General features: G+C 44.6%; 4 protein-coding genes across 4 annotated transcripts; 2 read left to right on the plus strand and 2 right to left on the minus strand.

Moving 5' to 3' along the window:
• Positions 1 to 14,603: 14,603 nt before the first annotated feature.
• Positions 14,604 to 15,551, minus strand: LOC8032682 (omega-amidase NIT2-like). The gene has a single exon (XM_040215285.3). The coding sequence runs from the start codon at positions 15,543 to 15,545 to the stop codon at positions 14,685 to 14,687; it is 861 nt and encodes a 286-aa protein (XP_040071219.1). The 5' UTR covers positions 15,546 to 15,551; the 3' UTR covers positions 14,604 to 14,684.
• An 8,670-nt stretch (positions 15,552 to 24,221) lies between these two features.
• Positions 24,222 to 25,635, plus strand: LOC121833495 (THAP domain-containing protein 7-like; the record flags this gene model as incomplete). The annotated part of the gene is made up of 3 exons (XM_042286828.1): positions 24,222 to 24,433; positions 24,724 to 24,825; positions 25,582 to 25,635. Coding segments are annotated over exons 1-3 (312 nt in total), but the record flags the coding sequence as incomplete, so codon positions are not given.
• A 3,316-nt stretch (positions 25,636 to 28,951) lies between these two features.
• Positions 28,952 to 30,240, plus strand: LOC121833608. The gene is made up of 3 exons (XM_042287032.1): positions 28,952 to 29,064; positions 29,582 to 29,695; positions 30,049 to 30,240. Exons 1-3 carry the CDS (start codon positions 28,960 to 28,962, stop codon positions 30,238 to 30,240), a joined length of 411 nt encoding a protein of 136 aa, XP_042142966.1. The 5' UTR covers positions 28,952 to 28,959.
• A 21,547-nt stretch (positions 30,241 to 51,787) lies between these two features.
• On the minus strand, positions 51,788 to 52,648 carry LOC8032683 (omega-amidase NIT2-like). Its single transcript, XM_040215284.1, has one exon. It carries the CDS (start codon positions 52,646 to 52,648, stop codon positions 51,788 to 51,790), a length of 861 nt encoding a protein of 286 aa, XP_040071218.1.
• Positions 52,649 to 71,910: the final 19,262 nt, after the last annotated feature.

Below are 71,910 nucleotides of genomic sequence, written 5' to 3' on the forward strand. Positions count from 1 at the left end.
TTGTTTTAATTTGTTGCAAAAGACTTCTGACTTGCACTTCTATTAGGGTTTTAATAACTATTCTTTATACCGTGTAAAAAAATATGCCTCGTCCCACAAAGGGTTAAATGGACACAAAACTAATCAGACCGATGGTTCGTCGAATAATTTAAGTTCCATGTGGTGTGGTTTTGGCGTCACCGTAGAGCTACTGAGCTGCCATAGGGCGTCACTGTCATTGCCGCCATCTGTCGGTTGTTGCGCCAGTCGGAGGGTGCGCATATAGCACACGGGTGCCATAAATAGAGAAAATCAGTTGTTTTTTTTTTTGTTTTTTTTTATTTTTAGATGGGTAAGTTCATTCTTTGAAATATTTTTGGGATACTTTCGCCCCATTCAGGCACCTCTGTGGTAAATCGTAGAGCGATAGATTGTGAAGCCAATTTATGCGGTGATTTGAAAAGCCTCACCGAGATTCGGGACCTTACGATGGAGTAGTACTATTTGTAAGTGCTGGTAATAGTGCTGATTGTGCTCTTTGTTATAGATCCGACACTGATACACTACTGTATCAGTGCTGAGTTAAGTTCAAGGCAGCACTGTTTTACCGTTGATTTAGCTCTGTGCCGTATATGTGAACTATCCTTTATAGACCTTTCTCAAAAACTTGATAACTCTTGCATGTTTCCAGTGCACACGGTTATGATAATGGAAGAGTTTTTGCGTCTTCCGCTAGTGATTGTTCGAGAGTGAAGAAAATTATAGTTTGTAGGAGCAAATTGCTAAAAATGTATATTAATTTCAATTTCTTAAGCTTACATGCAGCAATACAGGTATCCTACAGCATTCAATACGATGTTAATTTATTATGCTTTGAACTTTTTTACCTGCTTGATGACATTTTTGCGGGACTGTCACTCACTGCTAAAGTTACTGAGACCATGAAACGATAAAAAATGAAACTAGCATAAAAGGGTAGATAGTTATAAACATGTTCGATGTGAACTGTTGAAAATAAGGGTGTACTTTGTTCTTCCTTTTTCTTTTTTTAAAGGGTGTGGGATTTCCTTTGCTGCTACCCGTCTCGGAGAATGACACAGCACACCGGTTCAACAACAAGTTAACATTTAATGAGCGCTATCGCCTGCGCCACGATCCCAACAGCCCCCGCGCATCCGCTGCGACGGCCTTTTATCAGCGGCGGAGCGCCGCTCGCGTGGCCAGTTGCCTTTGGCCCCCTCGTGGTCAAGATGACCACTTATGATTGTCAGAGGGGCAGCCTGGGCTAACCGCTTGGTATCGTCAGGTTGCCCACAAGGGTTACTGCAAAAAATATTAGGACTAATTTTATTGTCTAAAAGTCAACCATGTTCTGCCCACACCACATATACACCAATTTGTTTCCTCATCAAGACGCCGAAACATTATTTAAATAAACCAAATATGGTTAGATCACACCACATAAAAGCAGCACCGCTACACGGAAACATGGCGGCAGGCTGTGTGCGCCCGAGCCCTGTCTAACTTGGCTGTACCGATTTCTTTTTCCTTCCGTGCCTATTCAACTCCTGCGGAGAGCGGGGAGGCACAACTCGAACGGCCAGCTTGTAGTGCATTGACGCCACCAAGTGGCAAAGCTCACAGCCACGCCAGCCCCCATATAGCCATGACTGAAGGAGAACCAGACGTCACGAACGCGTAAGCACACAACCGCGCCAACCCCCTGTAGCCTCGACTGAACAAGAACCAGACGTCACAAACGCGATGCACATCGGGGGATCTTCTGAGACGTTAGTTTTAAATAATATTTTCTTGTATTTTTGAGCAAAAAATTGGTGTCTCTATGGTATGGCCAGAACATGGTTCACATTTAGACAATAAAATAGGCACTACAATTTCGTTGCAGCATCACTTTAAAACTATTCTGCCCTTTTATCATATTTTCAATATCAGTAGTATTGATATTGCTTTGGAGAAACTGTCTTCAATTCACTTTTTGAGAAAAGTCTACTCCCCACCTGGTTTGCAAGATTCATACGATGACGTCGGAAACATCTGTTCTGTTGATGGTCAGTACATTTTAACTTAAACGCTTGTGCTTTTTTGGTTACAGGTCCCCTCCAGCACTATGGGGGGAAGATAATGGCCAACAGCGGACTGATTGCAGGAAGAGTAATTGCATCTGCCGCTATCACAGATAACGAGCAAGCTGCGACGTCTAAGAAAGAGCAGTCAAAGTGTTTAACATAAATAAGTTGAGGTGAAAAATCTGACTCTCATATTATGTCTTGTAAATTTCTGTGAAGTTTGAGATAATTTATTATTTTAGGACTGATTAAGGAAAAGTTTTGAACTTATGGTATGGCTCTATCAGGGTGTCGCGTACCTCATTCCTATCTACTGGATTTTTCACATCCAGTATGCGAAGAAGCCACATAATGTGCTGCCTTTCAATGAGCATGGTTTTGCGGACTGTGCTACATGAAGCCGCGGGCGAAGGCACCGGAATCGATAAATTTCTACAGAGCGATCGTCGCTTGTGTACCACAGTTAGCCTAGCGTACCTTACACTGTAATAAATACCCCTGTCAGACGGGCATTTAAATGGCCTTCACAATGAGCTCATTGAAAAAATCGGCGAATCAGCTCACGATCTCGGCTCTGCCTGTGTCCTTCGGTGCTCGCTTGTTCGCAGATATTTTTAAGGAGTTCGCTCTCAAGGGTCATTTAACTTACCGTCTGACCGGGTATAAGCTAGTTTGCGCCCAAGGCAACATGAGCTGTTGCCACACGACGTGTACAAGAAATGTACATAATCTGTGAAATTAATTTATTTCGTGGATGAAGCTACCTGCTTATGCCTTTCCTTTCACACTTCCTGACTTTGAAGAAACCCATTAAAGGTAGCAAAAAAATACTCTCAGAAATCACCATTGAAACTCCTAGGTGGATGCGAAGGAATACTCCCGTAGGTGCACATAACTCCCAGGAGGATGTGAAAAAAGACTCCCGTGGGTCCAGGCAGTAACTCCCAGATGGATGTGAGAGAATATTCCCATAAGTGCACGTAAAAACGCCCATATGGATGTGAAATAATAGTCCGAAAAATGCCCGTAAAAACGCCCATACAGATGTGAAAAAATAATCCCATAAGTGCACGCAAAAACTTCCATATCGATGTGAAAGAATAGTCCCAAGTGGGCGCGGGAGCTTTCTTGTGAATGCAACGCCTGACCCCACTATGTTCCACTTGTTGCAGCTCCCGCTCGCATGCGTCATCTTCGGCTGCATCTTTCCTTCGACTGCCGTCAGCAACACCACGGATCTTGGCCCTGTCATCGTTACGCCACCAAGCTATCCACGGGAGCTGTTTCCACCGCCGCTGCTGTCCACAAGCCATCTGCATTTCCGCAACGTCACTAACCCTGAAGCGGATGTATCGTCATCGGGCTGCGCAGTGGCCTGCCTACAAATACTGAGCGCCGGCCGTCGTCGCGTCAGTGGGCACGGGAGCTTTCTTCCGAATGCCACGCCTGACCGCCCTATGTTCCACTTGTTGCAGGTTTGTCAACGCTATTCCTTGTATTCTAAGAAATCTAGCAACCTGTGCCTCCTAGTGCTCCCGTGCCCAAGTGTGCTTTGCTGCATAATATGTGACTTCTTCAGCTTGATTCGTGCACTGTTGCAGCTCTCTGGCGATTTTGAATCCGATCCAGGCCCAGATACTAAGAAACAACCCCAACTGGACGAAATTCTTGCCATTGTAAGAAAGATTGAGGCCAATTCTTCTAAACTTGAAGAAGGTCAGAACACGATTAGGTGCGATGTCAAAACTCTTCTCGAGAAGCAGGCTCAGTCGGAGGGCTCACTTTCTGCCATTAAGCGAAAATTACAGCAATTGAGGCTGAGCTTGAAACCCTTTCTGAGACTAGAGCCGAGGTAACTAGCATTCGGAGTGCACTCGCTGATCAGGCCACGGCTACAGCGTCATTGCTGTCTCGGAGTAACGACCTGGAAAACCGATCCCGCCGCTGAAATTTGCTTTTTCGCGGCATAACCGACGTCCGAGGAGAGTCATGGGCGATATCTGAACAAAAAAGTACTAAAATTCGCCGAAGAGAACCTTGGTATTACTTTACAAACTTCTGACATTGAGCGTGCGCATAGGATTGGCACATTTCAAGAAGGAAGAGACCGACACATAATGTGTTTTTCTACTTTCAAAACTAAAAGTCAGTTACTACAGAATGGCTCTCGCCTCAAGGGCAGCTTATTTTCTATTTCAGAAGACTTTTGTAAAAATACACGAATCGCGCGCCAAAAACCTTGTTGCTTTTGCCAAAAGTCAGTCTTTACCTTCCAAGCTTCGGCTAGATCAGCTTCATATCGGCACTAAGACATTCATATATGATGCCCAGACAGAAACCGTAATAGAAATGTTCAGATAAGGGGACGCGGGGAGTGCTACTGATATCGCGGGTTTCGAAAGTTTAATCAGTATGATCTGTCGTCTGTTATTACCTCAAGTGATGCTAACGTTGTTTTGCTATCAGAAACGTGGCTTCACTCTGACGTCGATGATAGTGAAATAATGCCAGATCATCCCCATTTCAATATTTATCGACATGACAGAGCAAACCATCGAGGTGGTGGAGTCCTTATCGCTGTATACAGAAGAATCACAAGTCAGAAGGTTTTGTCTCACAGCGCTCTCGAGACTGTTTGGGTTTCTTTAAGTTGTTTTGGGTCTTTTTTGATTGGCGCATGTTACCGTCCTCCCGACGCTTACCCCGAGTTTAGTAACTTGCTTCGTGATGATCTGTCTATGTTGTCACTGAGTCACACCAACAAACCTATTTTTCTTTTTGGTGATTTTAATTATCCTGGTATAGGCTGGAATGCTCAGACTACATGTTGTTTCGGGGGATGAAGTGTGGACCGCGATTTTATAGATTTGTGTTTTTCTTTAGCGTCACCCAGTTGGTTTCCTTCCCTACAAGGATCACTGAAAATAGTTCAAATTTTCTGGATTTGGCTTTTGTCACTGATCCCTTTTTAGTTAAGGATTCATCTCCACTAGATGGCATTACCGACCACAAGGCTCTTCATTGTTTTCTTGATATCAAACCATCAAAGTCGACGTGCATTTCTAAAAAGATACGTTTGTACCACAAGGGAAACTATGACATGATGAACTCCGAGCTCTCCGACTATTTTGTTTCTTTTAATGAAACCTTCGACTGCCATAACGCTGATGAAAAATGGCAAGCTTTTAAGACCAAATTGTTTGAACTTATTGAAAAATACATAGTGTGCGCAACAATTCGAACTACCGCGTCTAAACCATGCAACAATAATTCCCTTAGTCGTGTATCTAACAAAAAGAAAAGATTTTTCAGGGACGCTAAAAAAGCAAATATACCAGAAGCTTGGTCTAAGCATGCCACTTGCTCTTCTGAATATAAAAGTATGTTGAGAGAGTGTAAGCGCACATTCTTTCAGCACACTCTACCTAATGTGTTACTAAACAACCTTAAAACATTTTGGAGCTTTGTTAATGAAAAACCACACTCAGAAATCAATCTAGTGAATAACTCTGGTGATAACATATTGAATAGTGAATGTGCAAATATTCTAAATAGGGTATTTTCTGATGCTTTCACCATTTCTACACCCATTACTGGAATTCCTCCTGTCACAAAAAATTATTTTCCAGTGGATCCTATTATTAAACACTTTCAAGGTGTAATCAGCATGATAGAATCCCTCAGAATGTCTTCATCATGTGGCGTAGACGGCATTAATGCGAAGGTTCTAAGTAACACTAAATTTTCATCCGGCCTTTACCTCACAAAGATATTTCAGCAGATCCTGGATACAGGTGTGTTACCTTCCGACTGGAAAATTCGTAAGGTCATTCCGGTCCACAAGTCCGGCAGTAAAACATCTCCACTAAATTATCGGACAATATCACTCACCTGCATCTCCTGCAAGATCCTCGTGCACGTCATCTACAAGCAGCTGATCAACTTCCTTGTTTCCTGCAACTTCTTCACCACCGCGCAGCATGGCTTCCGGAAACACCTGCCTTGTGAGACCCAGCTACTTTTTCTCACTAACGACTTGTTTAAAAATCTTGATACTGGTTATCAAACTAACGCTGTTTTTCTTGATTTCGCCAAAGCTTTTGATAAAGTTCCACACAATCGCCTTCTTTTTAAACTTAGTTCGCTAAAACTGGACCCTCGTGTTCTTCGATGGATTGACTCATTCCTTACTTATCGATCTCAATTCCTTTTCGCTAACAGCACGTCCTCCTCTTTCTTTCCCGTTTCTCCCGGTGTTCCACAGGGAACTGTGCTTGGGCCCTTACTCTTTTTAATCTACATCAATGATCTCCCTCTTCACCTCTCGTCCTCTGTTCGTCTTTTTGCTGATGACTGTGTTGTTTATAGACTAATAAAAGACCCAGACGACCATATTGCACTCCAGATTGACATTAACCAAATTGCTGAATTGTGCCGCACATGGCAAATGTCTCTCAATTTTAACATTTGCATGCACCTCTGCTTCACACGTTCCTCCTCCCTGCCCTTAAACTTTTTAACACTCAACGGCATTACCCTTCAGACTGCTGCACAGTACAAGTATCTTAGCGTCCATCTAACCACTAATATGTCCTGGAATGTTCATGTAGATAAGATGATATCCTCTGAAAACCGTTCACTTGGCTATATCCGCCGCAATTTCAAGTCTGCTCCTTCTAATCTCAAACGTCTCCTTTACGTCACGCTTGTTCGCCCTAAACTAGAGTATGCTTCAGCTATCTGGCACCCCCATCAGGCTTTTCTAACCAACGCAATCGAATCTGTTCAAAATCGTGCTGCTCGATTTATTCTTTCTGATTACTCTCGCTTTTCTAGTGTCACTGCAATGAAATTTCAATTAACTCTTCCGGACCTTTCCGTTCGTCGCAAAATTTCCCGTCTTCGCCTTCTTCATAAAATTTACTATTCTGAACCATTACGGCAGTCTATCCTCAGCCCGCCCAGCTGTATTTCTGCAAGAGTGGATCATTCATGGAAGATCGCCCCTCCCAAGACCACTTCAGCAGCCCATCAACATTCGCTCATACCAGAAGCTATTGTGGTCTGGAATGGCCTTCCCGATGACATCGTCACCATCACCGATAACGCGAAATTTAGAACTGTACTAACCAACCACTCCCCTCTATAATGCCCCTTGGGGCCTTGAGGGTAATTTTAAATAAATAAAAATAAATAAATAAATAAAATGCACGTAAAAACTCCCTAGGTCCACGTAAGAACTCCCAAGTGGATGGAAATGAATATTCCCGTGAGTCCCCGTAAAATCTCCCATAGGAATATGAAAGACTACTCCCATGGGTCCGCCTAGGAACACTATGTTGGAAGTATGTAAATGCTACCATTGATCCACGAACAGACTCCCATTCTAATCGAAGTTCTGTGCTTACCCCCTTGAACGCCCCCCCCCCCCCCCCCCTTCCTAAAAAAGTCCTTTGGTTTGCATGGAAGTAAACTCTGAACTCCAATCCGTCGGAGTATAAAAAACTTCTATATAGAAATGCGCTAGAGGACAAGCGATTTACTCCCATTTGGGTATATTTTCGTTTAGTGTGTAGCAAAGAAAGACTGTCATCTTGTGTTCTGTTATCTTTAACCGCCTGCCGCAGCTGTTTTCGGATCGTTGGAACTCGACGGGAGTAATCTTCAGATGCCGATATCTTAGTACCTTTAAGTTTAGGAGAGTTTTTCATCAATTGCATTTTTTTCATTGTAATACAAAAATGAATGATCACCGGTCGTGACTTGTTTGCCGCTTTTCTATCCCCTCTGTGACTGCGCTCAACGCTTGCAACATTCACTCCCATTTTTCATTTAAAAAGATCTTCTATTACCGCCTTTTTATTGAAGAGCGCGTCTCATCCTCCTCGTTTATTTCATAGCCAATTAAATTGTTCCGGCGGCTGCGATTTTCCAAGTTGTCAACCTTATCCAATAACGTCACGACCTGGCATTTCAAGCATTCAATATTGCCTTCACACTATTCAAGCTTCTGGGCTGAAAACGGAAGTGCTTCAATTCTATGCTCTATTGGAGTTAGCCGCTCATTAGCACTGGCAGATGATTGTTCTAGCCCAGGCGTGGCCAAGCTGCGGCTCTTCGCGTGCTAAAGTGCGGCTCGCGGCTCCTTCCCCTAATCCCCCCCCCAAGCCACACACACAGATACACTTCCCTGCCCCTCCCGGTCACACGAGCTCTTCCCCAAAAAGAGAAATGGAACGCGTTTTATATCGAAAGACAGGTTGCGGTTTGGTAGTCTTGTGCTACTGTGACCTTACGTACAGTTGGACAGCTTTTGACTTGGATCTATTGAAAGTAGTTCAAGTTTCGTTTACTACTCTAGACAAAATCCACCCCCCCCCCCCCCTTCCCCGCGGCTCTTGGAAGTTTCGTGATATTGTTTGCGGCTCTTAGGCCGGGTGAGCCTGGCCACCCCTGTTCTAGCCTTTGCTTTATTGATGACGGTCTTGCCGACAAATCCTGTTGGCTCCGGCATTTAACTCTATGTCCCCGCTCGGTAAAAGTGTAAAGAAGCAGAACGCATCAAAACAACCAGTCAGACATTCGCACAACACGCCCGGACGACGCAGCACTAGAAGCACAAATGTTTTTTTTGTTGTTTTTTTACAGCAGTAAAACTGCTGTAAAACTGTGCCATCGGGGACATCTGCTGCAGGTATACACACCTGCAGCAGAAACAAGAACGGGTTCGTTGGTGACCTCATCGTTGCCGTGCCGCTTTGCCCACTGGAGCTGATACTGTTGGGGGCGTATGTCGAAAGCGTTGTTGATGTCGATGACGAAGCGACGCTGCAGCAAGATGTCCCCGATGGCACAAAAGCGAAAACTCGCTCATCAACGACAGCCCCCACGCGAAGTTGAAAGGGTAAACTGGTGTTAGGTCCGAGAAAAGCTGGCACTCTTCGGCTTTGGACTGACCATTGTGATTGTAGCTTGAAGAGAGGGCAATCAAGACGAACACCTGCAGCAGAAAAAAATAAGGGTTTTTTTTTGGTGACCGCATCGTCCGGTGCCGACTTGCCCACTTGCATCATTCATTGATATGAAAATATTTTGCCTCGTCAGCGTTGTATTCTTGTTTTTTTTCTTCTTTTTTTTTAACTTACCGATTTTTTTTGTAATGCCTCCGGTCTCCGAGAGTAAATGAAATAAAATCAAGTGCTAACACATTAAAACTGGTTCTACACACATTCGAGGCAAACATGTTTTCAACATGCTTGAAGAGTGTCCGCATGTAATTCTTTTATCATGTCTGCAGCGAGCACTCTTTCCTTTGTATAATGTGTGAGCAATGTCATTGTGGCTTCATAATCGGAACAATAAATATGAAGGGCACAGACAATGACATTGGCCAAGATGCACACTTATTTCCTTTCATTAGCACAATTCGTAGCATGGTGTATTAAAGGCAGGGGTTAAGAAAGGATCGCAATCGTTTCTCATTCAGATGCCTTGGTAGAAGCTTATGGTACGTGCGTGTTCTCGTTCACCCCTCGTGTGCTGTTGCGCATGTGCATAAACGCATACGCGCCGCTTAGGCGTGGTTTCTACTACGACCAAGTTATTTAAAAAAACAATTTGTGCGTTTATTAAGACCGGGGGCAATAGACTGCGTCAGAAAATAAACAAAACCTGCATGCAACACTGCGCCCGCTAGATTATACCTTTCTGGCCACCTGGGTACCACTCCAAATAGTAGCCGGACGTAGCCTTGCTCAATGATAATTTAACAATCCTAATGAGGAGATTATGAAACGCGATAACCGTCCCAGCATAGTTCTTTTTCCATATGCCTTCGTAGTCCTGTTGGCCAGCTCACAAACTAAGGCGCAGAAAGCGCAGTATCGTGATACAAATGTGTCGAGACAGTACTTTAGAAATACTTTTTTTCTTATTTATATTTCAGTGCCACGATACCAATTTTTCATCAGTATCTGTATTTCAGTATCGGAAAACATTGTTTGCGAATTCCATGTATCGCGATAGAATCCCGAGCCAATATTTCTTGTTACGATTTTCGACGGCCTTCCCTATTTTGAAAAGACTACAATTCTTCCAGGGTTGCCATATGGTCTACCATTTTGTAGATTCACAACGTTTAAGGCACTGCGGACACGGAATTCACCAGAGAACATAGCCCTCGCTCTCCCTTTTACTTTGATGAGGGCGAAAATTCCGCATTCAGATTATCAGATATTGGAACACCAGTTTATTCCTAGGCGACGTTTCGAAATGACTACAAAAAGGCACCTGAATTTATCTAGAGGGCGCCCACCTGCTGGGGTGATTTGGGTAGACATAAAACGTGTTAGAGACTAACGTGATCTCGCTTCAAAGGTGCGCAGGATGTACAAACACTGCGCTACATTCTAGCCGGAAATTCCAACCTAGTAAAAACCAGCTTGGTTTTCACAGCTTTATGTAGCAAGAAGAATACCGACCCGATACCTAAATTATTTCTGCCTCAAAAAAGATGATATTCAAATTGAAGCTGCATGTCGTGGTTAGTGCACATTCTTTTTATTAATATTTTTATCGCCGGAAAATGTTCGACTTATTTTTCCATGCGTAGTGCAAACCTCGTGAACAAAATACTACCCATTATCACCCCTGAGCCGAGGCCTTTACGTAGACCTAGGCGACTAAAAAATTACATATGCAAGCTCGAAATCTTCACCTGCGTGATGACGGTCTTCCTTTATTTCAATACGAACTTCTGTTCGTCGGCACCCGTGGAAGCCCAATCTCGTTCGCTGACATGACACTTTTCCAAACTAGACAGTGGGTGACTGACAATGACTAACCCATGGAGCCTGGTATACGGAAGAACTCCGGTTCTTTTACAAGAGTCAACATTACCAACGATGTCCATGTGTAACCTTAAAACACCAGAAATGACTAGTCGTTTTCAGGACAGACTCAATAACGGGTGACTCCCTATACGCTCCGTGCGGGAACTATAGGGGGCGCTTTGAAAAGCGCGCGCAGCGCCGCTAGCGGAGGAGCTTGCGTTCGGCAGTGTGGCGCGCTCAGCAGTCTACGGCGCCTTTTCGCGTGTGAAGCTGTGGCGGCGGAAGCGCGCACGGACGGAACTTTTGCTTTTTGACCCGATAAGTTGTGGGTGCCGTTGCATGAGTGCTGGGGCAGATTTAAGAAGGGCGTTTAGCTGTTCCCCACTTTTATATATTGAGTTTGAGCCGTTATTAGGGGTAATTTCTTTAGTTGCAGTCGAAAAAGGGGTTTGAGCAATTTTCCGAAAAGCAAGACGGCCGCCACCATAATTGCTCTCAGTGAAAAATTTGTTTCGCTCGTCGCTGTAAACGTAGGACTGCTGGGACGATGATATTTCGAGGCGAGTGAGATGTTCGCTAAGTTTATGCACTAAGTGGGCCAAGGTTTATGAAGACAACATGTGTGAAAGTTATTGTTCGAACGAATCAAGGAATAAAGCTGTCAGGAATATTCAATATTGGACCCAAATTGTTGTGTTATAACCGGGCTGTGCGAAGTGCAGATTTGGACACACAGGTTCTTGGACATGACCGTAACTTGACACAACAGTTATAATACCAAAAATAGGTGGCATAGGGAAAGCAGGTGGAAATTTGGTCTGGGCGGCATAACTGAATGGGAAACGGTTTCGACTGTGAAAGGGCTGTCAAGAGAATACCACTTGTCCTGGAAGATGGAGACTTTACTGGTAGAAGGGCCTAGTGCACTGTACTTTCGATTGAAACATCTTTGCAAAAGGTGGTTTCAAAACCTAGAAAACCAAGTTGCCGGCCAACTCACGGTTTGGCCGTCAAAGGCTTTTGCGGGCAGCTGTTGTGTAGTCATGTTGTGCGAGGTGCTGATTTTCGGCACACAGGTACTTTGACAACCGTAACTTGACAAAGCGCTTATTAGACCTGAAAGAGGTGGGATAGTTTAGTCAGGTGGAAATATTTTTGGGTGGCGTAACTAAAGGGGAACCGGTTTTAGACGTCAAAGGTTGTCAACAAGAATATACCACTCAGCATGGCCGGAAGGTGCACACTTTACAGGTAGGAAGGGACCGGTGTACGGGTACTTCCAGTTCGAAGAACTTTGCGATAGATGGCTCTAAAGCCGAGAAAGAAATTGTTGTCTACAAGACTCGGGGTGTCAGCGTTTCCACATCCAAAAAAAGGCTGACCAAAAAGAAAAAAAAACAAAAAAAAAAACATAAACTTTCATACTCAAAGATCGATTGTCCAGTGATTCCAAGTTCCATTCTACAGGGTGATTCAAGGAGACGCCAGGCTCTTCAAATCGACTGCAAAATTCGGTTTCTTAATTTATCAGCCTGTAGTTTTCCTTAGATTGATATTTTTCCCCTTTTTGTACCGCCCGAATCTTTCTTCATGAAGTACAGACTGCGTGCCACACTGGTCCAGAAATATCATCGACACGTACGATGGGGACGAAACTTCTTTGGAGGGAATACCTTCAACGAAATTCGCACTGCATACCCGTGAGTGCGGGATGGCATTTCAGTTCGAGCTGAGATATGTAGGGGTTACTGGTATGAAAACAAACGCAGAGCGCAAAGCGGCAGTGTAGAATATGTCAGCCGTGCCGACACAGCGTTGGACATGATCGGGAGACCAAACTTCTCGCGTCGCACGGCACGGGTCCATCGTTGTCGCTGTCCCACAAAACATCGGCGAGGTGAAAAGCTGTGAAACTTCGTCCCTACGAGATACGACGAATAACTATTGGAGCACTTAACGACGCAGCAATTCATGCTGTCAACCCAGCGCAGCCGCACCGCTCCGGCTTCAATGCGTACCAATGCACGCGGCGTGGTTTCGTTTCGCTGGGGCTCTCACTGCCTACCTTCAGTAACGGCCGCACGGCGGTGCGCCCGTCGCGTCGCACGGAGTGCATAACAACATATGCTAGACAACCATCAACACGACAGTCGAATGCCACTCATAGTGAAAGTAGACCTCGTTCTAGCGCGGCGCACTCCCAGACGAAGAGGAACGCCAGGAAAGCTGTCTGAAATTCTATCAAAGCACCTTTAAAGTACTTTGAATGGCAGGACAAGTAAGCAATCATTTGCGAAACCTAGTTGCAACTTTTGGGGGAAGTCAGAATTCTAACAACTCATCGCAGTCAACTAAAACAGTTCGTTTCCGAACAAAAACTCACGAAGACAACGCGCAGTATACTCGCGAAGGCAAACCGTCAGCAAGGACGGGATGGATCTGATAAATGAAAATTTATACAAAACTAATGAGCCGCTAGCTTTTTAGGCAGCAGGAGTTTAGTCTACCGGAGTATGACAACATTGTTACCCATGATGAAGTAAAATTTATTCAGTGCAGCACGATTGCTAGCCTGCGGTTTTTGAAGTCCATCAAGCCGTAGTGATATACGGCCGCTCTCTGGAATGATGCTCATCACCGAAACGGGCAGGTGTGGGTAAATAGACCTCTTGCAAAACACACACCGCCACGAAGGCAGGGAATTTCGGGAACCCTAGGTACAGATGACGCGTTTTTTCGTTGCGCCTCCGCGACTGCGCTCAAGGTGTTGCTGCGCGCGCGTCCGAACAGTTACCAGCAGGAGCCGTTGCAGCGATCCGCCATCCCGCCCATCCGCCGAGTCGTACGTCGTTAACGGCGTACCGTATCTGTGGCAGCGTAAACGCATCGCGGCAGGTGAACTTATTTGAATACCTTATATATCGTAACTTACCTTCACGTATTGAAGTGTCCCCGAATCCATTATTTTGCACCGCAACCGTGGCAGGTTTCGACCAGGTTCGAAAAACCGTTGGTGCAGCAGAAGACAGCGCTGGTACTAAGGAGAGGGATGAGAGAGGGGCAGCCGTTGGCTCGTCGCTCGTCCGATTTGGCTGCTCAAATGTAGTTGCCGTGGTAACCCGCGCCTGCTCGCGTATGTCACGTGGTAGCGGGAGGAGAGACGTTGGAAGGGGCGTACCGAGGACTGCCATTAATAATCGCGCGGCACGAGAGGGCTTTTGAGATTTTCGCAAAGGGACTATTCAGAATCCCTGGTTTCTGTAGCGCGAGCTTTCCCTACAAGTGCTACGACCTGCCGTGCCTTGAGACACTCCGCCACAAATCCCCCACAAATATTAATAGAAGCTGCACGGGCTGCAGCGAACACTAAGACGACCAAGAAATGAGGTTCAAAAAAGGGAGGAAGAGGAAACAAGGAGGTAACGTGGTTGACCGTCACGACGAGGTGAATGGCTTTTCGCTATAGGATCAGCTGGGATACGACCTGTGCATCATATATTAGAAGTCGCGAAAAAGACACAAAACGGTTCACCCGGTCAAACTTTATTTAAATCCATAAGTAAGAAAGTAGTAAGAAAATGACAAATGAATGACCCTTTACCAAGAAATTTATCTCTAGCACACACGAACCTTTGCTAAGAATCGCTCTAAACATTTTTTTTTTTTTGGGGGGGGGGGGGGGGGGGTAACAAGTAGAAAGGCTGGACCAACAGAGCTCACAATTTCTCGTAGCAGAGCTGATACCAGTTAGAGGTTGCCGCGGCGCCTACATCACACCTCACATAGTTTAAGATTCAGCCACGATGGATCCCAAATCCTTATTCATCACTACGTTGTAAATATCATTTTCCTTTTCTTTGATAAGAGGTAATTTGTCCTTCGCCTCATCTATCTGATCGAAGTCGACATCAGCAAGCACAAGCTTTTCACCAATCCCCGCTGATTCCACCACTGCGCCAGTCGGACCCACCAACATGCTGTGTGCCCAATTGACGTAGCTCGCCGATTCATCCCTCGAAGCCGAAGCCGTGGCAACGTACACTTGATTATCAAGCGCTCTGGCCCTCTGAAAGATCTCCCAGTACGGTTCACCAGTAATCATGTCGAACGCACCAGGGTATACCAACAACTTGCATCCGAGCTGCCCGTAGGCTTCCGCCATATACGCAAACCCGATGTCGAAGCATATTCCGAGGCCGACTTTGCCGAACGGAGTGTTGAAGGTTGTCAGTCGGTTGCCCGGTGCAATAAAGTCTTTTTCATTGAACTTGATTTTGCCGTTAATGCAGAAGCTGAAGAGGTGTATTTTGCGGTACTTGGCGAGCATGGAACCGTCCGGTCCATAGACAAGGCAGGTGCTGTAGATCTTGTTATTGTCACTCTCCGACATGACGCCACCAATAAGGTACACCTGGTTTTCTTTGGCGCTGCGGGACATCATCTTGCTGGACTCACCGGGAATCGTCTCGGCGTACTTTGCAAAGTTCGGCGACCCGGTCGGGAATCCAAAACATTCTGGTAAAACCACCATCTTCGCTCCCTTGGAGGCCGCCTCTCTGATTTTCCGACTTGCTTTTTCGAGGTTCTCAGCCTTGTTGGAATTCACAGCAAGCTGCAGTAGAGCAAGACGAAACTTGTTCATCGCCATGATATGGACTCGATTCACTGTCTGCAACGAGAGTGTACGATTCAACTGGCGCACACGGTGAGATGTATTTGAGGATGCGCAAACTCCAGGCCTGAGTCGGGTCTTTTGTACCAGAGGCCTGGTGACATGCTTGCTTTCAATAGGCTGTCTATGCCACCTGACACCAGTGGAATTTTACGTGATAGGCAAGGCCTGCGCAGGACTTCATTATTTGTAGACATCGAACCTGCCGCATGTGGCGAACGTCATCAACTGAGCGACAGTGAAAGGCAGAGTAATTAAGATCCCTCTACACTGAATGTAGTCTAGTTTTCGATTTCCACGCTTTTTATTTTTTCATCTGCAAGTGCGGGGTAGCGTATGCGACATGCAATATGTAGGACAAACCGAAACAGCTTTTAGATTGCGCTTTAGCAACCATAGAGCGCACGCAGTATCTCTCCCAAATCTTCGTCTTTCAAAACATGTGTGCCTGCCAAAACACTCCTTCGATAAACTAACGGTTACGCTCTTAGAGACAGGATCCAAGTCAAACCGAGAACGTGAACAACGCGAGTCCTATCTTATTTATCGTTTCAACACAATTGAAAAAGGCATAAACGAAAGCCCCGGAACGCTCGCATCAATCGAATTGCTATCAAAACCGAGACAATAAGTGCCAGGCGTAATAGAGTGTTGAACACAAACTTCTACAGACTCTATTATATAGTGGTGCCGTACTTGAGGCTAGAAACAGGGTATAACCAGTGTCCGTGTCTCTCCGCCCCCCCCCCCCCCCCCCCCCCATCCCCTCTTTTTAAGTTCTGTATTCTGGCCCATTCCAAGAGCTTCCGTTCGCTAACTCCTCATATTGCATTGAGAACAATATTTAGGTCATGCATTGTTACCACTTTCTTTCTACTGTAGTACTGTTGACTTAAACGCCCTTTGTATGTTTATCTGGTGAAACCCTCGTCATCTTGTCCGGTCTAGTTGCTTCTCTCCCCCCCCCCTTTTTTTTTTTTTTTGCATTGTCCCTATGCTTGGTCATGCTTTCTCGTGACCTCCAAATGTTGTCCCCTCCCCTCTCCCTCTCTCTTTTTTAAGGATTTGGATAAAACATGTCACACATGAACTGTGTCGCCATTCCTGACGAAGGGAAGACTCTTGCCGAAATGTTGAAATAAACCTTCCGTGTTTTTGTTTCTCTGACTTGGGATTTTCAACTTTGTGTACTCCACGCCTTCGGCCAACCCTACGCGACCATGCACGCCCTATATATATATATATATATATATATATATATATATATCCCATCAAACGGCTACAAACAAATTTCAATGCCGTGATGGAACGACACCAGGAGAAGAAAACAACCGGAAGCAGGTTTTATTTGTTTATATACTCACCGTTAAAACTCTCAGCGTTTTCCCATATTCGTGTTTGTGTGGCCAATTCACACGAGCGAAATGTACTGTCAGCTGGGACGAAGCGGGGTTACTTTAATTATTCTTTCTTGGGGAGAAAGTATTAAACCGCACTCCACACGCGTTTTACAACAACCTCACTCGTTTCAACCCAAGTTCCTTGTTAGAACTTAACAAGAGTTGCATCTCGATGTTGCTGTCCGAAACACGAGCAATAGCGTGTAGTGCTTTTAAAAGGTCTGTCTTTAAAACTACCAGTCCTTCTTCGTAAAGGTCGGATTCGTTGTTCAGTTTGAAGGTGGGAGAGTAGGAAAGAGGGAATAAAGGTTAATTTTTGTGCATCTTTTAAGTGATCAATGTTTGAACTACAAGGGTGCATTCGATGTCTGGTAACCTGGTTATGTTGTAACTGTAGGTCTCTTCGTGGAAGTTCGGGGATGACTCTAGTCGGCCTTATGCTTCTGGGTGCGGAAGCAAAAAAAAAAAAAAAGAGAAGTAGCTGAGATTGAGAGGTCTTTTTTCGTGTGTCGTTTCCTTCGAATAAAAGTTTAGTTTTTTGTGCCGCAGTCTCGGGCACTGAAAAAAGAGTCAATGTCCACCAGCTTGCCCCTGTTCCAAGCGAGGACCCCACGAAATGAACCTTAAAATAAGCAACAAAAAAGCTAAGTAGATTCTGCTCTTCGATAAGTTATTGTTTTTATATTTTCTAGAGTTCTGCACTTAGAAATAAAATAAAAATCGCGTCACTGGACGAAAAACACAACAAAAAAAAAAAGCGCGCTGTTTCCGTTCTAGTGAAAACGCAACGTGTTCCCGTTCCAGTTTCAACGATGCAAGATGGCGGCGTTCCTTCGTTCCTCCTAAAGTAAAGAGATCCCGCTACATGAACGCCATTCTTGGAGCGCCGTTCCATACGATACTGTAAAACCGGTGATTTGTTTCCAGATTGAAACTATGATCTAGATCGCTATTTACATCATTGTGTTTTTTTGTGTGTGTGTTTTTTTTTTGTCATCCTGTTTTGTAGTCCTCGATATTTCTTTTTCTAACTGTTATTTTTAGTGTGTTAGACCTTGACATAATATATCACCGGGAAAAACATGTGGCTTCGTTACCAGCAAATAAAGTGTGCCATCCGCTCATGCCGCTCCAGGCACAGCCGGTAAGTGACTGCGACGCTAAAAACAACGCTTCATTCCAATGTAGAAAACCTGTTTGCGATAAAGCAATATATTTCTCCGAGCTGCGCAAGCACACTGCAAGGTCAACCTTTCGTTCTGCAGAGGGTTGCGTAGAATAAACAATAAAAATTCGCGGTTGTTTTTCAGCCACATGCTATCGAATTTCAAAAAGTACTTTCAAAATTGGCTCATGCATTTGCGTCAGTTCTTTCTGCAGCAACTTTAGCGAAAACAAGGATAGAAATAGCGTCACAACAATACAATAGTATGTGTGCCACATAACTCAAACGTAGACTGCGCGGTCGCATTCCGTGCCACTGGCCAATAAGAGATTTAAAACTTGTGGGCGCCCGTTCGTTCGAATTGTGATTCGCTGTTACTCAATGCACAGGTTGACGCACAAAAGACCCCACAAAGTTGCCCAAATGACTTGTTCCTGCCGTTTCTAATGCGTCGACCGAAGCATTCTTGGGAATGACACGATGGCTTTTGTACCCTTTCATATGAATGACAAGGGAACTTTCGACACGCTATATAGGTCGGAACTTTTATTTGGACATAAATACAAGCTGTCTATATTCAGAGTAGACTATTCACTACAGCACAAATCACGCCCTCGCGTCAAATATTTACACTGTGCCGTCCTTGGTAAACGTGCGGAGCCCCACATAATTTAGGGTGAGGAAAAAAGTTTTAATATATTATACCTCGCGGTACCGCCTGGGATGGCACAACCGTATAAAGCCGATTCGAAATGTAACAATTTGATGGCAAGTCCGCCATTTTTTGTATAGGTATGAACGTATCCCAGGCAGCACACCAATGTCGGTCCGACATTGGCCTAACATTGGCAAAGACCGGCCTCAATATTGGAAGCGCTACCCTTTCCAATGTTGGCCCAGTGATTGGTGCCAATGTTGGGCCACTGTTCAGCCATCGTTCCAGCCGATGTCGGCCCCATCATTGGTGCCGATGTTGGGCCATCGCTAAACCATGGTTCCAGCCAAGGTGCTCCCACATTGGCCAAGACCGGCGTAATATTGGACAACACTGGAAGCGCGACCCGATTCAATGTTGGCCGTCATGCTGATTTTTGGCCATCGTTGCACTCGCCCAGCACTTTGCAAGTGCACTCGCCAAGTTGCTTGCAACAAGGAAGGTAAACAGACACAAGGCATTGTTTTGAAATCTCCTAAAAGTTTATTACACACAGCTTATTCTGTAGACAACCAGAGTCTCGGCAATTTGTAATATGTGAAGAAGTACTACTCAGCTGTGATACAACTAAGAAGACTGCAAAGCAAGCAACAACCGGGGTAATTCTTGGGTAGTGTCCAGTCTCCCGGCAGCTGGCAGAATTTTTTCCCCAAATTCTACCACTAGTCGCCTCTCATTGGCGGTGCAATCAGTTCATCGAACTACATTTCATAGACAAATCGTTTCATCAACACGCGATGTGTCATAAACAAACTCAAAATGTGTTTTCTTTTCTTCTGTTTTTTGTTGCATTGAACCGCTTCAGAGTTAGCATGAAGCGGCGTGAAAGGGTGGGCTGGTTCGGTGAGCACGCGCCTCAGGAATACACGCGCGACGAAATGCCCCTACTTCTCGCATTTCGCGTAACGAATGTCGACGAAACGTAAATGTCGACCAAAAAGGTGGCCACGAAACGTGTTTTTGCGAAACGCAGGTAGAATAAAAAAAGTCAGTATTCTACCTGCAGTTGTGACATTATTTCAGACAGATAATGGCAGGCGACTGTCGGTAAGTATGCGGGAAAATTATTCTCCCAGGTACCTGGAGATAGGCACTGCACAATTCTAGAGGTTATCCCGAAGATTACCCATACAAGAACGGACAATGATCACCAAGTAGGTTGCAGGACACTTACGTTGAAAATACCGGACTTGAAAGATGTAATCCGACTTGTATGTCAACACGGGCACTGCAGACAGAAGAACCACTTAAACACAAAAACAGAAGGAAGTGATCCGTGAAGATTCAACTAGATGTAGCACACGCTGCCATTTGCCGAACCAAACACTAAACTGTTCACAAGAATGTCTTGGGCTTCTTTGAAGAAATCGACACGGGTAGGACTTTTCGAACGAGATGCCATATTCCACATAAGCGAAATTCACAGCGGGCCTGCACCCCGCAGGCCACATCACGCGCGAAACTGGGTCCGGTCTTTGCGACGCAGGCATTCCGAGTTTGTCAACGGCTAATGCGTCATCCGTCAAAACACGTGATCACGCTTCTGCCGTTACCCGCGCACAAAGAGCGGATTCAAGTCCGGCGAGTACGCACCGTCACCGCGCCTTCAGCTTAGGGAGAGAGAGAAAAAAGAGAGGAGTACAAAGCAAGCAGGCCAGAACGGGGGTGGGGTGCGCTTACAAAGGCTAATCTTCAGGGGCATCTCAACACTGAACGGAGCCAGAGAATTTGTCACTTCTACCCAAGGTTGATAGTGCAGTAGATGTTATGCGTGACCTTGTGCTTTAGAAAGGTTCCGTGCTCTGCCTTATTACCAGCTTCGAGACAGTAGTCACGTGACCCTAACCGGAGACACGATTGGCCTTAAACACGCATAGCGTCTACCCTGCTGTCAATACCGATTTAACAGGACAGCTCTTTGAATGTTTGTGTGCGTTTTTAAAATAATGTAAGGGGTACTTTTTTTCTTCTTGTAGTCTTCAGTTTTTCCTTTATCATCTGGAGTTGTTGAATAAGAGAGTTTCAGCATAAGAAAAGGATGGTCAGGTAGTTGAGCCTTGATCTTGGTTTTATTTTTGTAAAAAATAGAAGATTATGAATGTTGGAACTTATATTGATTTTTTTCCTAATTTTTCTTTTCGTGTTTTTTTTACATTAAGTAAATTGACTGTTCCCTCCCTACATTTAAATCATTTAAGTGAAGTACAGTGCTTTTTTTGAAGGTAAGGAGTGATAGAAATATTACAAGTATGTACATTTATACCATTATTTTTCATTCAACTTATTTCTGTTCGTCTACATTTTAGAATGAGAGACATAACACAGGATTATAAGACAAAATCAAACCACAAAAAAGGAACGCAAAAGTAAAGTATTTGTACAGGTGTGCTCATGGAATATTTTGATTTCTTTTTACTTTTCTCTTTTTTCCAAAAGAGGAATAGTTGTTTTTCAGGAGAACTCTGGTGCGTCATTTCATCTTTCCAAGGTATGTACATTATTATCTTTTAACAGCTTTTTCTCTAAGAATTATGTGATTGTTTCATATTCTAGGCAGATCATAAGGGCAGGATTTATCTATGTCCATGGCCTTTTTATTTTTCCCAAACAGTCTTTCGATGAAATCGGCTTTCCAAGCGCGGCGGGAGTCGGCACCCTCCAGGACTGTATACCCTAATCCTAGGTTGGACACCGATTCCACTCCCCCCCCCCCCCCCCCCCCCCCCGGCACTCGAAACTCCCCCATTATGCTGATGATGTGTTGCATTTCATTCTTTGTTGTTCCGTGGTTGTTACCTTGTTACAGTTGTTTTCCTTGTAGGGGTATTGGCCGTTTAGTCGGAGGTTGCATCTTACCTCCTCTTTTTCTTTTTTGGGGGGATTAAGGACTAGCATGGCTTCCTCACCTCTGTGTTTCCCTAACAGTCCTCGAGACATATGGCCTTCCAGGCGCGGCGGGGAGTGGGCACATCCCAGGACTGTACCCACTTCCCAGGGGGGACAGTGATGTCCCCGTCGCACTCAAGACTCTTTCCCATTGTGCTGACGATGTTGAGGTGTATTGCATTCTTTTTTGCTGTGTGGTTGTAGCCTTGTTGTTGATGTTGTGCTTGAGAGAAGTATTCGTCGATTAGTCAGAGGTTGAATTTCATATCCGATTTTCTTTCTTTTTAGGGAGAGATAGGAGGGGGGGGGGGTTAAAGAGTAGTTTTGCCTCCTCTTCCCCTGCAAAGCGTTAGTAGGTTTTAAGGGAAGAGGAAGTCTTGTAGATATCTTGGATCGGTCTTTATTACTTTTTTTTTCCATGATCAAGTTGGTGCTTTTCACGTATTTATTTTAGAAATTTTGCTTTGAGAGATTTATTGAAAATACAGTTCTATTATTCCTTTTATTACCCAAGGCATAATAGGAGACACTGCAACCACCATTTGGGTTATAATTCTCATGAGGTCTTTATTGCTACAAAGTTTTTCTTCATTATCTAAATTTAAAATTGGACTATTCATGCACTTATTTGCTTGTCTGCATACACCTGTATATGGACATTCTGCATAATAATGTAAAATAATATATAGCGACTTCTGCATACCGACAGTCTGAATATTTTCTTTTTGCCACATTTGAAAAAATAATAAGAAGAAAAGCGAGAATGGCTGGTGAATATTATCTTAGAAAATAAATTGAAGGAAAACAAGCAGGTATAGCATGTATGGTTGGAGTCCATTAGAGAAGAGTGACGATTCATTAACATGGATTTGACATTGTTTGTTCTAGTTCGCATTTTTTAGTCAAGATAGTTTATGATTTATATATAGGGTGACCGAAGTCACCAGGCTCGATCTAAAATGAACCGTAAAAATAGGCGCCTGCACGTATCAACCTAAGCTTTTCGTGAAACGTGTATTTCACAGGTCGGTCCTTTCTTGTAAAATTACAATGCGTACCTTTTCTTTTTGTAAAAAATAGGGTCAAGAAACTTGCCAGTGTCTACGGCAAGTGGCGGCGCAGACGACCATGTCCAGTGGCGGCGTATGTTTGGCGTTCATATTGATAGATGGCGTCGGGAGCAGTGTTCGAAGGTGCAGCCGACCAGTGAAAGGAAGCAAACGACACGAAGACGAAATCGTTGGCAGCAAAAGCGCCGTCGTTATGCAGACGCGTTTCTTTTTTTCTTTTTTTTTTCTTTTAAGTTTTGATTTCATGGTTTACATTTAAATTTAACCGAAAGTACATTTCAACAAGAATATTTTTATTTTAGTAAACCACGGCTGTCGCGATAAGAAGGTAGCGCCATCTATCAATACGAACACCAAACACTCCCCGCTAGTGGACTTGGTCGTCTTCGTCTCCGCCAGCCCAAGACCCTGGCAAGTTTCTTGGCCCTATTTTTTGAAGAAAGGGAACTACGATTTGTAATTTTAGAAGAAAACAGCGATCGGTGAAATACATCTTTGACGAAAAGTTTAGATTGTTATGTAAGGCGCCAATTTTTACGGTCCATTTTAGATCGAGCCTGGGGACTCGGGTCACCCTATATTTCTTCGATTACTTTCTAGAGAAAGACTCTCAACGTAATCGAGCTTCATTTGCTAACTTGTCATCAATGTCATTGGCATAATTCTCACCGTGGCTTTTTAAATCATATAGGTATATTGTTTTTCTTTGACAAATGTTAGTGCTTCCTTGATTTTGTTTTACTTTGGCATTATATTTATCGGGTTGCCCAGTGCCTCTAAAGGTAAACTGAGTGTTATTAAAATAACAATATATTTTCCCTCTAATCTTTTTTATGTTTAAAAGTGCTTTCTATAGGGTGCTCCGAGTCACCAGGCTCGATCTAAAATGGACGGTAAAAATCGACGCCTGCACGTAGCAATCTAAACTTTTCGTCAAAGGTGTAATTCACAGGTCGGTTTTTTCTTGTAAAATTACAAAGCATAGCTCTCTTTCTGTAAAAAATGAGGCCAAGAAACTTGCCAGGGTCTACGGCGGGCAGCGACGCAGACGACAGGGGTCCAGTAGCGGGGTGTGTTTGGCGTTCGTATGGATAGACGGCGCTATCTCCTTACCCCGACCAGAGCCGTACATTGGGAGAGTTTGGCCATTCATTGGTATCAATGGGGCGAAAATCTATTGGTCGAATAGTTGATTGACAGGCCGCTCGTGGCCAATCACAAGCCGCAAAACCTCCCCTAGCGGTGGTCGTGAGCCTCAAAAGTAAAGCAGGGTTCGGTAATTTCATTTTAGCGTCGCTAGAGTTAAAAAAGTTAACGCTCGGTGACTGAAAACTTGGTGCATGTGAGCTTTTCGTCATAGCCTTCTTTAATTGTAGAATAAACGAATGCGCACGCAGACACGTGCGTTGGAATAACGTAAACAAAAGTTTGTGTAGCCGCGGGAGTTCCGCCGTTCCGGTCTTGTTTGAAAAATGGGTCGTTGTTGTGCTCTGAAGTGCCGGAACAGAGCTTCCAGGGGAATTCGCTTGTTCAAGCTGCCGAAATCCCCGAGGAGACGGAAACTGTGGCTTTCAGGAATCAAGCGTGGCGCGGGGTCGAAACCTCCCGACAGAACGTACCTTTGCGAGGTGAGGTATTGTTCATTGTTAATATTGTGACGCGAGCACGGTGGACGCGAGTGCACTGTGACAAAACCGTGTATTTTGTGATCTATTCTCTACTGCCGTGGAAGCGTCCTGTGCGCTTTCACTTCACCGCAGAAAGACGAGTGGTTCAGGCCTGTGGCGGTCGTGCGATGATGGATTTGTAAGATCGCGTATTTTGAAAGCGTGAGCCTCTTGTCAGCGGAATAACTGTACTGTGACTTGAGCGGCTGAATACACAGTTTTGACGTCTACCAAAACGTTATTCGCTGCAGGACCACTTCGAGCGCTTCCAGTTCCAGACGAGGTGCTCTGACGGCTGGAAAAGGCTAAAAGTCACAGCTGTCCCGAGCTTGTTTCTGCATTCTGAAAGTCAAGTGAGTGTGTGTAACGAGGATAAGTGAGATTTTTGTTCTTTTGGTATGTACCTAGATTATGAGAGTGAATTAAAAGTAATAATTTATCTTGTGTTGAGATGTTTTTACTGATATGATTTGAAAGAGGCACAGGTGACCTATAATAAATTAATCATGTGGACTTGCTAGGCTGTTGACATCTCTGTTCCATGTCAGAGACCTTTTTTTTCTAAATTGGAGTGGTCCTTGTGCAAGAGTGCATGAGACACCATCATTCAGTGTTGCAACCTGACACAGCACAAAACCCCGCCTCATGGAAATGTAAGTCAAAACCCAATAACTCATATTCTGTTGCTTCTATTAAGTTAATGCATGAGGCATTCATCACTCTCAGCTGCCTTGTAATGTTATGACAGCCTCACCAGCTAAGTATCTGTCATGGTTCTTGCATGGCTTGGAGTGATCTCGTGAGGTGGCAACACCCAATGGACCATTTGCAGAATTAGTGGTTCGAGAGTGCATGGCTAAAAGACGAGAGTTCCCTGGCCGCAGGCACGTCCACTGCGTCCCGTTGGCTTATTGTGTCGCAGTGACTTAGATAGAGCTCCCCCAAAACCACTTTTGTCCCCCTTGAGGATTATCTTTCACCCCGAGGTAAATACAAAGAAGCCTTCGTCCCTCTCCGCTCGGCCAGCATGAAGAGAAAAAGGGCGACAAATCCATTTATTCTCGAACCCATATTTCTGCAAAACGAGGATTCTCGTACCGTGTTTGCAGCAACCAGCGGCCAGGACCTCCGGAGCGACCCTGCAGGTCGGCCTGCTGACGCAGCCGCTCCCCACCACCAGCGGGGCGTGCTTCGTAAGCATCTTCCAGGGTCCTGCGTACCCCCGTGTAGCAATACCACCACGCTCTTCGCCGCAGCTGACCAGTGATAACCAGCGCAGCCAGGCCAGCTCAGCTGCCTGCGGCACCTTGGTGTCGGCAGACTCCACCAGCTGGGTATGTGGTTCTTGCACGGCTTGGAGTGATCTTGTGAGGTGGGAATCACCCGATTCTCATACCGTGTTTGCAGCAACCAACAGCCAGGACCTCTGGAGTGGCCCTGCAGGGCGGCCTGCTAACGCAGCTGCTCCCCACCACCAGCGGGGCGTGCTTCGTAAGCATTTTCCAGGGTCCTACGTACCCCCGTGTAGCAATATCACCGCACCCTTCGCTGCATGTGACCAGTGACAACCAGCACGGCCAGGCCAGCGCAGCTGCCCTCGGCACCTTGGTGTCGGCGGCCTCCACCAGCTGGGTATGTGTCATGGTTCTTGCACTGCTTGGAGTGATCTCACGAGGTGGGCAACACCCAATTCTTGTACCGTGTTTGTAGCAACCAGCGGCCAAGACCTCTGAGCGAACCCTACAGCCTCTTTCTCCATCACCCGTTTCACCTAGGCTCACTGAAGATGTCTTTCTTCAGATGAGCCGGAAGATCAAGCAGCTGGAGAACGAGAATCATCGCTTGGTGAGGCAGGCTGCCTTACAAAAGACAAGGGAAGCGACATTCCGGTCTCACTTGCACAAGTTCTTCATTGCCGGACCAACTGGCAGCTCTATCGAGATCCAGCAACAGGGGGTCCAAGTGGTCTAATGAGACGGTGAAGAAGTCGCTGCAGATGCAATTTGCATGTGGCAGCTTGGGCTACGACTTGCTACTGGAGGGGAGCTTCCCATTGCCGTCGTCTAGAACTCTGGGGCGGTGGCTTGAAGGCAAATTTGTTGTCAGGCTACTCAAATGGTTCAAAGCTCCCTGTTGATTATTTGCAGATATAATATCCTTGTTAGTAACTGTAGTGTTTTTGTATTTTACACAATTTATTTTTCAATGATAAGTTGGTTTGATGGTTCCTTTTTCACTTAGTTGCAGTGTGGTATGAAGGGGTAGATTATTGATATTGTGTTGGAATGATTCTCTCATCGGAGGCATACAGCACTAGTTTGACCTCAGTATCTTGCACGCGTCGAGATGTGAATTCAAGTTTAGAGGGGGAGTGTTTCCTTCACTCCATATTTTTGTAACCTTGCTGATGCGACCATGGAGGTAACTATGCTGACGGTGTCTAGGAGAGCACCCTGTGGTGATGATGGTCGAATGAGGCTTATGGATTCCATACGAGCACCGCATGAACACTTGACTTGGGTTCGTGACAATAAGTGCCTCGGCAAACATTTGGGCAGCTCATGACTAATCTCTGCACATGAATGGCCAAAATTAAACATTGTTTACAGCTCAGCACATGCTGCACATGTTGCCATCCCCAGCCTATGGCTATACACAGTTCTCACGTGACGTCATTCTAGTCACCATTCCCAGCGTACTAAGCGTCCCATTAATGTAGTGGAAGGTAGGTCTAATCTGCACCCCGTGATTGGCGCGGCCCTACTAGAATAAAACGTCATCATCTCACCTACCAATCGTGTGTGTGCTGTGTCCTGTGATGTCGAAATCGCTCTAGCGCTCTTATATCAGTTGCCCTTGGGACTCGCGATGAGTTGGCCGCGTGCCGTTCGTTCGGTGATGTGCACAGTTTCTAAGTGCTGGCAAATTCGCAATTGCAGCGAGTTAGCGTAGTTGAGTGCGCTTCTTAACGAGCACCGGTGTGCTGTGCAGAAGCGACACTTACAGAGAAAACACCGTGATCGTGCGTATTTCGCAGGCACTGCGATTGTGCATTGAGTGGAAGGCACACCTCCAGAGAAGAAGAGGTCACGCGCGTGTGTGACGAATTCAGGAAAACATTGTAATGTAGCGTAATGATTGTTCATGTTCCTGGTCAATATAAGTGCTTACCTCAAGGCCAAAAAAAAAAACTGGCTTTTACCATGAATGTGTCTTACTCTACAATTGAGGTCCCGTCAAGCAGTGTGCATCATTGCTCATAATTTCTTTAGTCTAAGATTTAAAACGAATATTTGGGTATAGCAAGAGGACTGACAAATCTCTCATCTACTTATAATCTCTATGTAGGGCTTGATTTATTTGAAGCGAGAGTCATTCAGTAATTTAGATCAGAATTAACTGAGCCGTGGCAGTGGGTAGGCAGATACTTGAGAATAACCTAAATGAAACCAGCTAGATTTTCCTTTACAAAGTATAATCATTGCTCACATGCTGAGTTTGTGCACTAGAAAGCTATCTCTACAGGAAAAATGCTGTTGACAAGGAGAACTAAATGAAAAGCTTCATTTGTTGCTTCGATTAACAACTGCAGAATTTACGCACATCCTTGAGAACGTGAACAAAACATACTCAAAATTACTCTTGCCTAACCTCATTTCAGTGGATTACTGTGTGCCCCTTGATATTAGGTGTTTTAGGTATGGATAGTCTTTATATCATATCTAAAATGACTTTTTATTCATACTCGTTCACACTCATCCATCACTCAAATACTATAATGTTTTGAAAAATGTGTACTAAGGTAAGAGTGCTAAGCTAAGTTAGCATGTAGCTTAGCTTGTTTGTAGCTAGCTAAGCTAGTTACACACGACTGGAAGCTAACTTAGGTTAGCTTCCATTAAGCTAAGCTACCTTCCGCCATCTTGACATCAACACTCTCAAGATGGCGGAAGCTGAGCGCAATGGCAGTATCAGAAAGGCACAGCAAGTATTCAATATGCGATTCGAAATTATTCGACCCAAGTCACTATTAGCTTCTTATTCGCTTGAAACATAAAATTCGTTATTCGCACGTGCCTGCTTAAGGGGAAACTAAAGCGGTTTTTGTACCTTTAAAAAACACTTGCATCATCTTCATATGGCCTCCAGTATCACGAATATTAAAATTATTTGTCAATTTGAGGCCCGGAGTAGCCATCAAAGCATTTTGACCATAGCGCTGAAGCCCCACCCTCCCGAGGTGTAAGACGCTAGGAGGAAATTTCTGAGAGACAGCAGTGTCGCAACAAGGATCCTCGGAATCTCTGCAGCTATTGCAAGCTTATTTGAGTGGTCGACAAATTGTGTGCGATTCACCTCATGCTCACGATTTTCGCTCGCCTGTTTGTTTTGACGTAAGTTTAGTACACCTATAAACTTTCATAAAAGATTTAGCGGATGTTGGTCAGGCGTGAAAGATGGTAGCGGGAACTAGGCGTCTGTAGCAGATGACGCACCATTTCACGAGAATAAAAAAAGCGCTACATTGGGCAAGGCTGGTCACATGTGCCGGAACACTGCACGAGAGATGGTGCTTGAGCTTCGGTGGCCAGGTGAAAGCTCTTGACGTGACATCATGCCGAGTGAATTTTTTAAATATTTCTTTGCGTTGGGTGATACTTCTCGAGCAAATAGTGCATATTCAAATTTGCAGGATACAAATACGGAAGAATTTACCTCTAACTCATTTTTTTTTAGAACCTCTTTAGCTTCCCTTAAAGTGTTTTCAACAAAATCAGTCAGTGGTTCACAAATCGGAGTCGGTGACACTTTTAGCAACGCACAGCTACCAAAGTAACCATAGAGTGTACTTTACTTCAGTGCTGGCATTCATCACCTTTGCTCATGAAGTGGAACTGCCAACTTTAAGAGGGTGGCAAAAACTCGTAAAAAACCAGCAAAAACCATTCGTATGGACAACAGGAATGGAAGTTAGCAGCCTTTTCTTCGTTTAGTGCCCATGCTGTTCTTTTATTGACTGAGGGGGAAGTTTCAAATCATTGATTCCTTCAGTCGTAATTACCAAACATTGCATACACTTGATGATCTAAAGCAGTTCTGTGTTTGTAGGTGAGCACTGCCCTACGGGTCCTCAGTCACTCCACGGCCACTGCCCTGCGCTTCCTGGTGGAGAATCATGGCTGGAGCACCAACTTCCTCACCACGGCTTGGTTCTTGGAACAGGTCAACAAATGGTTTGATCTTATGAGCAGCAGGCACCCAGTCCTTGCGACCAGCAGGCAAAATGAGGCCTGCTACAAGAACACCCTTGACTTTCTGGTCAAATTTAAGGATCTTTTTCTCCACCTCACTATTGGGGATGGGGCGTTCAAGCCAGTGCAGGCGGGGGTAATCCTCTCTACCAAGTCCATTCTGGACCTGCAGCAAAGTCTCATTGAGAGACATTCCTTTTCATTTGTGATCACATCCAGATTCACGCAGGACTGCCATGAAAACTTGTTTTCGGTAGTGCGGCAGGGCAACCCTATCCCAACTTCTTGGAGTTTAAGATGACCTTAATCATCACACACTTACAGTACCTGAAGGCGTCCAAGGCAGGGTCCTACGAACTGGACGATGCCTCCTTTTACCTCGCTGACCTCGCAGACTTGGATGTACAACCTGCTGTGCCAACCGACATTTTTCTTGAGGAGGTAGAACTCACCATGGCACAACCTGAGGAGAATAGCTTTGACTATTACGCGGGTATGTGGTATGAAGAGTTGTAAAAAATAAGGCTACATGTGACACGTCTGCTGCAGCTGTTCAAGTCCCCATGGCACCTGCAAATAGCCTCCTCAGGCTAAAGAGTTATGTCCCTGACGCTCTGACCTGCCCCTCTGAAGCTGCGCGCGCCCTCTTCACAATTTGTGAAAGTGTCTTTCGCAGCCTCATTGCGGATTTGATGCATGCACGGGGCATCCTGGACGGCCTATCGGCGAGGATGGCTGCAGAGAGCCAATGTGTTCAGCTGCCCGACTGCCATGAAATCAAAATGAAGCTCATCAGGCGGTTCTCCCATGCACGGCTGCAACTGTTCCTGCGGGAAAAAAGTCGCGAGTTGGCGGCTGGGGCAGCTGAACGCAGGGACTTCGGCAGTCGATGGCAGGACCTCGGAGAACTAATTAGTGTTTTAGATTGCCTTAGTTGATAAAACTGTAGTCCCGTTCTCATTTTTTTTTTTTTACTTTGCTTTCTTCTTTGTGTTAAGGGCAGCTTTCATTTTTTGTGTTCCTTGTTTACCGGGGCACTTCTGAATTTTTTTTACTCTTGCAACGGTTGTTTGTGCGAGGCCCTTTTTCTTGTGATCTCCATGTAAGCTAACGTGAAGCCTCTGCATTTTTTTTATGCTTGCTACACATGTTTGTGCGAAGTTTCTTGTGCTATGCTTGTAAGCATCTGTACTTTTTTTGTGCTTGCTACGGGCCTGTGAGAAGCCCACTTTCTTGTGCTCTGCCTGAGGCCTCTGAATTTTTTTTACGCTTGCTATGGGTCTTTGTGGAACGCTTTTTTTCTTAGGCTCTGCCTGTAAACCTGTGTGAGGCCTCTGAATTTTTTTTACGCTTACTAGAGATGTTTGTGGGAAGCTCATTTTTTTATGCTCTACGTGCAAGCCTGCATGAAGCCTCTGGATTTTTTTCATGCTTGCTTCAGATGTTTGTGGGAATCCTTTCGTTTTCTTGTGCTCTGCGTGTAAGTTTGCGTGAAGCATCTAAATTTTTTTCACACTTTCTTCAGCTCTTTGTGGGAAGCTTGCTTTTTCTTATGCTCTGCATGTAAGCCTGAGTGAAGTCCCAGAATATTCTTTTACTTTTACGCTTGCTTCAGATGTTTGTGGGAAGCTTTTCTTTTTATTGTGCTCTGTGCGTATGGCTGCATGAAGCCTCTGAATTTTTTTACGCTTGCTACGGTTCTTTGTGGGGAGCACTTTTTCTTCTGCTCTGCGTGTAGGCCTATGTGAAGCTTTCGCTGTCATGCAAACTTGCTCTTCTGTATCATGTTGTTTTTTTTTCTTGTCCTCCTTCTTGTGCTGTGCACTGCTTATGTTTCACTCATCCCTTTTTGCTTCATGTGGATGTTTGTAGCCTACACTTGCCTTCCTGGTGTCTTGCATGAAAGCCTATGCAGAGACTTCCTGCCCATGTTAGCTTGTCTTTTCCCCTGTCATTCTTCTGTTCACTTTCCTCGTGTCATTCGCACACCTCGAAATATGCACTCTCTCTGTATCCTCAAGTTTTTCACTTCTGCACTTGCTTAAGACATTTGCAAGCCATCCCTTTACTTCATGAGCTTTCCATGTGAGCCTTCACCGTGCAGCACCTTTACGTTTCTGGGAGCCTATGCTTTGCCTCCGACCCTTTTGGTTTATCCACTTGCCTATTTTAATTTTTCAGTTTCTGTGTTTTTTCTTGCAGAGGCACGAGGCCCATGTCCCCTCCATGGTCATCGGTTGCAGCGTTTGGGTCTGTCTCATTTTATTTCGTTGTAGTTGCAGACTTAATTAATGTCAGGTATCTGTGTGTTAGTTCGTTTGCAGTAGACCTAACTGCCGCCATGTCCTTTCCGTGAGTTAGTTTTTATCGGACGCTCGTACTCAGTGTAACAGGTGCAAGGGCTGGGTTTTGTTGCTGTGTCCAGGATGTTGCAAGGAGACTGCTGGCCAATGGACTTCTTCCAAAACCGACGCGCCCCATTGCGGCGAAATACCATGCAGTGCATTCTGGGAACTAGTTGGCCACTCAGTTTCGGTCTCGACTGAGGAGATTCATCTCATGCTATCACGCCGCGACCGAACGCACTGCTTGCGTTTTCGATTATCTGACTTTTTTACGAATGTACAATATACTCATTCTCGAGCGATACAAAACGAAGGCCGGGGCACTTTTTTTGGTTCCCGAAACACCGGATATTTGAGTGCGTATGCAAACGTAGTAAGACGTGGCTTAGTCACCTTAACGAGTGCATCTTTGAGTTCAATTTCAATAATCCCGTCTAGTACCAGTGAAGTAGAACTGAAATTTGTTCACCTGGAGCCTTTCACCTATTTTGTTTGCCAAACGTCCGCTTCTTGTTACTTCATTGGGCAAAAAGCAAGCCGCATTCTCACAGGAGTATCAAAGTTGAGCCCAGCGTTGACGCGTAAACTTTTAAGGAAACGCAATAAATTCGACCTCACTACTGCACCAAAGTTACTATGATGTCTTCCTCGTGTCATCATATATCTCCCACTCAAATTTTATGCTGATAGAAGATTAAGTTTTCGCAAACGCGGAGATGGGCTAGCTACGATGGAGGCCCTAACAAACGTCCCCTACTCCTCGCTAAGCCTTTTTGGACGAGCTTTTACTGACGCCCAAGATCTGTGCCTGAACGGTGTGTCCGAAATTATCGCGGCATACTCAGGCAGAAAGAAAACTAACACATGACAAATATTATGGCCATTAGCAACCGTCAAATGCACTTTGAATAATTTCGTTCGTTTGGCGCACCGCATAGGGGTTCATACCCGTCCGGCGTACTTCTGGCGAATGGTGCAACATTTTTCACACAAGTGCTCGACGTTTGCTTTCTAAAAACGGTTTGTATGCGCGACTGTGCCTATACGATTGCAGGATAACTTTACGTGCATACGCGATGTTGAATATTAGTAAAATGCAAGTGGGTGGGGACTTCGCTTCGTGCTGCGCTGCGGGTCAGTACAGATAAGAGATAAGAAGTGTGTTATAATTGAGCTTTTCAATGGCACCTCCGAGTTTTACTTCGCGTACACAGGCGTATTAAGAAAACAGTAATTGCAAAAAGTATTGTTTCTTCTATGGACGCACGAAACGAACAAACTTCCTGATCAACAACATATAATGTAAAGGCGCGAGCTCGATGTATGCATACTTATTGGTTGCTGCAGCCTGTTGATTCGCAAGATCCCCGAGCTTCGCAGCGTCGAGATTCCCAGCACTGGCTCGTCCAGATACCTTGAAATGCTAACAAAAAGACTCAAGTACAAAAATAGAACAAGCATGTGTTCAGAGAAGCTATATACGTCTCGGGCTTGTGCTAAAGCTTCGAGGTCTGGCCATTTAGGTTAGTTTATAGACCACAAATGACGCTCTCGGGACCAGAAAACATGAGATAATGGCCGTTTATAGTCCACGCTCTATGTGTAATCTCTGGTCGACGTGTCGATCGAAACCGAAACCATGCCACTCTCCTCCCTGGCCAACTAGTTCCCAGAGTGCAACGCCCCCCATTGGGTGTTGCATGCAGAGCTTTATGGAAGTAGTCTATTGTGTGCATGCATCAAGAATAGTTGTGTGTCAGATGTTCCTTTATTTCCTTGTTTTTTGACTCCATACAGACCAATGTTGAAATTGTTGGTGGCTGCTTCATTCATGAAGTGCAAGGATCATACCTATTTGTTTATTAGGAAATAATTGACATGGCCGTGTCATACATGTTTGTTACATGGTCACTGGAAAGTGTGGGAAAAGAGAGAGAGCCCATGGCCGTTGCAGAGGGAAGCCCCCAGAAACACTGACCCCTGGTGGTGGACTGATCCAACACTTTGCCGCACAAGCTAAAGGTTCATCTTGGTTGGTGTCCCTCGTGCCTGAGTGGGGCATCCTTGCACTGCTTAAAATGCCTGCTCAGTTCCTGGTCCATAGCCTGGTTCTTTCACTTGTTAACTGCCAATCAAGTTAGTGCCCAGTGGTAACTTCATCATCTGACTAAAAATGAGTTGAGTTAAAGCGTCTGGGGCACAACTGGCCCAGGTGGTGCTTCATTGTGCCATGGTGGATTTCACCAAAGTCATGCAGTTTTCGACAACCTGGAAGATGATCTTGGTCCCCATTGTTCTACAGCCCCCATGTTTCTTTCAAAGACAGGGCTGCTTTCTTTGAGGTTGCGAGGTCTTTCCAGGTCTACCTTTGGCTCCTGGGTCTCAGTGATGAGGTCCATGCAGCAAACTCTAGAACAAAAGTTGAACACGAGCTCTGTTGGAGATTGTCCTCCTGTGGTAGGCGGTGTGCGACGGTACACAAGGAGCCATCTTGGCAAGTATGCGGCCAAAGAACCACCCGAGAGTTTCTTTAGACTGTCCTTGATCGTTCTGACAGCTCTCTCGAGAAGTCTGTTTGACTGTGGATAGTTCGGTTCAGTCCTTAGGTGGCCAATTCCATTCTGAGTAATGAAGTCGGTAAACAGCGTGCCGGGGAATGGTGTTCCATTATTGGACACCAAGCAAACAGGAAGTCCTAACCAGGCGACCGTGTTCCTCAGATATTCGACTGTTGCAGTGGAGTTGGCTGGCTGCTGATGCCAGTGGTTTCTTTCAATCTTGGTAACTGTTTACCACAATTAGCACCGTTTTACCTTCGATAGGTGCAGTGCAGTCCATGTAAATTCTTGTCCATAGAGCCGTGGGTTCTGGCAAAGCTTGTGGCTCTGCTTCTGGTGGCATAAATGCAGCCTGTTGGCATACTGTTCAAGGTTGTACGGCATCAACCATTGCCTTACCTCATTGCGTTGATACCCATGCGTGTGTCATGGAATTCTTGGAAGAAGGTTAACCTCCTATGGGCCTTTTGACTCCGTGGATGTTGTGTGACGACACTGGTCCAACTGCCTCTGGAGGTGTGGCACATTCAGGATCAGTTCCTCAGTGTGGTTGCGATACACCAGGAGCCTGACGCAGCAGTGTCTGCTTTGCCTTGTTAAAGCCGTCGTCTTCCTTTAATACACACCTCTATTTCACATTTTTCCGGAGCAGGTGGTTGAATGGAGCCAATAGCTGAAACATTTGAGGCAGGCAGCCTGCATGCTATAGATGATGAATCCTGAGAAATAACAAAGTGCATGGCAATTCCATGGAGCAGGAACCTTCAGGTTGACTTTCAGCTTGAGATAGGTAGGTAAGTCTATCTCTAGTGATCGAGCTGAACGACTGACTTGCTTGCATCCAAGCTCGCAGGAAAGTCCTCAGAAGTACTGGCCCTCTGGTAGCCGGACCCATCAGTGACATTGCCTTTATCTTTCGTAATTAGGTGAAAGCTTGGTAACTTACTCGGGTGGACGAATATCAGATTTCTGTCATTTCACATCATTCATGCTATCTGATTAATTAATTTGAAGTTTTTTTGAGTGTCCAAATTGTGAAAATATTTTGAACTTTTCCATGGTATATACTGGTAGTTTAGTGGCTGGATATTAAAGCTGAATGTGTGACAAATGTTAGAAAGAAGGTCCTGTCGGTGCCCAAGCAAACGGCACCGCTATTTTAGAACCCCATAAATTGCCGGAGCAGTATAGAAAGAGAGAACAGTGCAATTTATTAGAAACGAAAGAAGGGGTCCACCGTGCACATCGGTACTGGTTTGGTGATTGGATGAGTCAATTCAGGGACGTTCAGTGCTTGTATGAAGGCTTCCTATAGGCCGTTTCATTCACATAATGTGATCCTTCCAAGAAAAAAATGAGTAAACTGACCTTGTAGTATTTTTCTTCGTTGTTGAAGGCACAATTAAATTCATTCCAGAGCTCAGTTTAGTTGGTTAAATTATTCATATCCTTTTCATTAAAAGTCTCTATTAGCAGCACGTGTCGGTATCATTCTATGAAGTCTGTTCATAGACGATAGCGTGGCACCTCAACAGGACCCCATTGAGCAAAATGACTGATCTTGTTGAGGTGAATGAAGTGCCTCATGAACGAAGGCAACAGTGAGAGTGAGAGACGCACCCACTCACGAATGTTTAAGTCCTCACAAAGGAAAATGTGTCTAACGAATTTAGCAACGTTTCTATTAGAGCCCCGTCTGTCTTCACCGACGTACTCAGCAACTCTGGGCATTTCCGTGCCCAGCGCCAGTGCTCACCATTAATACAACGCAGTCTTAAAATGTTTGAGTCGTGTATACACTCTGTGCAGGATTATCTCTCTAGAAATTATTAACTATACGAGAAGGGCGCGAAATTCTGTCACGATAAACAAAGAAGGTAGCGCTCCTCGGCCAGACTAGTAACTCTAGCGCGACTAACATCACCGACATAAAAAAAACTAGCTTTTTAGCAACCTAGTTTTTTCAAAAAGGTTGTTTACGTTAAAACGTAGAAAACACAATCAGCAGGCCGTGTTTGGCTCGCCTCCGAGCAGCGGTTGCTGTTGTTAGCTTGGAGAGACTATGCTGAGCTGTCGATGAGAAAGCTGTCGTAAAATTTCAAAAATATATATTTATTATTGGCGCAGTTGGTTCTGTAATTGTTTACTCAGACTTCTTTTCGAGCGTGTTCTAAGAGCCATGTTAACAGGTAAAAAGAAAACTAAAAAGTTATACTTCTCTTATTTGTTTGCAGCACAGTCAACAACTTGCAAAGAGCAGCATGAACAAAATGAACCGGAAAAGATGTCCAGCCACCAGCAAGCTGACGACTGCGCCACTTCACCATGTTGTGCCACGACGCCAAAATGTGTGCCAACGCCGAGCTGTGCCACGACGCCAAGTCACATCGCTGATGCACCAGATGAGCCTCCGAGATTTTGCTCAACGCTTTCCACCAACCAGAACCAAATGTCTGACGACGACCCGTCGCTGCCAATGCCGACTAACGACCTGGACAAGCAAACGAGGCAAGCACGGGGTCCTTTTCAGCCTCATCTGGGCAGCTATGCCCAAACAGAAACGAATAATCGAAAGCGCCGCTTTTGTGAACACTGGTTTGCATAGTTCAGCTGGCTTGAATACAGTCCAGCAAAAGATGCAGCCTTTTGCTTTTGTTGTCGGGCGTTTCCGCCGGGCAGTGGTATATCCAAAGCACATTTAGACCCATCCTTTGTTTCAACTGGGTTTCGAACTTGGAAGAAAGCGATAGAAAGGTTTAATCAGCATGAAAGGTCTGAGGGCCATCTTAACAGTGTTGTGTCATGGAATTGCTCCAAAGCAAACAGATCGATTGCTTCAATGCTGGATGAAAGCTTTGGACGACGAGCGTCTCAAGTTGAAGAAAAACGAAAACAAAATCGTGAGGTGCTAAAGCGCCTTACTGACATCGTTGTTCTTCTCTCAAAGGGAGGAAGGCCATTCAGAGGGCAAAGTGAAAGTAAGGAAAGCGCAGAGCAAGGTCTATATTTAGAGATAGTTAATATCTTAAAGAAGTACGACCCCGTTTTGCGGGGCCACTTAGAGTCGGGCCCAAAAAACGCCTCCTACATCAGCAACAGAATACAAAATGACATCCTAGAGTCACTGCATGCAGCCATTTTTTCTTCGATTGTCCACCGCATAGAAGGTAAAACAGTGTCGCTCATGTGCGACGAAACAAGTGACTGCAGTCATCATGAACAACTCTCCGTTGTTATTAGGTACTTGCGAAATTAAGAACAGGCCAGTGGAGGTCTTCCTTACTCTCGACAGGCTTAAAAATTTAGACAGCGACTCTGTGTTTTCCACATTGCAAGCAGTTCTCATCACCATCAATGTTTCCTGGAATTCTGTGAGTTCCGTCTGCTTTGACGGGGCTTCTACTATGTCAGGGCACGTTGCTGGCGTTCAAGCAAAGTGCAAAGAGCAGAACAACAAGCTCGTCTACGTTCACTGCTATGCCCACAGCTTGAACCTGGTGCTTGTCGATGCATGCTTGTCTTGAGCAGAAAACAGAATGATGTTTGATTTCTTCGGCGTTGTGCAACTTGCGTACAACTTTATTGAAAACAGTGTTGTGCACCATGCTGTTTTTGAGCGAATTTTCCAAACTGTCGGCACACAGCTGAAAACTTTGAAGTCTTTGTCTACAGCCAGATGGGCATGTCGTGCTGAAGCAGTAAAGGCCAGTTCGCTGTGAGAGCTACAGCGAACTGTCGAGTGCAGTAAGAACGATTGTGGACTCCACAAAGCACCCGGAGACGAAAGCAAAAGGCAAGGGACTCCTTTCCCAGGTGATGAGCTTTGACTTTGTCTGCAGCATGGAAATAGCTCACCCTATTCTACAGCTTATTTTGAAGGTTAGCCAAGCTCTTCAGGACCCTAAAATTAACCTTACCACTGCACTCAATGAAGTCAGGCATCTGCAAAAAGCGCTGCGAGAGATGAGGCCAGATGGGACAGTCTTTAAAAAGATGTTTGCGGAAGCTTCTTCGATCTGCGAGATGAATGAAATCGAGATTCCCGAAGTTCGAAGAAGAAAAATATCGAAGCATTTGACCAAAACTGGGCGAATGAATGTTTCTATGCGACAAAAGAGGAGGAATTTTGTGTCGGTGTTTTCTTTCCGATGCTTGACTCCTGTGTTCGAGGGATCGAGGAAAGGTTCACACAAGAAACTTTTGAGCTTGTGTGTGCTGTCCAGAACCTTTTGGGCCTCTCTGCGAGCGACGAACAAATATCTCTTATTTGTAGCTTTTTGAGGTAGCTTGGGTGCTGAAATGCAACTCCTGAAGTCCCGAACCAGCGACGAAAAAACAAACAGCATGACCGCCCATGACTGGCTGGATTCACTCAAAGAAAATGGGTTGGACAAGTCAGTATTCAAGGACTTTTCTCGCGCTCTTCAACTTTTTTCCACGATTCCTGTAACCAGTTGCTCGTGCGAAAGGACATCTTCGAAGCTCGCACATGTAAAGACCAAGTTAAGATCCATGATGTCGCAGGAACGGCTTCGTTGGCTGATGCTGCCCTTTGTGGAGCAGGACCTAGCAACATCCATCAGTTTTGATAATATCTTAAAGCATTTTACGACTGAAACGCGCAAACTTTTGTTATGAATGCATTTTAATTTCGCAGGATATGCTATCGCATTAACCTACAATGTCACATAATCCTACTTTATCCTTAATTGGTTGACAGCCGGCGGAAGAGGGTGCTTTACAGCCGATTCCGTCCGAACTAAGGTTCGCCTCTTACACCAATGGTATTTTTGCACAGCTCAGCTTGAATAGTACTTTTGTATAGTGTAGTTAATTTTACTGTGTGTTACTGTTTTCATTTGCACCAGCCCTGTTGTTGTGTTGTGTTAAATTGTTTTTTAAAGTCTACCGTTTGTGAATTGAAATTGTGTATCGTCTGAGCCCTCGTGCGATTCATTTTCTTTCTGTGTTTTGTGATGGCGCTTGTGCCCTACGAGTGCAAGCTGTGGTTTTTTTATCGTGGGGGTCTCCACATTTGTTTGGCAATAAATCGTTTTTGTTGTTAGAGAAGTTATCTCATCTTCTCATTTCTCCCACACTTCAAAGCGCATGTAAGTCCACTTTCACGCAGAGCACTCGCAAATCCAATTACTGCGGTCTACGAGGATATAGATACAATGACACGTAACAGTGGCAAGTATGACGTTTTGTGGCATTACGTCATGTTCGGTGTCACAGCTCAGATTTAATTTTTAGGTTCAAACGTATTTCAAGCCTTATCATTCTCCGGGCTCCATTCGTAAACCGCAATAATTAGACTTCCAAGTAATCTGCGGGAAAGTAAACTGAAAAGTAGTTTTATAGTGACACTGAAGAAAACTTGGAAGTCATATTTCGCGGTTAAAATATGGTGTTCTAGTGCACTCCTACTAGGGTACACTAGAACACCTTACGCCTACGGCGTAAGGGTCTCGGAGAGACGGGGGGGGGGGGGGGGGGGGCGCTGCAGTGAATTTGGCCCCCCCTATAGGAGGACCCTGTGCACGCCTATGATCTTGCAGTATGCTTTGCATGTTATATTTCTCAATTTCGAAATGATTAATTCTTGATATATTGATTGGAACATGTCATAGCATCAGTAAACCTAGATGCAAGGGTACAGAGAGGAGATAAAAAAAAAGAGGAACAACACACACACCATCCCCTTCAGTGTTGTCACTCTTTTTTTTGTGTCTTCTCCTTTCGGTCTTCCTGCGCCTAAGATTTAGTAATGTTTGAAATTCACGGTCTTGCCTGTGCCGTGATATGTCACAATGTCTGCTATGTTTCAAGTCAAGAGAGATGCCTAAATAGTTGCCATAGCACCCTATTTATAATGGCATGCAATAGCGTTTTAAATGTGTGGGATGTGTATGGGGGGGGGGTATGTTGCCATGACGAAAATTGTATAAATTATAGGAGGCATGTTGTCTCGAAAATGTTGTGTTTTATAAACTTTACTATAACTTACCTGATGCAGCATAAAATGCCCCAAGTTAACTTCTTTGCCTTCCTTTCTGCACTTCCTTCTTCCTTCTAATGCAGCAGTAGTCACTACTAACCATTCATGTTTTTAACTTCCTGTGACGCATAACACATCATTTCGATGCATTTCTACTACCCGCCATTGTGATAGGCAAAATATTTGCCTTACTTTTTTATCTCTGCCATTCCATGTGCCATAAAATGATGAGCACGTGCTCATATCGCAATAGGTGTCCACCCCCACTTTTGAACATTTAAAAAGTGATTAAGAACATATCAAGCACCCAGGCCAGTAAACTTCTAAATGTATTGAATGAAACAAGGCGCTCCTCCGCATCAACCACATTTCCCAGTGCGCTGGTGCAGAGCGGTGAAGCTTTCCATGCTCACTCCGGTAAGAAGCAATGAAGCTTCACATGAGAGTGCCAGCACAAAGCTGGCTGGATGCAAGCGGTGCAACTGCTTTAAGAAAATAGGGGTCCCACCAGACTGCAACACTGCTCCTGCACCGTTCTGGCTTTCAGCGCTGGAACCTGCAAAGTGCCCATCTCATATTTTTTACAATTATCTCCAACCATTTGATGAGCGCTTTCTCAATATTTTACGGCACATAGCTTCTGGTAGGAATGCCAGTTTCTTTGTCTTAAACACCAGCTGGTAGAGTACCTGCAAAACTCTTGAAAACCCATCGACAAACTTGGGGATTATGATTCTAACCCATTGTTCATAAAGCGATTGTGGTAAGATTTGTTTGTTATACCAAGAGCACAATAACACTGATCTTGGGAAGCTGTTTTTAACCACATTTTGATATCATACATGCATACATAACATGTCATTTACGGCAAAATTAACAAGACACCTGAGAATGGTAAGTTATCTTGAGTATTTATCATTCTTCCGTTCTTTTTGGGATGAGTTTTGAGTGGAATCCCCTTGCTTGAATGGGAACAATATAAGGCTTAAAATTTCACTGTTAATTATTTTTCAGTAATTTTTAATACATTTTAAATAAACTTTTTATTACTAATGAAAGACACAGGACTTGTTTATACTAACACTTCTTTTTACTGTAGGCTGCAAGTCTGCAAGCAAATATCAAAACTTGCCAATTTTAAATTAAGGAGTGCACAAATCATTCTTCTCTAAGAAGCTTAAAGGCTTTACTGAAGATTGGTACTTGGATAACTGACACTGCCTCACACTCTTTATAATAAAATGTCATGCTTTTGCTTTAACATTTGTGGTACACTGTTTCCCCTCTAATGTGTGGTACATGCCTTTATGCTTTCTGTAACTCTAATGGGATGTCTGGATCACCAAGTGGAGAAAGGTAATGTACTCCAAAATTTATGAAGGGGCAATAGGCTCTCAGAATTTATTGTTAAAGGTTTGCCGTTTGTCACCAGATGTAAAAAAAAAAAGTGTGCACAAGAAGTTGCGCCTATAATGGTAGAAGAGTGGCGTAGTAATTCCGTAAACACAATAATTAGGAGGTGCATCCACCAAGGACACGCTGTCGATATAACTGAGCATCCAAAACAACAATGTTATTCTTCTATGTATCATCATTGGTGCAATTTCCTGCACTCTTTCCAGTGCGCCATTTGACCGTTAACCAACAAAGTTGCTCTGCTCTCTCTGAAAGCATATTTTATACCTTTTGTGAGTTACTCTCGAAATAAATTTGCATACTGGTAGCTGTGTGTGTATCTTTTTATGTACCACCACATTATAATTCGTTGGGAGTAGTTTATAATAGACTCTGTGACTAATGAAAGAGAAGTTTAGGCATACTAAGATGTGATTCTCGGTATAGTGGGCATACCTCTGTAATGCAGATTTTTTTTTTGTTAAAGCCAGGAGTGCAAGTTTTATGGAGGTGCTAATAAAACATTTGGCACGATGCATGTGTTGCTGAAAAATTATTGGCCCATTCACCTCGTTTGGACAGAAGGTAAATAAAAAATAATCACACTGACGCACTGCCAGCACATCGAAGCAAAAGTTTTGCAGCAGGTGAGTAAGGCACAGGCACAAACAAGGTACGTGGACACAAAACTTTGTGCCTATGTGCCCAAACATAACTTTACATTTTAGCTCTGATATGGAAGGATTTATGCTCCGCTCATGTAAAAAGGTACTTCGCCAATTGTCTTTTTACTTGATTGCAAACAATGAGCTACAACAACCTCTTTTTAGAAAAATCTTAAGGGTGCAGGCGAGCTGGTGAATATTAACCATGTTGAATTAACCTGAGACGGGTAGAGAAGAAACATCAAAACGTAGAAGGGACAGACAATAGAAAGGGCGACGTCTCAAACTCGGCTAAGTCGTTTATTTAATCCACCTCCTAATATAGTCTCAATCTCAAGGTCATCTCCACCAACACGAAAGGACGAAGTCTATACAGATCAAGCGCCACAGCCTTCATCACACAATGCAAGAATGTTGACATTGTTACAGGTCGACGCGATAAGGCAACATCCATCCACCCTCAAACTTGAACAGAAGTATGAACTGTGTATAGAATAGTAGTAGTGGAAGAGATCCTTTTGTTAAAGTTTGAGGGTGGATGGATGTTGCCTTATCGCGTTGACGTGTAAACGTTGTCAACGTTCTTGCATTGTGCGATGAAGGCTGTGGCGCTTGATCTGTATAGATTTCGTCCTTTTGTGTTGGTGGAGATGACCTTGAGATTGAGACTATATAAGGAGGCGGACTAAATAAACAAGTTACGTGAGTTTGAGACGTCGTCCTGTCTATTTTCTGTCCCTTCTACGTTTTGATGTTTCTTCTCTACCCGTTTCAGGTTAATTAAACATAGCCTTTTTTTGCTTCTTTGCCACATATCTTCCTGTTTTTGAAGTTATGGTTAAGAGTAGGACTGGAATACGGAGTTTCAGTCCCAAACTCTCTACTCTGAGACATTTGGAGATCGCTTGTGAAAATCGCAACAGTACCAAAAAGCCAGATTGAGTGTTGTAGCTCGTAGAGGCTGGGATGGTACTCATTTGACCGCATAGGCAACTGCAGACAAGAAATACACCCAACTAAATGTGATGGGACTGTTTTTATTACAGCAACAAATGTGAGATACATTTTCCAGTGCTCGCTTCACCTATAAGTATCTCTTGCTGTAATTAAACTTGTAACCAGTCCAGTGCAAACACACTATGACAGCCACCTGGTTCGGGCCTTCGGCCTACATGCTCTACCCCCGTCTCTCGAGAGCAAAAGAAATGACATTTCAAATTAACTGATGTCGCCCAGATGAAGTAGTGATTCGAAAATATTTACTGACACTCAGCTTCCTCTATGCACTGGTCCAAATGAGAGTTGACTTTGTCCTAAACGATCGAGTGACTTTATATGACGCGAATTTGGTGTAAAAGGCAACCTCCACAGGACAAAACCGCAACACCCGGGGAGCTTCATCTCAATCTAGCTTCTTTACTGCCAGCGTGGTAGCGGAGTCTGCTAAGCATACTTCCGGGGCAGAAATTATTAAAGTGGTAGTGAAATTTTAATCAAACATGCCGCTTGTGTGGCTCAGAGGTGTAGCTTCTTTTCCGGCGCCGCTCATCGGGGCTCTGATCGATGCATCAACCACTTCGGTCCACGACGAACACTCGAGCAGCGCAGGTGGGTACAAAAGCGAGGTGCTCGCCCTCGCAGGATAGCATGATACCGCTAGCTTCCGCCGGTTCCGAGTTGCTTTTCACTACGCACTTCGTCACCGAGCGGGATGTACTACAGTCCACTCTGGTGCAGAATATAAGTTCTGGTACATGCAGCTTGTAAGCAAGGCGCTGCACAGAGCCGTTAGTTGTTGTTGTTGGGTGTTTAATGGCGCAAGAGCAACTTAGGCCATATTGCGCCAAAACAGAGGTTTTTATAGGGAGCTTAGAGATGCAATCCAAAAGAACTGCAGGCTACAGCTGGTGTAAAAGGCCAGTTTTATGCAGGAAATTTATAACTCGATTGAACGGAACCAAGGGTTGGTCGCCAAGTAGAAAATAGGGATGGAAAGGAAGGTGATCTCGGAAAAGTTCTGGAAAACATAATCGGCGCTGTTGATTTAAAGATTTACAATGCCACAGGATATGTAAGACAGTCACAGCTTTACCACAGTTGTCGCAAAGCTTAACATCCTCATCGCAGAGCAGGTGCAGGTGAGTCAAACGGGTATGCCCAATTCTTAAACGGCAAAGAAGAACTTCAACGTGACGATCTTTATGAAAAGAGCTCTCCCATACCCCCAGAAGGGGCTTGATAATGTGGAGCTTGTTCTCGTTTTCCATATCCCAATCCAGCTGCCATGACTTTATAATCAGTTTCTGTATGAACAGTTTCAGGTCTTGGTGTGGCAGGCCAAAGGGCAGTTTTGGGCATTCCTTTGCAGAGGCAGCAAGCAAGTCTGCTTTCTCATTGCCAGGAATACCCACGTGGCTTGGGACCCAGCAGAATTTAATCAGGTGTCCTTGTTGAAGCGCTTGATTTAACCGAACCCGAAGACGTTGCACAAGAGGGTTCTTGCTGTCTGTTAAGGACAAAATTGCTACAAGAACGCTCTGAGAATCAACAAACAGAATTGCTTTCATGATATTGTTCTCTAATAAATACTCCACAGTCATTAAAATGCCATACAATTCAGCTGTAAAAATACTTGCAAGAGTGTTGAGTTGTCGAACTTTCCTGAAAGCAATGGAATAAACCGCACATCCCGCAAAAGTTGATGTTTTAGACCCATCAGTGTAAAAGTGCAAATAGTCCTCGTATTTCTGTTCCAATTCGAAAAACTCCTGTTGCAGAACAAATGGAGAAACAGCTCTCTTTCTGTACTTGGACAGTGACCAGTCACAGGAGATTGGTAGAAGGTCCCAAGGTGCAACTCTCTCATTGCTCCTCAGCAAAGCAGCCTCACTAAAGGGAAGATGGAGCAATGTTGCCATGCTCTGCACTCTGAAACTCAGGGGCCGAACAATGCTCGGCCTGTTTTCAAAGAGTCGGAAGGATCTAGAAGGTTGGAGGGCACCAAAAGTAGGATGTTGAGGACAGCTGTATATCTTGTAAGCCTAACAAAGACTCAAATATTGCCTTCGTCTTTCCAGGGACATTTGATGTGTATCAGCATACAAGCTCAACACAGGTGATGTTCGAAATGCCCCCGTGGCAAGTCGGAGCCCCAGATGATGGACCGGGTCCAACATCTTTAGGGCGGACGGACGTGCCGACCCATAAACAATCGCGCCATAGTCCAGGCGAGACCGCACCAAGGAGTTATAAAGTCGCAAGAGGCACCGTCTGTCAGACCCCCAGGACGTATGCGACAGGACTTTGAGGATGTTTGATGAACGTAGGCATTTCTGCTTCAACTCTTTCAAGTGGGGTATAAAGGTGAGCTTTTTATCAAATATTATCCCTAAAAACTTGTGTTCCTTCTTTACAGATATAGCAATGTCATTCAAGTGCAACAATGGATCTGGAGACAAGCCACGGCGGAGTGAAAAGGGAACACAGATTGTCTTTTCGGGAGAGAACCTGAAACCATTTTGATCAGCCCATTTGCTCATCTTATTGATTGTGAGCTGCAATTGCCGTTCACAACTGGACAAGTTGCAAGAAGAAAACGATATCTGCACATCGTCAACATACATTGAATAAAATACAGATGGTGGTATAACTTTAGCCAGACTATTAATCTTCACTGCAAAAAGTGTAACACTTAATACTCCACCCTGAGGGACGCCACTCTCCTGGAGAAAAACATCCGACAGGATGGAGCCCAAACGCACTTGGAAGGTCCAACCCGTCAAGAAGCTTTGAATACAGCGAAGCATGCGACCTCTGACACCATATGAGTGCAAGTCTCGAAGTATCCCATATCTCCAAGTAGTATCATAAGCCTTTTGGAGATCAAAAAAGACAGAAACACAATGCTGGCGATGGACAAATGCTTCTCGGATAGAAGTTTCCAGGCGGACAAGGTGGTCAACCGTAGAGCGACCCGCTCGGAAGCCACACTGATTCCTATCGAACACACCCTCTGCCTCTAAAAAGTGTACAAGACGGCGATTAACGAGTCTCTCATAGGTTTTGCCCAGGCAGCTTGTCAATGCAATTGGGCGATAGCTCGTCGGTAAAGAGGGGTCTTTGCTGGATTTCAGAAGAGGAATTATGTGTGCCATTTTCCAACAGTCAGGAAAACAGGCAGCATCCCACAATAAATTAAAAAAGGTGAGCAAACTGTTTAGAGATTCAGACGACAGTCTCCTTAGCATCTCGTATTGAATTCTATCCGGCCCAGCCGCAGAGTCTTTTTTGACGCCGAGAGCCAGTTCAAGCTCACACCGTGTAAATGGCTTGTTATAAGCAGCACCCTGACCACCAGACAAAGGAATAGTTTGTTTTTCTGCTACTGATCGAAACTTCTTAAAAGATTCACTATAATTGGCCGAGTTGGACACTTCCTGGAAGTGTTTACCAAGAACATTTGCTTGTTCCTGAAGTGATGCTGCTGATGGAAAAAGGGGTATCCTAAAAGACCGATAGTCTCCCCTGATCTTCCTAAGACGATCCCACACTTCCTTTGAAGAAACAAAACTACTCAAAGAGGTCACATACTTTCTCCAAGAACTGCCTTTGGCTCGCCTTCGCGTCCAGCGAGCTTTGGCTCTTCTTTTCTTGAATTCAAGTAAATTCCTAGGAGTGGGATAACGTCTGAAGATGCACCATGCCTTGTTTTGCGACTTGCGTGTTGTGGAGCAGTCCTTGTTCCACCATGGCTTGCATCTCTTGGGGAGTCGTCCAGAGGTCTGAGGGATACTGTGTGATGCAGCATTTATAATCGCTTCAGTAACATACAGCGTGGCATCTTCAGGGCTCATGTTTACAAGAACGGACGAATCGATAAAAGCCTCCAAACAAAAAATAGACCAGTCAGCCTTTTCCAATTTCCACCTTGGGAGTCGTGTCGGAATAGAAGGAATTGGCATTGTACTTTCTAAAACAATAGGGAAATGATCACTTCCAAAAGGATTATTTAAAACTTTCCATGAAAAGCATGGAAGTAAAATTGGTGATGCAATGGAAAGGTCAATAGATGTAAATGATTGATGTGCTGCACTAAAAAATGTGGGATCTCTCCCATTAAAAAGACACAACCCAGATGATAATAAAAAACGCTCTATGATGCCTCCACGTGAATCCTGGCGAACACTACCCCACAAAGGGTGGTGGGCATTAAAATCGCCTAAAATTAAAAAAGGTTGAGGTAATTGTTTTACAAGTGATTCAAGTTCACACATATGCAGTGCAGAGTTAGGTGGCAAATAGAGAGAAACAACTGTGATCAAGCGGTCAACAAGAAGGCGTACCGCTACAGCCTCTAAGGGCGTAGAAAGGGGTACCTCCGAGCAAGCAACACCACTCTGCACCACCAGTGCCACTCCTCCCGACGTATTTGGGGAGAGTCTATCTTTCCTAAAAACTTGGTGCCGACGTAAAATTTGTGTATGAGTGTCATTTAAATGTGTTTCTTGCAGGCTGAGGGCGATTGGTCTCAACTGGTCTATAAAATAATTTACATCATCTATATTTCTGATAAGGCCACGGCAGTTCCACTGCATAAAATGGAAATTGGTCATTGTTTAAAAAATGAGATTAAAATCTGAATAAAGAAGAAACGCTGGGCGAATAAATGAAAGTTCTAAAGCTGCTGCATGTGGCATAAAATAATTTACAATCTCACGTTGGAGGGATCACAGGTTTTTTGCTTTTGTGTTTACTTTTAGAAGTCTGCCACTCCATGTCGTCTTGGTCAGACGCATGAGTGGAGACTTCTCCACACTCATCCATGGCTTCACTTTCCTGAGGCGAGGCTTTTCCTGCAGGTTTCTTCAGGTTCGGGGAACGGGGCGCCATACGCCGCCCGCGACCAGGCCCAGCCAAGGCGGCAGAGGAGGTGCTGGGCGAAGCGTCGCCCAAGTCCACCCGTTCCTGTCCCTTTGGTGCTGCAGGAGCGGCACGAGAGCCATGCCGCTCTTTTGATGATGCTCTCTCCAGGGAGTGTGGGCGAGAGTGTCGACCCATCTCCCTGGAAGGAGACTGTGGAGGAGGGACGGTTGCGGCAGCCACCGGCCCATCCTGGGTTTGGGAAACAGCCTGAGAAGATACAGGCTGTTGCCCTGTTGGAGTGCGAGGGTTCGCACTCTGGCTGGGAAGGTCGGAGGACCGCCCAGCCGAGATTGCACGCCCCGGAAGCTGAATCTTCAGCTGGGGCGTGGGGGACTGCAGTGGCCTCCCATAGTCCAGAAAGGATGTCTGGGTGGCCACTGCTACCATCAGTGGTGCAGGTCCCCGCTGCACCACCTGCGCAAAACTGCCTTTACGTAAGAATCCAAAGCGACGGCGTGCCTCTGGGTAGGAGAGGTTTTCCTTGACTTTAAGTGCAAGTACCTCCTTCTCCTCCTTCCACGTTCTGCATGATCGAGAATATGCAGGGTGGGGATCACCGCAGTTCACACAGTGTGCGTCGTTGGTGCAAGAGTCTGTGGTGTGGTCATTCTTGGCACATTTTGCACATGTAGCTTTTCCACGGCATTGCTGGGAGCCATGGCCAAACCTCTGGCATTTGAAACACCTTCGAGGATTAGGCACATAGGGCCGAACCCTGCAGTGGAGATAGCCAGCTTTCACGGCCTCTGGAAGCGTGGCGGACTCAAATGTTAAGACTATGTGTTTTGTCTTGAGTTCTGTGCCATCACGACGAATTGTGATTCGACGGGCAGCGACAACTCCTTGGCTAGAGAGGCCCTCCACCAGCTCTGCGTCAGATGTGTCCAACAGGTCGTCTTCGGAAATTACTCCTTGGACGGTGTTCAATTTGCGGTGAGGAGTAACAGTGACATTATAGTCCGACACAGAGTTAAGACCCAAGAGGGCATCACTCTGCTGCTTTGTAGTGATTTCCACGAGGAGGTCTCCAGACGCCATTTTCTTTGCAGTGAAGTTTTTGCCAACAACTCCTTCTAGTGCCTTAGCAACAAGGAAGGGGGACAGTTTGCCCAGTGGCTTTTCATTCTCAGAATGAAGAACAAGAAATCTTGGAAATTTTTCGGAGACAGAGGACTTTTCAGACTGAAGTGGTACTTCGGTGCGGACCCTTTTCGGGGCCCGATCAGAGGTTTTTTTTGTTTGCAGACCCATAAAGATGGGAAGAAAATTCAGTGCCCGGGTGCACCGCCCACCACGGAGCCCAACAAGGGGGTAGGTAATGTGCCATAGCAAGAAAGGCTTGGCTGACACAATTACTCTACCAGTGCTGCCCGGGCACTATACCCTAGTGTGGTTGCAGGGACAGGACCTGTTTCCACTCAAGGTTGGCCCTTGCCGCCTAAGAAGGTGAAAAAGGAAGGATGAGAGTGGAGAAGAAAGGAAAAAGAGGTGGGAGGAAAAGTGAAAGAAGGAAGAAGAGGGTAGAAGAGGCGACTGACTGAATCATCCTGGTCGGGCCAAGCCAGGACACCCGTCTACGAGAAGCAGGGGTCGAAGCGGTGTATTGCCTCGCCCGGGGGGGCCCCGAAGGGTCCAAACATACCCCGGGCTCAGCTCAACCACCAGGGTCCCCTTTTCCCCGGACACGGGTACGCCACGCACAGCCAGGCGTGGGTGGGCGAACCCACATGGCTCGGGGTTCGTAGTGACGCCACTCACCAAGCACCTACTAAAGTAGGTGCCCCCTGCGTGCGGGTATGGTGGCCCACGTGGCTGGGGTCCGTGGTGACGCTACTCACCAAGCACCTAGCACCAAAGGTGCAGGCGCCCCCTGCGGGGCTCGGGGTACGTGGAGACGCCACTCTCCAAACACCTGCTTTCACAGGTGCCCCCTGCGGGACAGAGCCGTTAGGTGTCAGCGGAAATCCCGATGCCTTCTCTCTTCGATTAGGTTGGCGCTCACTCACCTGTTGTTGACAAAAAAGGAAGTCTAATTTCCACGGAAGAGAGACTACCGTCTCGATTATGGGAACGTTTTTATCAGTTTCTTCGTAGCCTCAGTCACGCCGCACTCAATCGGCGACCACCGTTGCTCTGTCGCCGGTTGTGTCACCGACCGCTACCGGCTGCACCGACTGAACCCAGACTGCACGCTTCACTTACACGCCTTCAATGTCGTTTTCAATGTTGTGACGTAACGGTTTGCTGATTGGTGCAAATGGCTTACTTAAAGTTCAAGCTATAACCGCTTGGGGAATAATTGGCACTGGCGGCGGCCCTTGCGCCTCCCAATGGCCCAACTCTCCCAATATACGGCTCTGACCCCGACGGCTCGCGGCGACCACTGCAGTTTATTAAAATAATTATAATAATTTGCAATGTACCTTCCGTTAAAATATAAATGCGAACAATAAAAGCAAAACTTAAAGGGAAAAACGCGTCTGCATAAAGGCGGCGCATTGGCTGCCAAAGAATTTTGTCTGTGTGTCGTCTGCTATCTTTCGCTGGTCGGCTGCACCGCTGTGGGCTGCACCTTCACGCGCTGCCTCCGACGCCATCTATCAATACGAACGCCAAACACACCCCGCTACTGTACTTGGTCGTCTGGGTCGCCGCCCGCCGTAGACCCTGGCAAGTTTCTTGGCCCTATTTTTTGCTAAAAAAGCCTGCCGTGCTTTGAAACACTCCGCCACAAATCCCCCACAAATATTAATAGAAGCTGCACGAGCTGCAGCGAACACTAAGACGACCAAGAAATGAGGTTCAAAAAAGGGAGGAAGAGGAAACAAGGAGGAAACGTAGTTGACCTTCACGACGAGGTGAATGGCTTTTCGCAATAGGATCAGCTGGGATACGACCTGTACATCATATATTAGAAGTCGCGAAAAAGACACCAAAACGGTTAACCCGGTCGAACTTTATTTAAATCTTTAAGCAAGAAAGTATATAGAAAATGACAAATGAATAACACAGTACCAAGAAATTTATCTGTTGCACACACGAAGCTTGCTGGGAATGGTTCTGGACAAAATATTTTTTTATAACAAGTAGAAGGGCTCAACCAACAGAGCTCAGAATTCCTACCAGCAGAGGTGGCGCCAGAGGTTGCTGTGACGCCGACATCGCATGTCACATTGTTTAAGATTCCACCACAATAGATCCCAAGTCCCTATTAATCACCACGTTATAGATATCATTTTTCTTTTCTGTGTTAACGGGTAACTTGTTCGCCGCCTCATCTATTTGATCCAAGTCGACATCAGCAAGCACGAGCTCTTCACCAATCCCCGCTGACTGCACCACCGTGCCATTCGGATCCACCAACATGCTGTGTCCCCAATTGACGTTGCTGGCAGATTCATCCCTCGAAGGTGACGCCGTGGCAACGTACACCTGATTATCGATCGCCCTGGCTCTCTGAATCACCTCCCAGTACGCTGGACCTGAAATCATGTCGTTCGCACCTGGGTACACCAACAACTTGCACCCAAGCTGTCCGTAGGCCTCTGCCATATACGCAAAAAACATGTCGAAGCATACTCCGACGCCCACTTTGCAGAACGGAGTGTTGAAGGTTGTGAGTCGGTTGCCCGATGCTATAAAGTCTGCTTCACTGAACCTGATTTTTCCGGGAATGTTGAAGCCATAAAGGTGTATTTTACGGTGCTTGGCGAGCATCGAACCGTCCGGCCCGTAGACCAGGCAGGTGCTGTAGATCTTTCCATTGTCACTCTCCGAAATGCAGCCGCCAATGAGGTACACCTGGTTTTCTTTGGCGCTGCGCGACATCATCTCGCTGGACTCACCGGGAATCATCTCGGCGTACTTTGGGAATTTCGGCGCCGCGTTCGGGAATCCAAAACATTCTGGTAAAACCACCATCTTCGCCCCCTTGGAGGCCGCCTCTCTGATTTTCCGACTAGCTTTTTCGAGGTTCTCAGCCTTGTTGGAATTCACAGCAAGCTGCAGTAGGGCAATTCGAAACTTGTTCATCGCCATGATATGGACTCGATTCACTGTCTGCAACGAGAGCGTACAATTCGACTGACGCTCACGGTGAGATGTATTTGAGGATGCGCAAACTCCAGGCCTGAGGGGGGTCTTTTATACCAGAGGCCTGGTCACATGCTTGCTTTTAATAGGCTGCTTATGCCTCCTGATACCAGCGGAATTTTACGTGATAGGCAAGGCCTGCGCAGGACGTCATTATTTGTAGACTTCGAACCTGCCGCATGTGGCAAACGCCATCAACTGAGCGACAGTGAAAGGCAGAGTAATTAAGATCCCTCTACACTGAATGTAGTCTAGTTTTCGATTTCCACGCATTTTATTTTTTTCATCTGCAAGTGCGGGGTGCCAGAGAAGAGAAAAAAAAAACAAAAAAAACGCATAACCATTGGATAAAGAAAACGCATTTCAGGCACCATTTCACACTCATGGAAATGCGTGTACAAAAAACAACAGCATGTTAAGCAACGTGTTCTTGATGACCACGGTGCGCCTACTCAGTTAGTTAAAGCTAAGAAGTTGTTTAAAAACTACAAAGTTCTAGTTCACTTTTTAAGTTTTTTTTTTGAAGGAGTATCGTATTTTGAAAATTAACACTCCACCACAATACGCTGTAGTTGTTCCATTGTTATTTTATTTTAGGGGCACTGAAACGGAATTCGAGTGTGATTTGTATTGTCTAAAAATCAACTACGTTCTGGCAAACATTACATAGACACCAATATTTTCTTCGACAAGACATCAAAACTTGATTTATAGCGAATAAACCAATTACCAGTTTTCAACCCGTGGATGCTCCCATAGCAACTTGAATTGCCGTTTCACCATTTGTTCCGTAAATGCAGAGCCCTGCAGAAGTACGTCGGCAATCAGCGTGCGCGCGCTCGATCCCTGTCGAACTTTGTCAAAACGGATTTCCCTTTGTCTCCCGCGACTATTAAACTCCCGTGGAAAGAGCAAATGAGACTGACAAGGGGAGGAGGTTCTTGAAGTTTTAATTGCAGGTGTAATTTTGAAGCATCACAATAAGAACAGCGTTGTGCACGTCCCTCGCCAAAAGGAACGAAAGCTCGTTCCTCGTTCCTTCCAATTTTTGAAGTACGTTCCTCTTACAAGTTCCATTTGTGAAAAAGGAATTCGTTCCCGTTACCGTTTAAAAAATAGAACGCATCGTGACATATACGTTACTTACGTATTGTGCTGATAACCATATTTAGTTAGTTCATCCGAAGTTATATATATATATGTTTAAGAGAGATCCATGGACTGAACAAGAACAAGGAAAGGTTTACTGACGTTTCTAGAGAAGGCCTCCACCCGAAACGTCAGTAAACCTTTCCTTGTTTTTCTTCAGCCCATGGATCTTTCTTGTGTATCGCTATAATCAACGGCCCACAAGCTTCAATCATATACATATATATATATATATATATATATATATATATATATATATATATATATATATATATATCCCATCAAATGGCAACAAACAAATTTTAATGCCTTGATGGAAGGACACCAGGAGATGAAAACAACCGGAAGCAGGTTTTATTTGTTTATATACTCACCGTTAAAACTCTCAGCGTTTTCCCATATTCGTGTTTGTGTGGCCAATTCACACGAGCGAAATGCACTTTGAACTGGGACGGAGAAGCGGGGTTACTTTAATTATTCTTTCTTGGGGAGAAAGTATTAAACCGCACTCCACACGCGTTTTACAACAACCTCACTCGTTTCAACCCAAGTTCCTTGTTAGAACTTAACAACAGTTGCATCTCGATGTTGCTGTCCGAAACACGAGCAATAGCGTGTAGGGCTTTTAAAAGGTCAGTCTTTAAAACTACCAGTCCTTCTTCGTAAAGGTCGGATTCGTTGTTCAGTTTGAAGGTGGGAGAGTAGGAAAGAGGGAATAAAGGTTAATTTTTGTGCATATTTTAGGTGATCAATGTTTTGACTACAAGGGTGCATTCGTTGTCTGGTAACCTGCTTATGTTGTAACTGTAGGTCTCTTCGTGGAAGTTCGGGGATGGCTCTAGTCGGCCTTATGCTTCTGGGTGCGGAAGCAAAAAAAGAAAAAAAAAAGAGAAGTAGCAGAGATAGAGAGGTTTTTTTCGTGTGTCGTTTCCTTCGATTAAAAGTTTAGTTTTTTGTGCTGCAGTCTTGGGCACTGAAAAAAGAGTCAATGTCCACCAGCTTGCCCCTGTTCCAAGCGAGGACCCCACGAAATGAACCTTAAAATAAGCAACAAAAAAGCTAAGTAGATTCTGCTCTTTCGATAAGTTATTGTTTTTATATTTTCCAGAGTTCTCCACTTAGAAATAAAATAAAATTTGCGTCACTGGACGAAAAACGCAAAAAAAAACCGCTGTTCCTATTTCCGTTTTAGTGAAAACGCAACGTGTTCCCGTTCCAGTTTCAACGATGCAAGATGGCGGCGTTTCTTCGTTCCTCCTAAAGAGATCGCGCTACAGGAACGCCATTCTTGGAACGCTGTTCCATACAACACTGTAAAACCGGTGATTTGTTTCCAGATTAAAACTGTGATCTAGATCGCTATTTAGATCATCTTGTTTTTTTGTGTGTGTGTGTTTTTTTTTGTCATCCTGTTTTGTAGTCCTCGATATTTCTTTTTCGAACTGTTATTTTTAGTGTGTTAGACCTTGACATAATATATCACCGGCAAAAACATGTGGCTTCGTTACCAGCAAATAAAGTGTGCCATCCGCTCATGCCGCTTCAGTCACAGCTGGTAAGTGACTGCGACGCTAAAAACAACGCTTCATTCCAATGTAGAAAACCTGTTTGCGATAAAGCAATATATTTCTCCGAGCTGCGCAAGCACACTGCAAGGTCAACCTTTCGTTCTGCAGAGAGTTGCGTAGAATAAACAATAAAAATTCGCGGTTGTTCTTCAGCCACATGCTATCGAATTTCGAAAAGTACTTTCAAAACTGGCTCATGCATTTGCGTCAGTTCTTTCTGCAGCAACTTTAGCAAAAACAAGGATAGAAATAGCGTCACAACAATACAAATAGAATATGTGCCACATAACTCAAACGTAGACTGCGCGGTCGCATTCCGTGCCACTGGCCAATAAGAGATTTAAAACTTGTGGGCGCCCGTTCTTTCGAATTGTGATTCGCTGTTACTCAATGCACAAGTTGACGCGCAAAAGACCCCACAAAGTTGCCCAAATGACTCGTTCCTGCCGTTTCTAATGCCTCGACCGAAGCCTTCTGGGGAATGACAAGATGGGTTTTGTACCCTTTCATATGAATGACAAGGGAACTTTCGACACGCTATATAGGTCGGAACTTTTATTTGGACATAAATACAAGCTGTCTATATTCAGAACACACTATTCACTACAGCACAAATCACGCCCTCGCGTCAATTATTTACACTGTGCCGTCCTTGGTAAACGTGCGGAGTCCCACATAATTTAGGGTGAGGAAAAAAGTTATTTTAATATATTATACCTCGTGGTACCTCCTGGGATGGCACAACCGGTGAAAGCCGATTCCAAATGTAACAATTAGATGGCAAGTCCGCCATTTTTTGTATAGGTATGAACGTATATTGAAGGGGGTGAGAAAAAAAAAACAGATGGTTAGGGTGATATTCGATCGAAGAGAGGGGGCCTGATCAACGGCTTTTTAATATGTTTGTGTGTGTTTTTAAAATAATGTAAGGGGTACTTTTTTTCTTCTTGTAGTCTTCAGCTTTTCCTTTATCAGCTGGAGTTGTTGAATAAGAGAGTTTCAGCATAAGAACAGGATGGTCAGGCAGTTGAGTCTCGATCTTGGTTTTATTTTTGTAAAAAATAGGAGATTATGAATGTTAAAACTTATATTGATTTTCTAATTTTTCTTTTCGTGTTTTTTTTTACATTAAGTAAATTGACTGTTCCCTCTCTACATTTAAATCATTTAAGTGAAGTACAGTGCTTTTTTTGAAGGTAAGGAGTAATAGAAATATTACAAAGTATATACATTTATACCATTATTTTTCATTCAACTTATTTCTGTTCGTTTACATTTTAGAATGAGAGACATAACACAGGTTTATAAGACAAAATCAAACCACAAAAAAGGAACGCAAAAGTAAAGTATTTGTACAGGTATGCTCATGGAATATCTTGTCTTCTTTTTACTTTTCTCTTTTTTCAAAAAGAGGAATAGTTGTTTTTCAGGAGAGCTTTGGTGCGTCATTTCATCTTTCCAAGGTATGTACATTATTATGTTTTAACAGTTTTTTCCCTAAGAATTATGTGATTGTTTCATATTCTAGGCAGATCACAAGGGCAGGATTTATCTATGTCCATGGCCTTTTTATTTTTCCCAAACAGTCTTTCGATGAAATCGGCTTTCCAAGCGCGGCGGGAGTCGGCGCCCTCCAGGACTGTATACCCTAATCCTAGGTTGTACACTGATTCCTCTCCCCTTCCCCCCCACCCCCCCCCCCCCCCTCCCGGCACTCGTAACTCCCCCATTATACTGATGATGTGTTGCATTTCATTCTTTGTTGTTCCGTGGTTGTTACCTTGTTACAGTTGTTTTCCTTGTAGGGCTATTGGCCGTTTAGTCGGAGGTTGCATCTTACCTCCTCTTATCTTTTTTGGGGGGATTAAGGACTAGCATGGCTGCCTCACCCATGTGTTTCCCTAACAGTCCTCGAGACATATGGCCTTCCAGGCGCGGCGGGGAGTGGGCACATCCCAGGACTGTACCCTCTTCCCAGGGGGGACAGTGATGTCCCCCTCGCACTCAAGACTCTTTCCCATTGTGCTGACGATGTTGATGTGTATTGCATTCTTTTTTACTGTGTGGTTGTAGCTTTGTTGTTGATATTGTACTTTAGAGAAGTATTCGTCGATTAGTCAGAGGTTGAATTTCACATCCGATTTTCGTTTTTTTTAGGGGGAGATAGGGGGGGGGGGGGGGGGTTAAAGAGTAGTTTTGCCTCCTCTTCCCTTGCAAAGCGTTAGTAGGTTTTAAGTGAAGAGGAAGTCTTGTAGATATGTTGGATATGTCTTTATTTCTTTTTTTTCCATGGTCAAGTTGGTGCTTTTCATGTATTTATTTTGGAAATTTTGCTTTGAGAGATTTATTGAAAATACATTTCTATTATTCCTTTTATTACCCAAGGCATAATAGGAGCCACTGCAACCACCATTTTGGTTATAATTCTCATGAGGTCTTTATTACTACAAAGTTTTTCTTTATTATCTAAATTTAAAATTGGACTATTAACGCACTTATTTTCTTGTCTGCATACACCTGTATATGGACATTCTGCATAATAATATAAAATAATATATAGCGATTTCTTCATACCAACAGTCTGAATATTTTTTTTGCCACATTTGAAAAAATAATAAGAAGAAAAGAGAGAATGGCTGGTGAATATTATGTTAGAAAATAATCCGAAGGAAAACAAGCAGGTATAGTATGTATGGTTGGAGTCCATTGGAGAAGAGTGACGATTCATTAACATGGATTTGCCATTGTTTGTTCTAGTTCGCATTTTTTAGTCGAGATAGTTTATGATTTATATATAGGGTGACCGAAGTCACCAGGCTCGATCTAAAATGAACCGTATAAATAGGCGCCTGCACTTATCAACCTAAACTTTTTGTCAAACGTGTATTTCACAGGTCGGTCCTTTCTTGTAAAATTACAATGCGTACCTCATCTTTTTGTAAAAAATAGGGTCACGAAACTTGCCAGGGTCTACGGCAAGTGTCGACGCTGACGACCATGTCCAGTGGCGGGGTATGTTTGTCGTTCGTATTGATAGATGGCGTCGGGAGCAGCGTTCGAAGGTGCAGCCGACCAGTGAAAGGAAGTCGACGACACGAAGACGAAACCCGTTGGCAGCAAAAGCGCCGTCGTTATGCAGACGCGTTTCTTTTTTTTTTTAAGTTTTGATTTCATGGTTTGCATATAAATTTAACCAAAAGCACATTTCAAAAAGATTATTTTCATTTTAATAAACCACGGTGGTTGCGATAAGGAGGTAGCGCCATCTATCAATACGAACACCAAACACTCCCCGCTAGTGGACTTGGTCGTCTGCGTCTCCGCCAGCCCTAGACCCTGGCAAGTTTCTTGGCCCTATTTTTTGAAGAAAGGGAGCTACGATTTGTAATTTTAGAAGAAAACAACGATCGGTGAAATACATCTTTGACGAAAAGTTTAGATTGCTATGTAAGGCGCCAATTTTTACGGTCCATTTTACATCGAGCCTGGGGACTTGGGTCACCCTATATTTCTTTGATTACTTTCTAGAGAGAGACTCTCAACGTAATCGAGCTTCATTTGCTAACTTGTCATCAATGTCATTGGCATAATTCTCAACGTGGCTTTTTACATTTTATAGGTATATTGTTTTTCTTTGACAAATGTTAGTGCTTCCTTGATTTTGTTTACTTTGGTATTATATTTATCGGGTTGTCCAGTGCCTGTAAAGCTAAACTGAGTGTTATTAAAATAACAATATATTTTCCCTCTAATTTTTTTAATGTTTAAAGGTGCTTTATATATCATGGTTAATTCTGCATCATACATTGCAGCATTGTCTGTTAATATTATTTTGCTCAAGATGTTATTTCTGAGTTTGGTTATATATATAACGTGTTTTTTTTTGTTTTTTTTTATTGTTGCCAATTTGTTTAAAAAAACCGTGAAAGCTACACTAATGCCGTTTGTGCAGGTGGGTTATACGGCCAGGTGGACTTTATGTGGGTGGCTACACTTTGCGATAAGTCGGCTAATTAATTAAAATTCGTTCATTAACTTTTTATTCAGTGAAAATAGACATGGCTCCATTTAGAAACTTGCTGAGCGTCATCCAAAGCCTCTAAATCAGTCATTTTTAGAAAGACTTTGATCGCGTGTGAAGCGCAGTAGCGCCTTGAAGTTACCACTCGTGGAGCAGTTACAAGGCTGGGTGGGGCTAGAAAGAGACATAAAAATTGCGCGGGCGCCATACCGCAACCGCTAGCCTCGTACCTGCTCCAAGAGTGGTAACTTTAGTGCACTACTACGCTTCTCACGTGCTGAAAATTCTTCTGAATATGACTGATTTCGGGGTTTTGGATCACGATCACCAAGTTTCTTATTGGAACGATATGTTTATTTCCACTAATTAAAAAGTTAATTAACGCATTTTAATTAATTATCCGACTTGTCCCAAAGATTAGCCACCCATATAATGTCCGCCTTACTGTATAACCCGCCTGCACAAACCGCATTTGTGTAGCTTTCACGGTTTTTTGAAACAAATGTGTAAGAAAAAAAAACACCCTGTATACAATATATTTATATATATAAGGTAAATATAAAAACAACGGACCCCGGAAAAGTTGATAAGTCAAAGATGCGTACTGTCGGAGTTACTAACTCGGAGTTTATAACGTCCAGGGATGTTGTCTGTATTTCAAATACAAGTATTTGAAACACGTATTTCAATTAATTTGTGTATTTTGCATTTGTATTTAATTACAAATTGGGTTATGTATTTGGCGCGTGTATTTAAATACTATAACGTGGGTATTTCAAATACATTTGTAATTATATACAATTTTGTGGGAGAAAATACATCCCTCAAAACGACGTTCTGCACCGAATGCAGTGTCTCTGAATCAAGCACAAGCGTTTAGTGACTTTGTGATTACGGTGCTAGTCCAGGGCAAGAATAGTGACCACACCCGACGTTCACAGGCAGCCTGGCTAAATAAGTGCCTGTGACAACTTGTGATGCTTTCCAGCCTGATTTCCCTCCATATTTTTGCCTGAAACATTCTAAAAGTGCGGGTCGTTCAGATTGTAGTAACTGGTGCGAGTTGCAACAATAAAAAAATCTCTATCTAGTGCTGCGCGTCTTGGTCGTCTCGGTTCTTTGTTGGTCTATACCAAAATGTAACCGACAGAAAAAGCTGCTTGCAGCTCTGTAGTTTTTTCATTTATTACGTCCAAGCTGATTATATTTTTGTGATAATATTTCTATTACGTTACTAGAGCATTGCACACTTACTCCCGAGTGTGCGATGCAAAATTAGAATGAGATACCCAGAAACCCGTTGCAGGTGCCCTGAAGTCGCTGACGCAAATTTTGAGGAATGTATTTGGAAAAGTATTTGGAGGGAGACCAAATACATTTGGTTGTATGTGTATCTTGTACTTAAATGTTTTTTTGGAAATGTAATTAGATTTGTAATTAAATACATTTTTGACGAAGTATTTTGTATTTGTATTTTGATACATATTTCCATGTATTTTGCCCATCCCTGATTACGACGTTTCGAACGGGGACCGTCAAGGCGCGTTTCCACCGGTGATGCGAACTAGTCGCGTGATAACTTTAAAGGGGCGGTGCAATGATTTTAACACTGAACGAATGTGCAGCTTGTATTTTTTATATTGTTTACTTCGGCATAAGTATGAGAAAAAGTGCCACCATACCCCAAAATACCTATATTTCGCTGCGTAATCGCAAAATAAGAAACCCTTTTTTTCCCAACCTGCCGCCACATGGTGGCCGCAAATGGAACCTGTGGTGTCACGTCATTCGGAGTGGTTTTTGTAAGTGATAGTGTTAGGCAATTGTAAGCTTGATTTAAGGTTAAGTTTAAAAAAAGCTTGTTGTTTAGGCAGGCAGAAACGCTTCAAAAGCATAATATTGCCGCTAAAAGGGTATGAATTATTTGTGGCGCCATCTACCGCAAGTCAACAAAACCTGCCGTCGCCGTCATCCGTCGACGCCCGAGGCGCCTACGGCGGCTACACGAGCAACCCGGACGTTTTGTCTTTCCCTCGCTCGACGGAGTGCGTTGGTCGTGGTCCGTAGTATCATGGTATCGTTATTGTTCCTGGTGTGTCGACCTGGACTTTGACTTCGACTTCCGCCGCGCCGCCATGTTGGTCGGTAATCGACGGGAGAGCGGCGAGCGGCCAGCCTGGCGTGCCGGCGAGCGCTGGGGAAACGGAAGCCAAAAGAACCCAACCGGAAACCAACGCCCATAGAGTTATTATAATGTACGCTAGAGGTTCAAGTGGCGCTAGTGTGCTGACGCAAATTGAAGCAGACAGCAACCAGTCGAAAATTGACTTCCGGTAATACATTTCTATGGGAAAAAGTGAGTGCATTTTCTCTCTGCGCTCGATCATAAGCGCAAATATCCCGAATAATTCAGACGTAATAGGTAGCTTAGAACATTTCTCAGTCATGCCGACGAAATAATTGGTCAGTTACGGTGTTTTTCTTTCAAATTCATCGCATTAAAAACAGTGCTAAAACAGCTTCGTACGTGTATTTATGTGCACTGTCGGACACTGTTAGCGCGAACACGACGTCGGCGCTTTTCAGCGTGGGGGACATACGTGCCAAACGAACGAAGAACATCTGGGAATTAAGAAAGACGGCAAGAACTACGCAGTAACACCGGATCAGTAACATACACGTGCATATACGATCAAAATTGATTGAAGGCCACGTAATCTATTCCTATTTTAAATAAGTAAGTACCGTTTTATTCTTCCTACTCTGAGCGAAGCTGCTTGTTCTACGTTCAAGATATCACTCGCACGCTCGAAATCTTTGACAACAAGTGCCAGATAAAAGCTGCCCGGCAGAAAAAACAATACGAAGACACCTTTCATAGCAAACAGACTTTATTCTCTACGTTTTGAATGTTTTTATCCGCTCATGCACGACGGGGTCATTTTTATATAGTGACAGGACTGGCATATTAGCAATATATAAGCGTCACCGGATTGCTGGCGAGCCTTGAACACACTCTACATTCCTTTCGATTGTAATTTTGCTTCGAATCGTCGCTTGTTTTTACACACCTGCTGCGGAACACACGTTTGGGACTGAAATGTAGCGAAGTTAAACATCGTTCACTGATGAAGAAAAATGCGCTAACTAAAGCAATTACACTTTTACAGTGTTAATCAAGGTACATACTATTGGGTACGACCCAAATAACCAAAGTGTTCCGTGTTATTTTCCGGCGAAGAGACAAAATGCACGCGCGCTTTCCCACAGGAATACACAGGAAGACTGGAAAAGTAGACTGGTTGCTGTCTGCTTCAATTTGCGTCACGGAAGTCGCATAGACACTAGCGCCAGTTGAACCTCTAGCGTACATTATAATAACTCTATGCCAACGCCACTCCGAATGACGTCACAGGCGAAGCTGGTGCCGCTTCAATGTTGAGTTGAGGGGTGCCAGAGATACCAATTTCTTTTATTTTTTTTAAATGAAAACTAGGGCAAGCAGGAAAGAATAGTTTTCGGTCCTTTGTTTTATATGTGGCCGGGATCAATTCCCGCAATTAATTAGCCAAAGTCCGCAAATTGTTGCACCGCCCCTTTAATCTCAAAAGCGACCATCGCGGGCAAAAAGCAACGCGATTTGAGCAGTCGCTACTCGACCCGACTTTTTTGCGATACGATCTAGTCGCGGAGTGGCTGAGCCAATCAACGGCGTGCGGAATGAGAGTTTTCGAGAAACGACTCGCCAACGAAGGCGTTGGACTCGCTTATCGCACACGCCGGTGTGACCATCTAATTTTTTTGCGATGCGATCTAGTCGCATCGCGCAACCGCTTATATCGCCGGTGTGAATGTGCCTTTGCCTGATGAAGAGCGGTCCCCGCTCGAAACGTCGTAATAAACTTCGAATTAGTAATTTAGTGAGTCGACGTTTTGGCCTGAGACAGGTACTTAGTAACGGTTAAGAGTTGAGCTTGTTGGTACTGAGACAGGCCTTCTTCAAAACTGGTTGCCAGAGTCGGTTACACTCCAACAACGTTTCGAAGTGCGACTTCATTAAATATATATATATATATATAGGTCAAAGATGCGTACTGTCGGAGTTACTATTTTATAGTCTTCGGCATCCTACGCTCTATTTTCTTTATATATATATATATATAGAAAGAGAGAGAGAGAGAAAAAGAAACGAAGCGCAGGACGCGCGCGTTAGAAGGTTCGCGCACATAGAGGCTCCCTACGTGGGCACGTACAGCCTCGCCGTCTGGTGGCAGCGGAATGATGCCGCATCTCGGATGCTCGTCGAGCGAACGCTATCGGATTCCTTGCGCCGCGCATTCAGCCCCGCCGCGTCACCACACGGTGGACGAGGAGGCGGGCTGGCTGATCCATCCAATTAGCCATTAAGCAAAACCAGCGTCCCCTCCGAAGAGGGACTCGGAAGAGACACGGGAAGGACACACCGCAACAAGAATGCCAAAAAAGGTTACTGGGAAATTTTTGTTGGAAATGTGGGAATCGTTCGTCGACTCTTAACTGTAAATGTGACTCCAATTGAATTCTTGCGTTCGCTTTTAGATTAATACCCCTGTTACACGGGCACACTTAACCGCGGTTAACTCAGCTTAACTGCTGTTGCGCGGCACCACAGATACCGCACTATACTCTCTGACAGCTATATCAGAAGAAGTGAAGAGCGCGAGAGCACTGGTTCGATAGATGCTCAAAATGCTCGAGCGCACGTTCGCCCATAGCTTTGACTGCATAGCCGCAGGATGTTGTCCGCAAGTATTGTGCGCTATCTGTGGCTTAGCGTAACTGCAGTTAAATGTGCCCGTGTAACAAGGGTATTAGATGTCAATGACTTGAACTGGTGTTAGTAGGGAATTGTAGCAGAACGTTTTTCTCCTCTGCTCCGGTATCCCTGAAGAAAACCCCGCAGCTGCACACGTGCGCCTCCAGCCTTATCTGCATAATTCAAGGTCGTGTGGTGGATTACGGAGCGCTATCCGGATGCTTAGCGGGCTGCGGAAACGGTCTACTGGAATTCCCCATTACATCTTCGCAGTGTGTTGAACTCACGAATTAGGAATGATTCCTTCTGTTCCCGCTCGCGATGTGAACCAAATCCGAAGTCTAAAATTGTGACAGTTAACAGTTTTAGGTGTTTTGAGAGTCGCAGAGTGGGCTTTTCTTCGGTGAAAAAACGGTTAAAGTGCAGGCGAGCTGGTGTAAGTTATACATGACGATTGAAAACCAGAGACTGTGGTTTGGAAAACGGAAAGAGACGTTGTCTGTCCCTTTTTCTTTCTACTTCACGACTATCCGTATTTTAAAGCACAGTCTCAGGTTTTCAATCATCATGTTTTTTTTCGGTGTCAGATCTATGATTATTGAACGTCATCCGGAATGGAGACTTTGTTTGGCCCACGTACTGCATGTGATATTCCCCACACTCCAGTAAATATACAACGTTGGCGGTAGAGCATGTACATCATCCCGAATTCGGAAGGTGAAGTTTGATCCCGTGCTCCTAGCTGTCTGTGTAGGGTTGACGTGTGGGCAAACCTCACATCGCGGACTCACGGATGGTCGGCTCCCAATGTTCTCTACCGGGGTGGCCGTGGCCCTCACAATCATATCATTTAGGTTTCTAGGACGTCTCAATACAACGCGTGGTGGGGAAGGAATTATATTTCTCAGCCTTTCGCTTCGTGGGATAATATTGAAATGTCTTTTTAGAATGTTGTTAATATTCGGCTTATTGTTTGAATACATTGAGACTAAGTTATTTTCACGATTTTCCCTTCGGTCCGGCGGCGTGCCATTCAGCAGTTTATCCCGGTCTAGTGCCCTGGCTCTCTCGACTGCGCTGTCAACGACGGGTGGTGGATGATTTTGCTCAATGAGGTCGCCCCGAACGTGGGCTGCATTGGCGTTAGTCACCTTCGTCTGAGCATATCATTCGGAATACACACACACACACACACACACACACACACACACACACACACACACACACACATATATATATATATATATATATATATATATATATATACATTAGCATAGCCGTGTTTTTTTTCGTTGTTTTTTCTATGTATTGCATTTGGAGAACCTACACACGCCTATTAAATTATTTTAAATCGTGCGGTTTTATGTTGACAACAAAAGGTTGGCACTTTCCAAGCTTGGGAATACTTCATATAATCGGTGTATCAAGCTGAAAACTTCGGGGCCTTACAACCAAAACTTTACTATATTTACAATATATAAAGTGGTTATAATGGTGACAGTGTTCAGATAACAATTGTTTGTATTTTTTTTATTTTCCAAACCTGATATACAAGTTTATATTGAAAACATTTTCCTTTAAAAAATAATTAAACCTTTTAAAACAACCTTGTTTTAAAACAACAACTTTTGAAACATTGTGGGAATGGAAATCTGAAAAGGAATCTCTTTCCAGCACTGGATTATCAAACCATAATAATTACAGCAATGATACTTTCTGACCAGACACAACCTTGCCGCGTCTTTTTTGGCACGTTTGAATATGAAACAAACCAATAAACGTACATGAAAACAAGGAGAATTTAACCGAAAAAAACAATGTCATGTATGAATTACAAACATATTGAAACATGCAACACTGCAGTCATTTCACCATTCTAAAAAAATATCTGAAAATATGTACAACACAAAACAGGATATGATTTACACCAAGCAAGATACTGGGCCATAGAACTAGTTTGATCAATTAAAAAAAAATATGAGGGGGCACCCAAAAGTAACTGGAATGAATTTCAGGAAGGAATTGCAGTTCGTAGTACCAGCATCCGCCTCTAGCAGCGCTAAGCGGCACCCTTCCTGAGTCAGTTTGCCCGCCGACATCGCCTGCTAAAGATCTAGCGGCGTGCTGTTAATATTTTCATTTTCCCCAAGCACTTCAAATTCATTCTTCGCTTTTTGCAATGTCTGACTTGAAGGGCCTTCCACGTTCGCAAAACTTTTTCCTTTCGAGGCCTTTCATAGAAGCGAAGTGAAAGAAGTGACAAGGGACGAGGTCCTAAGAAAAAAGTAAATGGATAATCGGCGTCATGCCATTTTTGCTAAAAAATTGTTGCACTGACAGGTCAGAGCGTGCTGGGCATTGTTGTGATGGAAGTACCATTCCCCCTTTCCCTCACATCAGGGTGTTTCGTCCTTACTGAGTTTCGCAAGCTTCGCAAAATTCCCAGGTAAAACACCCGATTAACAGTTTCATTAAGAGGAACAAACTCGAAGTGAACTATGCCCAATTTTTTATTTATTTATTTTTCATTTTCATCAGTTGAGGAGGTTGAGGGTCGCCCTGAACAAGGTTGGTCGGCGATCAATAGTAATTCCCCGGCCTTAAAGTGAAAAAGCCATTCGTAGACTTGCGATTTCTCATTAGCATCTTCTTTGTAAACTCTCTTAAGCATTACAAGATTTTCCGGCACCGTTTTTCCTAAAAGAAAACAAAACTTCACGGTCGCATGCTGTTCCTTCATATTAAACATTGCAAAAAAAAATAACAAATTATTTTTAACCGTTTAAAAAAAATTAGAACTGACAATGCAGGTCGGCAAACTCACTCGGAAAGGGTGCTGCTAAGCGCTGCTAGCTGCAGAAGCTGATAACACAAACGGTCCGCCCTTCAGAAATTCATTTAAGTTACTTGTTCGGCCACCCTCGCATGATTTACTGTGTCAAATTTTTCAACATATGCCCTGTTTAGAAAAAATAAAAAAAAAGTGGCAACCGGTCAATTAGGTTCAATATCCCTTATGCGAAATCGCTTGGTGGTCTGACAACACTAAGAGCATCGCCATTTTAATGTTGGCAAACGTCGTCGTTACCGAAGTGCGGTGGAGGCATCGAAGAGAGCCGTACGGGCAGTCTGCGATGGCGCAGCTGCTGTGTTTTCTGCTTTCCGACCATGGAATGTGGACGAACAGTTTAAAAAACCTACCGCAACTATCTGACGAAACTCTCGGAGGCCTGTGCACGGTGGCGACAGCCTCGTCGAAGCAGCGGAGCAAGTCCTACACCTTCGCTGCGGAAGCTTACACACTGTCGGTTCTCGCCAGCGTGTACACAGGCCTCTGAGGGTTTCGTAAGACAGTTGAGGTTGGTTGTTTAAACTGTTCGTTCACATTTTATGGTCACAAGGCGGGAAACAGCCGCCGCGCCATCGCACACCGCCCGTACGGTTGTCCCCGATGCCTCCACCGCTTACCGACAACGCTTCCTAACATTAAAATAGCAACGCTCTTAGTATTGTCAGCCCACCAAGCAATTTTGCATAAGGTTTATCGAGATAAGGCAATTTTCTCTGTAACAGACTTTTTCCTGATCTCATCAAGCAACATTGGCGGTCGCCATCTCTTGGACACGAAACCTGTAATGGTATCAGAGTCCTTACCGATCTTTGACGCGACATTCATTCTCGATACAAGGCTCGATACAATTATGTTACATCTGAAAGATGAGTGGTTGAAAATAGGGACGGAGAAAAAAAGTAAGAAGAAAGGAGAGGGGAAGCAAAGCGACTGACCGAATCGTCCTGGGCGAGCCAACGCGGGGCACCTCTCTGTGAGGAGCGCGGACTGGGCTGGTGTGTCGCCTAACCCGGGGGCCCTTGAAGGAAACCTAGCCCGGGCCTGGCGACACTACCAAGAACCCAGTTGACACCTGGCACTGCCAGGCACGCAGGGGGTCTGAGGCTGGGCTCGGGGCTCATGGTGATTGTTGACGCCACTCACCAAACCCTTAGAAGCGCCCAAGTCCCCTGTGGCGACGCAACCCTGTAGAAACAGCATTCAGTACAAGTAGATACTAATTGAACCAAGCAAAAAAGATACACTTCAATTGAAAAAATAATAATTAAAGCACAGCTCAGACATATAATGGACGCCCACGTGCGGTTGTCTGTCCAGTGTATTTTACATGCTCCAAGTGAACTAAAGAACGTAGGAGTGTCTCAATTATAGCATTTTGAAAACATAGATTATATAGTCATTATAGATGGACTTAAGCTACAAAGTAAAATGTGCTCAAAATACTGAACGAATTCCTATCTTTTGCTGAGGTTCTGCAGCAGTGGAACTTCAACAATAGTGGGGAAGTGCTTACAAGCCTGGTTTCAAGGCTGTGAAGGCTGAACCTCGTGAATGTCCCCCTTGACTCTACATTTTGCAGGCTAGGCTAACCTGTTGAACTGTAGGTGACACAAAGCAGTGGTGGGGTACTGTACATGACCACCGTGAACACTGTTTGAAAACAGTACTATTAAACCAGGGTTCGTTGTCAAACACCAGTGTCCTTAGCTGTCCAGATCGACCGAAGATGTTGCGCTGGGCTTCCACTGTGGTCTCAGCCGCTTTGCTTTGCTTTGTGTCGGAGTGGACCACGATAAGTATTACGTAACTCTCCAGCGGTACGGCATAATATATCTGAAGTCGTGTTCAGTGTTGCTTGGTATCCAAATTTTGACCCGAACCTGCACCAAAGGCATTTAATAGAACTGGGCACATGCCCTGCACCTTCTTCATGGTCTTAACTGTCTTGGTCAACACCGGGGAACCAAAAGATGGTGTTTGCCAAAGTTTTCATGACTGACATGCCTAAATAGATGTCATGGAGCACAGCCTCGTGATACTGATAATGCCTGCTCAATCGCCGGTTGCCAGCTATCACCACAAGGGTTCCCCGCTTCCTCATACAAAACGGAAAATCTGAATGACGTGAATAACCCTCTCGTGCGTTCTCGCATTCTTAATGCTGTTTTTGGCATTTGTCGTGGTACCTGTGGGCAAGGACGTGCCGAGGCTGTCATTTCACGAGACCCCAAGCAACACCTTGGACCATGGAAAGTGACTGAAGCTCATTTCGAGAAAAGACTGCGTCCCAAATTGTACCTCCTACTACTCAGTAGTATGCGGTAGGCACCTTTTGGTGATGGGCGTTAAGGAAGGCCAGCTCACCACGATGTTACATCGAGACGTGCCATGTCACAGTGTCGTAAGACGCCAGCTACGAGTGATGTGGGAACCACCCTACAATGCCTCACTTTATCATGCATGTGTTTCCCGTTTACTTTGGCAACTGATGCAATCAAAAGAGTTTTTGGTGGAGGCAGGCAGGTTACGACCGCCTGCATATTCAGTTAATTGGTGATTTCACTTGGATACTCGTTTCAGTGAAATGTCTAATCTTGATTCTGTTTGTCCATAATCTATTCATTGACTGGTTTGTTCCAAAGTTAGTCAGTTGGTCTCTTTAAGGAGGCCTCAAGAAAATGCTTTGCTAAGGCTGCACTAGCCTAGAAATTTTTTTTTTTTTTTTTGAGACCGAGAGACCACTTGATTTCATGTTGAGCAAGCTGGCACACTGCAGAGGAAGAATGACCCAGATTTAGCATGAAGTAATAGGTTTGACATGAGTATATTCTATTTGTTGATGAAAAAGAGGTGTCACACTTAATTAGAAAGTCAAGTTAAACAAAAACATTATTAGGTATTTGGGTTAAGAAAGCTGTGCATACCTTAGCTTAAGCACTCCTCGGAGCTGTTCTTCGGCTACTGCATCTGATTCCAGACTGAGTTTTGTCTATATGCATTCGGACTCGTCCCTCCTCAAGAGGGGCAACCACCCTTTTGGTGCGGGAGAGACTGTGGACACGAGTTTCGGCCTATGGTGAATTCCTGAAGTATGTCTGCTCACTTGGTGGTATACAAATGACAACAGTAGGCACCCCAAGAGGATAGCACCAACAGCATGCAAATCAGTTCTGGTCACGCAATCCCCACAAATGGACCAGCCTTCCTGTAGTAATTTTTGGATTGAGAAGTGACACTGTTTCAAGATTCGGTGGTTCAACGATCAGGCTGCTCCTTAGTAGCAGGAGACATCCTAAACGGGCCGGTAGGGCGGCCAAGTGATGGGATACCTTGATGGGAGACGAGTAGTGGCCGAGATTCACGGGTATCGTGGACCCTGCCGGCGACAAAGCAGATTAGATTGATTTTAAGGTTTCTGTTTAATTATTGAGCAAAACATCAGAACCGAAGAACAAGAACAGCAAAAGAGGCGCGAGCTCGGGCTTGCGCTCATAATACCACATATGGTGTCCTTGATGATGAAACAACTAGTTATTACATTCTCCCATCCCTATTTATTTTTTTAACGAAACCTGAACAAGGACATTAACGGGGTGCAGAATCGAAACTTGAAACATCCCCAGAACAATTCAAAATGGTGAAATATGATCCATGATACCCGTAAACAAGAATCAGACCCTTGTATTTTCAGCAGATGGCTATATTTTTTGTCCCAACCGACGGATTCTTGCGAGCGCTTCAAAATCAGACATCGAGTTGGCGCGATGCATCTCGGGATGTTTGCTCATGACGTGACGCTCACAACATCACGGGCCCACACACGGCCAGGGGTACTGTACGTCGTCACTATGTGGTGCCAGCTTTACCGCCAACGCATTACACTCCCGCCGAGTGGGAATACTTGAGGTATGCTGTACTAAAACTGAGAAGTGCGCCAAGTGCCGCTCGCTCCTGCGCGCCTCCATCAGACACGCCGCGCCGTGGCGTTGCTTCTGATGGCCCCGGGACGTGAGACACTCCAATGAAGCTCGGCCCCCCAAACTGCCTGTCAGGTGGTATTGGGAAATCGTTTTGTTTTAAAATTGCTTTTCTTGCACTTACAGACGAAATACTGCTGTTTGTGACCTGCTGTCATAAAGGAGACCACGTCTACACAGAGAAATAGGTGCTAAAATTTCGCTTCCGCACCCTTCTAAAGGAAAGCAAAAAACTACTGCTCTCCTTTCTTAAATTATTTTTTAACAATAGCTACAGGGATGCAGGGAGACTACAATGATAAAGACATAAAAATACAACGCTTATCTTCTGAAACACACAAGCCGTCAAAAATAAATTATATTGAAAAACTGCATATTCTTGGAAGCTTAATCATATTTCAGATATTTGGAGTCGGAGAAAAATATGGGCTCAGCGGCTGCTGTTGAGGTCACAGGGGTTTATGATAAAAACGTTTTCTTAAAAGCAAACGCCGAAAGAGAAACAATTAATTTCACAACTATTCGATTCACCGAATGCACGCGTCATGAACGGAGAAGATGCCAGCTCCTTCACGGAAAAGCAGTCGTTGATGGAGCTTCGTGGCGTACGTGCTGGTGCACGCTGGTTCCTCGCCGTAGGGTATTGAGCGAGGAGGCCAATGAAGACACCGGCCGTCTTGTAAACGCTCAATTCTCAGGAGGCCGGAGCTGGGCGGTCATCTTGCGCGCTGACTATATTCCATTCACCCCTAAGCTGAGACTGTGGTGGAACCTATGTCCTCGTTGGACCAATCATACATCTCTCTTTCGCCACGTGATCACCCCTCCCGTTCATACCCACGCGCAG

The sequence above is a fragment of the Ixodes scapularis genome, unplaced genomic scaffold (assembly GCF_016920785.2).
Source record: "Ixodes scapularis isolate PalLabHiFi unplaced genomic scaffold, ASM1692078v2 PGA_scaffold8__174_contigs__length_109621045, whole genome shotgun sequence".
In the NCBI taxonomy this organism is placed as follows: Eukaryota; Metazoa; Arthropoda; class Arachnida; order Ixodida; family Ixodidae; genus Ixodes; species Ixodes scapularis.

Bases quoted from the DNA above. Each gene is read 5' to 3' on its own strand.
- LOC8032682 (XM_040215285.3), bottom strand. From the start codon at position 15,545: ATGGCGATGAACAAGTTTCGTCTTGCTCTACTGCAGCTTGCTGTGAAT.
- LOC8032683 (XM_040215284.1), bottom strand. From the start codon at position 52,648: ATGGCGATGAACAAGTTTCGAATTGCCCTACTGCAGCTTGCTGTGAAT.
- LOC121833608 (XM_042287032.1), top strand. From the start codon at position 28,960: ATGACGCACCATTTCACGAGAATAAAAAAAGCGCTACATTGGGCAAGG. The intron at 29,065-29,581 runs GTGAAAGCTCTT...CTGTGTTTGTAG, and splicing joins GCTTGAGCTTCGGTGGCCAG to GTGAGCACTGCCCTACGGGT. The intron at 29,696-30,048 runs GTCAACAAATGG...ACACACTTACAG, and splicing joins CGGCTTGGTTCTTGGAACAG to TACCTGAAGGCGTCCAAGGC.